At 44.7% G+C, this 58,715-nt stretch overlaps 3 protein-coding genes and 1 long non-coding RNA gene across 11 annotated transcripts; 1 reads left to right on the top strand and 3 right to left on the bottom strand.

Annotated features, from left to right (window-relative positions):
• Nucleotides 1-5,129: 5,129 nt before the first annotated feature.
• SDF2L1 (stromal cell derived factor 2 like 1) lies at nt 5,130-8,859 on the bottom strand. The gene is made up of 3 exons (XM_038152780.1): nt 8,601-8,859; nt 7,696-7,892; nt 5,130-6,496 (listed from the first exon to the last, which is right to left on the bottom strand). The coding sequence occupies exons 1-3, from the start codon at nt 8,767-8,769 to the stop codon at nt 6,218-6,220; spliced, it is 645 nt and encodes a 214-aa protein (XP_038008708.1). The 5' UTR covers nt 8,770-8,859; the 3' UTR covers nt 5,130-6,217.
• Nucleotides 8,860-15,039: 6,180 nt separating this feature from the next.
• Nucleotides 15,040-22,334, bottom strand: LOC119707358. Of its 4 annotated transcripts, XR_005258754.1 has the most exons (4): nt 19,171-22,334; nt 18,839-19,030; nt 15,813-16,076; nt 15,040-15,601 (listed from the first exon to the last, which is right to left on the bottom strand). It is a non-coding gene; the product is annotated as an uncharacterized LOC119707358 (long non-coding RNA). The 4 variants fall into 4 exon arrangements; XR_005258755.1 differs by having other exon boundaries at nt 18,828-22,334; XR_005258753.1 differs by having other exon boundaries at nt 15,813-16,079; nt 18,839-22,334.
• YDJC (YdjC chitooligosaccharide deacetylase homolog) lies at nt 17,076-30,997 on the top strand. Of its 4 annotated transcripts, none has more exons than XM_038152208.1 (6): nt 17,076-17,374; nt 18,026-18,198; nt 26,038-26,197; nt 26,907-27,006; nt 27,908-28,085; nt 29,478-30,997. In XM_038152208.1, exons 2-6 carry the CDS (start codon nt 18,041-18,043, stop codon nt 29,785-29,787), a joined length of 906 nt encoding a protein of 301 aa, XP_038008136.1. In that variant the 5' UTR covers nt 17,076-17,374; nt 18,026-18,040; the 3' UTR covers nt 29,788-30,997. The 4 variants fall into 4 exon arrangements, with proteins under 4 accessions (XP_038008136.1, XP_038008137.1, XP_038008138.1 ...); XM_038152209.1 differs by lacking the exon at nt 17,076-17,374 and adding an exon at nt 17,408-17,713; XM_038152210.1 differs by lacking the exon at nt 17,076-17,374 and adding an exon at nt 17,720-17,909 and having other exon boundaries at nt 27,974-28,085.
• Nucleotides 30,998-31,806: 809 nt separating this feature from the next.
• UBE2L3 (ubiquitin conjugating enzyme E2 L3) lies at nt 31,807-49,410 on the bottom strand. Of its 2 annotated transcripts, none has more exons than XM_038152211.1 (4): nt 49,309-49,410; nt 40,831-40,926; nt 37,354-37,540; nt 31,807-34,432 (listed from the first exon to the last, which is right to left on the bottom strand). In XM_038152211.1, the coding sequence occupies exons 1-4, from the start codon at nt 49,333-49,335 to the stop codon at nt 34,278-34,280; spliced, it is 465 nt and encodes a 154-aa protein (XP_038008139.1). In that variant the 5' UTR covers nt 49,336-49,410; the 3' UTR covers nt 31,807-34,277. The 2 variants fall into 2 exon arrangements, with proteins under 2 accessions (XP_038008139.1, XP_038008140.1); XM_038152212.1 differs by lacking the exon at nt 49,309-49,410 and adding an exon at nt 46,588-46,686.
• Nucleotides 49,411-58,715: the final 9,305 nt, after the last annotated feature.

The following is a 58,715-nucleotide window of genomic DNA, read 5'->3' as shown; positions in this document are numbered from 1 at the left end:
GAAGTCTCGCAGCGGCTCGCCAACCGATACCGGGTCGGTAATTGATGGCAGCTCGGCTAACACCCTCATGCCAAAGGGGAATCCTCGGCGGATGGCACAGGATCTACTCCAGGGGAAGCGGTCCAGCAAGAGCCGAGGAGAGCCAGGTGAGCTCCGTTAGGGATAAGAGGTGTTCCTGTAACTACCACTGACGTGCAGCCTATTCTAGTTAGGAACAGATCGTTTCGTTTTAGCTTTTACTGTCGAGATCTTGCGAAATGCAATGTGTTTTTTGTACATAACAGGACAAGGAGAGCTTCCTTTTTAAGGATCCTTTTGTGCGTTTTCTTCCCCCACCGAGCAGAAACCGGTATTTAATTTTACAATACAGATAATTGCCTTAAATGTACACTGTAAGCAAACAGACTTCATCCTTGGCCGCACTTCAGCGATACTAAAGAAAAATAGTAAACAGAAACGCTCGAAGCACCGCTTCAGAGCTTATGCTAATGTTTTAAACTCCCCTTCTAATAACCGAGCAGTAGATGACTTGGCAGAGCGCACCTAAGGAGGCACGGCCGCACGGGCGGTCTCGCAGCAGCTGATCGCCTTAGCAGTGTAACGCGGGGGAAGCGGATGTTATTTGTTTCCCCCCGAAGAGTATAAATCTGCGGCGATCAAAGCTGCGCTGCTGAAACCCTGCCGGGCTGCCAAAGGCTCTCGGCTCGCAGGCAGGCAGCGCCGGGGAGCGGCGCGGAGGGCGGAGGAGCAGCGCTGACTAGCGGCCGCGGCTCCCGGCTCCCGCACCGAGAGAACGAGACGCGCCCGCCCCTCTCACCTCAGAACGGCCCTGCTCGCATCCACCCCACGCAAGTTTTCATACAGCTCGCCGATAGGGCTGTTCCCTAGGCAGGACAGAACAGCCACCGGCATTTAAGCGCGCAGAAGAGAAGCTCTCGTGTCGGGGCTGTCTGCGGGCACCGGCTAAGCCAGGCAGCTGCGGGAAGGCGGCTGAAGTCAGCCCGAGCCTCCCAGGCTGCGGGGCCGGGCAGGCAGAGACGGGGCCGTGAGGGCAACAGCAGAAGAAAAATAACAACATCGGCCACCTACTGCGTCTTATGTTCAGCTGTGGTTTGAGCTGCACTTAGATTCACCCCACCTAATTCGATTTTCAATACAGCACACACTTGTACTAATAATGAGTTCTCTCAGATGATGAAGCCGAGGTGAATAAATACATAACCATCACGAGGATCAAGGAAAGAGCCACAGATCCGAGCCAAAGCTCGACAATCCTCCACGCAGCCAAAGCCAGCATCCACACATTATTTTTACAATTTTTAAAAAAGCACATAGGAAGTAATTACACAGCTTTACAGCTTGTACACATTCTGATTAATTTGTGATGTGTTTCATAAGGGTTTGGGACCCTTGAGATGTCATACAGCTCCTAACACTTCTTATCCTAATGAAGTAGGACACCATTTTCACAAAGGACAGGAGACAGATGTACCCCTCACAGAACAGCAGCTTGAATCAGTCTCAGAGCCATCAGTGTGAACATTATGCTAATTTAGAATTAGCACAATACCAAATATAGTCAAAAGGTTTTCATAATCAGTTCAATTTGATGCAATTTAAATAGAAAGAAGCATTGAACAGTGCAGCTGCTGAAGTCTACTTTTCAAGGTGCTCACTATATTCCCTCCTTGCTCATACACACCCAAAATAAACCATTACTGCTCTCAGAAGAATTGGGCAGCCATGCCTCAATCAATTTCCATGCATTACTGCAATTACAGCAAGTTTGATTCAGGAAACAGGTGAGAAGGAGATAATGCTGGGTTTCCCTCTTTTGCACAGAAAATAAAAAGAAAATATTATGTGCAAATACCACACACCCTACCAAAGAATTTATAAACATGGGAGCACTAAGATGCTTAGAATATCCCTGGAAGGAAAAGGTATGAAATACTAATTCTTTTAGAGTCCTATGTTTTTTCAAAATGCTGTATGTTTATTACGGTTTGTGACCTGCATGCATAATAAACCTACAGAAATGTTCAAATTGCCTTGTGTTTCCTACACAACTCCAGGCTGGTAAGGTTGAATGTTTTATTCTTCCTTGAGGAAGAAAACCATCCCCTGTGCTTCCTACCCCACAGGATAGAACCAAGCACAGTGAAGAGGAAAGCACTTCCTTAGCTTCGAGTATTTCTATTTAACTTCTTTTCTTGCTTCCTTAAAAAGCTAAATGACACAACTACAAGTGCTGTTTTGTAACCCCAAACACATGAGTTCCTGAAAGGCAGCTGATGAAACAGTCACGTTATAAAGCAATTAATTGTCAATGATAATTGATTGGTGGCCCAGGGCTGCATTACAGGAGATGTTTTTAAAGAGAAAATTGCAAAACCAAAAGGGCACAGATGCAAACTCAAAACTAGGAAAGAGGGGCATTAGCATCAGACACCCTACATACTCAAATCTCTGATAGGCTCTCAGCTGCCAGCAGGGAATTTAGCAAAGAGGCAGCAAGGACGCCAAGCAGGGAGCCAGACACCAGCAGGATGCTGCTGCTGGAAGAAGACACTGCTCCAGTTCAGCCTCTGTCTAGGCCAGGTGTGAAACGTGGTGCATCTACAGTGTCAGCTACTGCTTCAGGGCTGGGGAAGGCAGGCAGAAGATAAGATTCAGCAAAACTAACAAATACTGCTGAGTAAGAGTCATTGTTACAGGCTTGTTTTGACTGTATTCTTTTTTTCTCTTTAAAAAGATATGCTAATTTAACCTAATAAGAACAGATATACCCAATTAGTATTCCTAAACACAATAAATTAAATTATGGTTATACCATTTAAATACAAACACTGGTTTATATTTAGCCTCAACATTCAGAGTGAAGAAATCAATGAGTAACACATCCCTTCCAGCACTTTGGAAGAGCTAAAGCCAGGTTTCATTCATCCTGACTAAAAAGGCAAAATGTGTAGCAAGCGTTCATATGTGGAGCAGTTGTACAGAGCTTTAAAGAGCTTCCAGAAATAGAGTAAAAATATCTTTAAGCACACACTTGCCTAGAAATTAACATATCTAAGGAACTCTTTGTCATTTCATATTGAACTAGATATATACATATGTGTAAAATGCACTATTTGACAGATTTCAAAGATTGACTAGCAACTATTCCCGCTGAGAACAATTATAAATACACATCCTTCTAATTCTTTCCCCAAAAGCCTTTCTGGTTTCTTAAAGGAGGAGTACAAAGCAACATTGGTGCACCTTTTCAGAGAGTTCTTGTTCTATAAAAGTGAGAAACAGGAAAGCACCTGTTCTCTTATTTGAGAGAATTATTTTCTGCTACCATCAGAAGACAAAATAAACAGGCTTCATTTAACCTTGAAGCATACAGAGAATTTTGACAGGAGGTATAAAATGTATCACTTTAAAATAAATAAAGAAACAAAACAGCATTCACAGCTTTTATATCTACATCTCTCAGTATTTCATGTTTTACCCTAGAGCCCCAACAGCTTTAGGCAGACAGTTAAATCATATGGTAAACAAACACCACCACACAGCAATACAAAAACAGATTCTCCAAGTCTCTAATCCTCACCCATGGGGGCAGGACTGAAAAGTTGAATTACGAGCAGCCAAAGTAAAAACACTCGAATCACACTCTGAAATCCCAGGAGATTGTGCAGGAGCACAGGCCATCATTTTTCACAGCTATTTTTGTATTTCCTACATTAACATGCCTTTTGTAGGCAGAATTCAGCGTGCTAGGGGTACCAATGGTTCTTGAAGTACTATATTACACCTTTCCAAAGTAAGGTGTACTAAAGTAAGCTTTACTTGAGAGTCATTCAGACCACCACTCACAGTGATAAAAATTGGGGGGGAAAATCCCAACCAAACAAAATCCACCCAACTATTATAACACATGCCCAAGTGAAATACTAAGGCTAAGTGACTTTCACACTTTGGTCAGAATCAGAAGTAGAGGAAACTCAGTTCACAGGATTATTGTTGAACATGTCTTTAAATGAGGCATTCATTTGTGTGTGGCAGCTTGGTTCTTCAGGAACAAAAGGTACAAATATTTTTCAAAGCAGAACATAAGAAAGTAAGCAATAAGGACTAAAAGTCAGTTTTTTTGCAGCCTCACCAAATCAATTTGGTTCAGATGCAGAACAGAAAGCCAAAGGTCCAGTGAGATCCCACTCAAGCATAATAAATAAGACTGAAAACCACCTTTGCCAGGGACAGAAACATCCAGGCACAGACATTGGGTGGGGACAATGGCACACAGGCTGAGATGAGCCTCACAGCTCTACCCCCTCTCAGCCAATTGAGTATTCCTCAGGTGCACAAACACTAAGCCCATATGGTGTAGGCACAAAGCATTTTAGCTCTTAGTGAACTTAGAGAATTCATTACCAAGACTATTTCTTCCTCCTGTCAAATGCTATCACATTTTTTGTGTTTACGTATATACCACCTTCAAAAGAAAAGCTCTCCTTAATAAGGGAAAAGCTTATTTATGCAGGTTTGTTTTGTTTTTAAATAGTTACCCTTTTATACCTATAACCTCAATACCAACTGGTCAGGAGTATCAGTGAACCTGCAATATTAATCACAGGAAAGTTTATTTCTAATAGAAAACAGCAAAAGCCAGCCTACTTAATCTCCAAAATGCCTGCAATCTTTAAATACACACATGCAACTAAAATTACTAGAAAAACATTCTTACCTTTTCCTTTGACGAAAATAGCAAGGTACATGGAAATGCTGTTACAGAGGTTCCTCATTCCATAGGGTTTGGACACATCTTCCCTAGCAGGAAATCCTTAAGTCTGGAGCCTGCCTAGGCAGCACTCCCGCGTGAGGCACACAGAGCAGGCCTGCTGGATTTGGAAAGCTGAACTCAACTGCCTACTGCACCCTCTCAACACAACACCAACACTGTAGCTCCTGACTGGAGCTGGAAGAGCAGTAAATCAGTGTCCTGCTTTTTTAACTGATTGACTAATGAGCACCGTAATCAGTAAACTATTCACACATGGAAACAAGAACACCTGCATGTTCTGACCTCTCTCACTGATTTGGTGAGCTTTTCAATTTCAGACAAAATCACAAATACATGGTATTTTGAATTTTAATCAGTATTTCCAGTAACACTGTGTAAAAAACGCACTGAAGAATTAATTTCTTTTCACAGAGGAACACAGAAATTCTTAACTTGTTCAGTGAAGATTCCTTGCTAGCACTCCAGTGCATACCACTCTGTCAGAAATCCATGACCAAACCATTGTCTCAGATTTTTTTTTTTCTCTTCTGGATTCACACATAAAAAACCCACAAAGGTGTGTGCCTCACCATTTATTCACCTGGATTGCCACACTGACAAATCAGAGCGACACAGAAGTAAGCCAAATTTAACTGTTCCTTTACACCATAAGAAACTCTGTAAAATTCTAATATTAATTAAACAAGCAGCAGATTTCTGCACCTGTTCATAGAGCAGAGCAGTCTTACCAGTGGACAATCAGCTGTACCACTACTAGAACATCTGAATTTCTTGGACAAAGTAAAACTACTAAAATTTTGTCTTCTTATTCCAACATACACAATATTTTCAAGTCGTCCAATACAATACAGAATGAAACTCTCATAAGACATTGGATGCAATTTTCAAATGGAACTTTTTTTTAAACTCAAAAACTAAATAGCTGATTTCAAGTCATTCAAAACCACCATATTTCAGAACCATTTTTCCATTTCTACGCTCAATCTATCTCCTCATCAATAACATTCTTTCACTAGGATGTAGAAATCAGTCTCTAAATATTTAATTATAGCTGGAAAAAGATAACAAAATACAAAGTTTTATTGTACTTGAGTCTAGAGAAAAGTATTACTTTCATTTTTTCATTTCCTTTGAATTCAAGAAAAAGTAACAAGCAAACAAATGACAACAAAACCTAACAGATGTATGAACTAGTTTCACCAGTAAAGCTTGGAAATTCAGAAAGGACTTCACCAAATAAATGTCAGTGGCTGAAAGTGGCAGAAGCCATTCCCCACAGAAGTGCTGCATTCCTAGAATGAACTAATGCCCTTCAGTAACACAGAAAATCTGTCACTCAGGCAAGGCAGGACTTAGAAGAGACCAAGGATTAGCATCTCCAAACACTGGAGTCAAACGAAGCGTTTTGCATCCTGTGTCAGTTCAGAGCTCATCATGTTTTGCAGGGTCCAGACTGGGTTTGATGAAGACTCCCTCCATGGCTTTCCAATAGTTGTGGTGGTTGGCAGCAGGCATGCCATGAACTTCCCGCTGGCCTCTAATGGGGTGGCCGTACTGCTCCCCCGTGATGGACAGGAACACCTCTGTCCCCACGTGCTTGAAGCGCACGGCATCCTCCCGCTCCCAGTAAGTCCCGCTGCACTGCACAATCCAGAAATCCAGGTCATCTCCTTCGCCATCATCCCCAAAGGCACTTACTTCCTGTTAGAGACACAAGCTGTCTGAAGTGAAAGTGGAAACAAACACCTCCAGGACACACAAACATCATCCACAGACTCAGCAGAGGTCAAAGACAAGGATGGGGAAAGAAGTGTTGTTGTTTTGCTCTGTCACTGAAGCCAGAAGCAGTAAGGCTCTACCAGACAATCTGAACACAAACTGCCAACAAACTCCAACCTGTAATCTGAGCAAAAAGTGCTGAAAAAACTCCAAACAAAACAAAACTTCACAATGATAGCTGAACATTCTTACCTTAATGACAATATATGAAGTGTCTACACTGAAAAATGAAACCCAGGGGAAGGTTTCAGAGTCAATCTTTCCCTTAAACAATTCTTTTGAAATGTTATTTTTCCATCACTTCTCTTAATAATCAGATTATCGAGACGCCCTACACAGAGCTGAACCTTATTGTTTCAGCCACTTTAGTCATGGTGAAAGAAAAATTTTTCCACAAAGAGTCAGAGCTTCCAAGTTGGAATGTAACAACCTATCTACACAGCCTGATGGAAGACTGACATGACTAACAACAAAAACCTTCCAACAACTGCATTATTTACACAAGATTTTCCATCTTGGAGAAGTATTTGTTCTGGGGCTGAATAACAGTTAGAAATTACACTCTTCTAGATATGTACAAAATTATAATTAAGTATGATTGCAAGAGCAGTTCCGTTTTCCTGCGGAAGGAGGACAGAAGAATATGAACAGTGAAATGAAATAAGGATAGCAAGAAGACAACTGAGACTAATAGACTGGATCACCAAGGAACACGGATATAGGAATGCCTGATGTTATAACACATGACTAGTTGCCTGGCTCTAGAGCAATCTTCACTATGTTGAGGGAGACACTCAATCTTCTGCATCTAGAAAACACCAAGCACTTCAGAACAGCCTTCCCAGCAGCAACGGTGCAGAAAAATAAAAAAAAACACAACAGATTTGTCAAAAGTACTGTGAAATACCAATGCTGGCACATTCTATATTACCTCTGTCAAGAACTGAAATACATAATTTAAATATGCAGAAAAGCCTATACTTGAATCTCGATATGCACAGACATACTGCTTCTGGCAGCTGGTACTCAAGCCTGATTCTCCAAAAACCCAAGTAACTGGAGAGATTATTGTCAATAGCGTGCACTACTTGTACAAAAGCTTCAGATTTAAACCAACTCACTTGATTATTGGAGAGTGGTGATGGGAAGTGATGAGTGTGCAGATTTTTCCCAGTGTTAACGTGGGTGAGTCGTATGGCTTGCCCGCATTTCACTGGTGTCCCACGCTGACAACTGCTGTCACTCTTCCCACGGATCCGCCAGTAGCTGTTGGCATCATCTGAAGCTTCAACTCCTGTCACTGACTGCTGCCCACTTCCTGTTTGAGTAGAATTACATGACACAGGACTTATCCCGCTTCCCCAGTTCAAAAAGACATGAGAAAACTACAGAAATTTGCTTTAATGTTGTCATGCCTTCATCTTTACAAGATGCTTAATTCTCACAGCCCATTTACTGACTGCAAAAGGAATGCAGGTACCAAATTATCTTTCAGATGTGTTAGCAGATGCAAACTGTCAAAGTTCATGGTGAACACAAGAAAAAAATCTGATCCATGACAGGTACTATTCACACCATCCCACCTTTATCAAAAATACTATCAAGGTCTTCGTGTTCCCCAACAGACTAACACCCTCGTTGCCAGAACAGACACTGGGAAGGTACTGCTGAGGGCCTTGACTCTGAGCAGGGCTTACCTCAGGGACGAGGGCAAAGCAGCCCTGTCACATCCCGACTCCAGGGCCCACAAAGCAGCTGACACATCTTCCTGTCCCACAGGCCTCAGCATCCCCCTGTCCCTGCCGTGTCTCCAGTACCCTACACCCCATCCCTGGCCTGCCGCCTCCCTCTGCACCAAGGATACGAACCTCGGGACACTCCAGCTTCCTCCACCTCCCCCACAACCCTCACTGCCTGTCCACCCCCGCCATTTCCCTGGCAGGCACCACCTGTCCCCCGCCGCTTCCTCGGCCCCTCACAGCCCGTGCCCCGCCACTTTCCAGCTCCTCGGCCAGGCCCTGCTCACCGGAGCCGTACTTGACCTCGTGCGAGTGGAGCCGTACGCTGTGGCGGGTGTTGAGCAGTTTCAGCACCGAGCCGCAAGTCACGGCGCCCGGCGCCGGCTCCCTGCCGTGACACAGCCCGGGCAGCAGCGCCAGGAGCAGCAGCGTGAAGAGGCGGCGGCCGCCCCGCATCGCGCCGCACCCGGCCGGCCCCGCCGCCCCCTCGGCCCCGCCGCCACCGCCGCCCTCAGCGCGGCGCTTCCGCTCCCCCGCGCGGGCCCGGAGACCGCCCCGCCCACCGCCGCGCTCAGCCAATCGCCACCCGCTCCCCACACCGCCGCGCGTTCTCATTGGGCTACAGCAGAGGGGCAGGGAGGGAAGTGACCAATCAGAGAGCGCGGCGTGGCGGCCCCCCCCCCCCCCCCCCGTGAGGACGCGAAGGAGAACTGCGGGCGCTGCTCCCTCAGGGGGCCGGGTCGGGGCTGCGCTGCCTCCGCCCCCGGGCCCGAGCGGCGTCACCCCCTGGCTGCTGGGCACCCCCGGCTGCTGGGCACCCCCCAGGCTGCTGGGCACCCCCCAGGCTGCTGGGCACCCCCGCGGCAGCGCTGACGCGTCTCTGCAGTTTGCCCTTGCTGAGAACGTAGGAGGAGAGGCCAGGTCTGTCACTGCTACCCTCTAGTCTAACGTCGTCTGGGCTGTCTGAAAAATGACAGCCAGGTCAGGCTGAGGGATTGTTTAAGGGCCTTGGCGGAAAACGTGCTGTGGGTAGGACCGTCCAGTTATTTTCAGAGCCAGGGAAGGACAAACGTCCTGACAGCGAGAGCAGTGTCAGAGACAAACCGGCTCAGAGGTCACAGCCCAGGTACGGGCAGCGTTTCGATCCAGCCTCGGGGAGCCGCAGTTGCACTGTCGGGGCAATCAGCCCCTGCTGTTCCATTCAGGCCGCTTCTGGCTCAGAGCTGGCAGGCGGCACATTTAGGTCTGCTCCTCCCTGCAGTTCTGGCTCTTAGAACGGAGTAAATATCTACCCATATGGGGGATTTACGGAGAAAAGTAACACAGTGTTGAAAAACAAAGGGAATTCATGTTTGTGAAGTGACTTGAATGATAATACATTACACCGCCAGTAATTTCTGGATTATATTACAGCTTCTAATTATAGGGCATAAACACTAGAAGAACTAGCAATGGTTGCTGTAACATTAAGCTGTAGCAATAACATAAAATCTTGCTTTGGATCCCAAAATTCACCTTCTGTGCTTCAATCTCTTGCAAAGTTCTTATAACTAGGAGATTATTAAGCTCTATTCTGTAGGAAAAAATCTGCATACATTAACACACATACATACAGTCCTTTATTGCATAGTTTTGCAAACTGAAGAAATACCCCCCGAAAAAAAACCTCATTAAGAGGCAGCCATTGACAAAGGAGACTTGAACTCCTATGCAGTTCTTTTACCTCTGAAACTGCTCAGTGGGTTGGCCCATGTACCACATCATAGCCTTGTGTGAGTCCTATGTAAAACTGTGCATAACTCAAAGCAATTCAAAAGAGCAAAAGATCTTTTGATCTTAGTGGCAAGGAAACAGGTAGAAGGGCTCCCATCTTGTGACTTACATCTTTGTAATAATGGTATTTTGTCCTTGCAACAGCAAAGAACTAAAACACTGCACTTGATATTACAAGATGATTTAGAAAGCAGATTAGTGTTGCTGAGTAGTGCAAACATCATAAGATGCTCAGCTGACTCTCTCTTCCACCAGTCCTGAAGCTGCAAGGTTTTTTCCTGCCCATGTGATACCACTCAATCAAATGGTTAGTGGTTTTTTGCTGGCTTTGGCCTGTTTTCCATAGCTACACCTACATTTGAGAAAAATCTCTGATTTAAATGCCAGGCCAGCATTAAAACAAGCCCAGGTACTAAACACAGGTCACATATATGCAAGTCTATACACACACACACACAGTGTGCTTTCCTCAGGGCTTAAAACTCAATTCCTAGTGCTGGAGGTATAAAGCTGTACTCACAGAAAAATAAAAGCTCCCCCTCTGATAGTCCAATGCCATATTTTTGCATCATTCTAAGTAGCCTTGCTGTTCTAACTAAGACAACAACAACCAGTTTCCTGATGTCAGTTTGCAGGAGGTGCTTAGCACTGCCGGGCCAGCCTGAGTTGTAGGTGGGGCAGGGTCTGGGAGACATCCTGTGCTGTTCTGAATTTTGGGAGGTGGCAGCCCATTCGAGGCCACAGGCCCCTGGACACCAACACCAGCCCTTTTCCATGGGAAACAAAACTCACCACCCCAGTTTCCTGATGCCAGTTTGCCAGGAGACACTTGGTCCTGGGCGGTGGCAGGCTGGCTCTGGAGACATCCTGTGCCACTCAGAATTTTGGGAGGTGGCAGCCCACTCGGGGTCACAGGCACCTGGTGGGGGGCAGACCCCTGGTCATGAATGCTGACCCTTTTCTGTGGGAAACAAAACTCACCAACCCAGTATTGCTTCTGTTGTTGTAACTGCAGCAAAACCAGATGTCTGTGGTTGCCATTTTAGCTGTGGAAAATCAATCATATGGGGCTTTAGCTGGCACCTGTCTGTCTTTCTGGGAGGTCGCTCAGTCTCAGTGCATTTAGTGTCATTTACATGGTGCTCCCTATAATGCTTTTCAGTCCCACTTTAGAAACATAATTGGGTTAGAACGGTTGCCAGCAAAGAGCCATCAATGCCTAACACCCACGGCAATTAACAGCCACCTCATTGCCACAGGGACCTTTATTGTTTCTGGTAGATTGCTGTAAGCTCCAGGTAAAATTGCCTCAGAAATTATGTGGCTTCACCTTGGTCATGGGAACATCAGCTTTTTTTGATAGGAATCTCTTTATGATTCTCGTTTATGCACAGAAACAAAATAATTCAACAGTAAAAGGGGAGAATGTAAAATGTAACTACAAAGCCTTCAATCACTGAAACACCGCCCTCCCACCCCCCATTCCTTATGCACAATTGATTTTCAAGAATTTTGGAAACTCCTACCATTTCCACTCAGACGCAGCTGTAGGTATAACCTGGCCCTCCCTGAAAATGGTGCCAAATGCTTTTAACATGCAGGAATGAAAAATCTGTGGCACAAGACAATTTCAGAGGGTGTATGCTTACCCAAAGCGACAGATTATAGAAAAATGATATAGTTTTTATATTGGCCTTTGTTTAAGATGCTTTAAACTTTCTGTTTGCTTTGCATGACTGGAGCAGTTACTGACAGCTAAGGTAGCAGAGCTGGCAACTCCTGGGTGCGATCTACACCCCAAAACACACTTTTGCATCTTTTGGTATAGACGGCCCTTGATTTATGGAGAACACTGCAGCAACGCCTGGGCTCTTTCTCAGGCCAACACAAACCTTAGGCAAAACAGACAGGGACAGTTCTGAAGCCATTAGTACCTGGTACAGAAACAAGCCCACACGAGCCCTTCCATTGGCTTTTCTCTGCATCTGGTCCCTTCTCTGATGTCACTAAAGATGAACTCTACTGAACTCAACAGAGTAGCTGTAGACAATCAGATCTGCAAAGACTGTGTGCTTTTTTTTCTGTCTCCTTTCACTCCACACTGAGGAACAGCTGGTTATAAACCTCACTTCAGATGAAACATTTGTCTCCACTGGAATGCCTTGCAACAGAGCTCTTCCAACTGTGACCCCTAAGCCTCACACAAACAGTGAACAGAAGTAATAATGATAAAATGTGTCAGCTGGGGAGCAATCCAAGTGACAAAAAATGGCTTGCCAAAAATGTATAGAATTCCAGTTTCTTATCACTCAGCCTAAGTTGTTTAAGGATTAGATAACCAAAATAATTTACTCAGATTTTTTTTTTCTTTGCATTCAGTAGATATAAACATAATGTGAGAATAAGCCAAGTAAGTAAACAAGCAGAAGACATTTGAAAAAAAAAAAAAAGATATTAACATATACATATTTACATACTTAAATGGAAGATTTTTTCATCTGGGGGAGAAGACTTGATCTTTTTAAATTGCTGTCTTCTCTTTCTAGTCTTTGAGGTAGAGAGGGTTTCCTGGGAAGTTCTGCAGAGTCCTGGCAATGTGTCTGTCACTGTCGCCATCTCTCAGCCACTCTCCTGCCTGATGCTTGTCCTTCAAGAGCAGGGGATTTCCCCTCAGAACCCCAAAGGAATTAATCTGCATTTCCATTCCATCAACTGGGATTTTTCACATGTTTTCAGTGATGCTGGGAGGTGCCAACAATCACTGTAAGTGATCTGCCAGATTAACTTTCCTGTGTAGTAACACTGCTGAGGTGTTACCCATGTTTGCATTAATTCTTTTTTTCCCCCTTAACATAAGGACCTGCCTCTGGTATCTTTAATTTGTTTTAATGACTCCTGATCAACATTTGCAATAATCAATAACTCTGCTTTTGTTTAGACAGTGTAAGTTGAAGCTGAGGAAGCTATTTAGAATTTGTAGGCATGGATTAGAATTGTTGTTTTGATGATTAGCTTCTATTTTAGAATAAGAATGTAAAAATGCAATGTATGTTACATCAGTTCAGGCAGCTTTTGAAATAACTTAGTTCTTCATGGGATTTGAAGAACCTCTCGACATCTGTTTCAATGGTAGGTAAATATTAATGTAATTCTGAAAATTCCACAGAACATCTCTGCATCTTTTATAATAACTTTTTAGAGAGGTCAAACTGAATTCCTGATGCAATCAAAGAGTTAATGGAATCAGATAGTCTAGGTTTAGCTATTAATGTGCACAGTTACACAGTACCTATTTTGGACCCATCACTTAATTGTCTAGGAGAAATACTCCCCATCTCAACTCTTTTTTGACCAGGTGTCTTTGTAAATTTTAAGAGACCTCAACATCAGGCAAAGAGATATCTGGAAAAGGAATGTGCAGGCTTTACATCATCTCAACCCCAGTTGGAAGTCACAGATGCTGTAGTTTAGTTCATATTCAAATATTAATTTTTACCACACATTAGACACTGAAGGAAATGCAGCAGAGAGAAAATAACCCTCTGAAGAAAGGGAGAGTGGATAAAAACTCACTCACCATCCATGAGCCACAGTATCACCAAGGACCAGAGGCCTGCTAGGTGCATCAGGAGGTATTTGAGTCTGGTGCTTTTAGCAGTCCTCCATAATTTAATGCCAAGTGCCAAGTTAATAAGAAGGTCACAGTGGCAAATTTTGTCTTCCAGCCACCTTGCTAGGACCACACACCTTGCCAGGCATGATTTTGTGCTGGTGTAAATTCAGGTATTTCACATGTGGATGAAGGAAGGTGACAGGTATTGCCTGGCTGTGTCACATGGCAACCAGGGAAGCATTTCATTCTTAGCAGAGTGAAATCCCCCAGAGTTTGGGGGTTTCAACCCTTTTTGATGCAGGATGGAGGAAGCTGTTCTATGGGTGAAAAACTGTAGTTTAAGCATTTCTACAGAAGCCACTAAACTTCAAAGATTTGCAAAACCTCTGAGGCTGGGACAGAGGAGAAAATGTTTATGTCTTTTCATTTAAAAAATGGATTTTACTTCATTTCATTTCAATGACTTTTAGAGTTCACACTTTCAACAAAATTTCATGCAAGGGAAAGACAAACAAAGTCCTACTGTGCTACCATTGTAATCCCAAATGAACTAACTAGCTGCAGCCAAGGGAACAAGAAAAAGAAAGCACATTTTTTATGTCAACATGTAAACAGATGCCTTGTTGGAAGCAGTAATTGTTGGAAAACACTTTTGTGAAATACAGGAAACCTCAGCATTTCTACTGAATAACTCAAAGTTCAGGGAGAAAAAATTCAAGTTCAAAAGATATGACGCACTTCAGGATGGTGAGGGCTCCTGCTGGCTTTTGCAGCTAAGCTGAGGTAGGGCTGTGTTTTGTTTTAGTTAAGCTGGAAGATGCAGCCTCTCCTCAGTCCATGGCCTGGCTTATGCAGCTCTACCAGAAATCCTGGCCAATGTGCCTATCTTCACTGCAGAGAAGAGATTTTCCAGAGAAGTCTGCCTTGCCTTTCAGCTCCAGGTTGAATTTGTAAGGGCCTTTCACCTCTGGGCTCTGTGGGGGTCAGCTGCAAGGGCTATCCTGGCAGCCAGCTGTGAGTGCAGGCTGCAGAGGGAGCACTGCTGCTAAGGGCGTGTGGCACAGGGGCAAGGCTTGCTTGCAGGGGAATATTTGCTTCCAGTGGCAGGAAGGAGAGCTGAATAAACAGGTAAGAAATAAAAAAAAAAATAAAATAAAAAAAGCCTCCAGGAAGTGCATTAAATATTTAAGAAGGATGTTACTGTTAATAGCATTAAATGCATACTAAGGCTAAGAAGGCTGAGAAGCCAAGCTTTGTCTAAGATTCTTATGTTGTGCCTCTCACCTGTGCAGAGTCAGGGAGCACTGGCAGTTCTAGAAAGAGGAAGAAAACCCCAGAGTTTGCATTGGCAAAAAGAGGAGGGGCTTATTTTATGATTCATGACATTACTTCAGAATTGTGCTGACTTCAGCTGTTACAGTAACAGCACTCATCAGTAAGTGAAGCCTCTTGGGGAATGTGGGCAGGCTGTGACGTTCATCTCCCAGAAGGGGAAGCAAGTAGCAGGTGCACAAATATCCCCTCTGAAATGCCACGGGCACTGAAAACCTTTACAGAACATAAAAGACTTTTCTCTAACAGAAGAAATGACAGAACAAATGACAGAAAAGCTCACAGGAATTGCTTGAATGAAGATTTAGCAAGTTGTCTACCACATTTTAGCATGATCTGTTTTGAATTTCATTTAATATAATTCTTTTCTAAAAGAAAATGTCACTGAAGAGGCAGAAGGCTGTCTTCCAGCAGTCACCATCATTTCCAGTAGTCATTGCTCATTTGCATGAGCAGGGAAGAGCAAGAAAGAGTAAGAAAGTGACAAACAGCTGATGTCCCCTCTTGATGCAGAGAAGTCTCCCATGCTGCCAGTGCTGCCCATTTTGGGGCCTATAGGGAGAGCACAGCCTAGGAACCAAATTCTGCCATTAATAATATTGCTACCACCCATCCTGATTTTATTTTTCTCTTTCAAAGTATCAAAATAAACATACAAATTATCATCCAAAACTTAGCTGCCCATCAAAGTGCCCTCAGGATAATGGAAACAGGTTTTTAGCTGTTTGCTATGTAGACTACAATTGATGAGAGCCTAAAGATCAACAGGGCTGCAACCTACCTCAACTCAGTGATTCCAAATTCCTTGCTAGGAGACAGATCTGGAAAACCACTACTCCCACAGGTGTTCATGCCCCCAGACACATTTCAAACTTCAGGTGTGAAAAGGGTGCAGTTTCCTCTGCTGAAGCGCGCTTCTGTCTCCAAACTGAAGGTCCTTGCTTTGCTGAAGACAGTGAGTCTCAGGCTGAGCCTACAAGTCATGTCCTGTCATGTCCTTGACTTTGGGGCATGGGCAGGCTGGCTGTCTTTTAGGACTTGAACTCTGCTGAAAAAGGAGACACTTAAAGGCTGTAGTTTCTTAATACATTGTTTATACATGAATTAAGCAGCAGGATTGTCAGCCCATTCCCACAGAAACAACCCTTAAAGCCTTTTTCAACCCATTCCACTCCAGCTGCTCTTCCAAGAAGCTGGTGCTTGGCTTGTCAGCTGTTTCTGCACTTACCTCCACGCTGGCACAGGGTCAGAGGTGGAAATCACCATTAGCAATGGAGGAGTCCCAGTCCCAGTGTGATCCCTGCTTCCTGGAACAAGTTACAGCAAACACCAAGACAGCTACCCTGAATCCATGGACATGTTACCAAGGCACTTTCTGAGCTGCCATTCTCCCTACCTCAAACATGAGTTTGTTGTTTCTTCTGCAATATCAGAAGTGGGTGAATGTTTTGGGATAACACTACAGGCCACGAAGGGGGTCGTTCTGCTTAGATCATCCTCTTCCACAGGTGAAAAACATAGGCTAGGAGTATCTTCCACTCTCCATTTCAAGCTGAGTACTTGGCACTTTCACTTTCATTCTGGTAGATCCAGCGTAGCTTTTCTGCAGTAAGAAAAAGCAGTTCAATGCCAGGACAAATAAGATTTTACATGCAGCCTGATGGAGAACTGGCTGGCATCCAGCACTGAATGACAGCGTGTTAGAAGCTGCCCTTCGTGAAACTCTCGTCTGTTCTCCCTGCCCTTCTCTAGCCCAGCACCTTGAGCCATGGGAACTCCTGGCAAGGGTTTGCTGCCCTGCAGCCCTGAAGTCTGACTGAGTGTGCACTGCCAGCAAACCAAGGTGGGGGAAAACAAGCAAGTGGCTACCGTGACGGCCATTGATTGCAGGATCATATATCCATGGCATCATTTGGATCATCAATTTTGCACTGAAGCCAGCACAGAGCATGAACTGAATCGCTTGTCCCACCCCAAGCCACAGGCGGGTCTCGCCTCGGGAATGCGGAGCAGAGACCGCCGCAGAGAGCGGCGCGGCTCCCCCGGCGGGCCGTACCGGGCCGTACCGGGCCGTGCGGCGCTGCGGGCCGCCGCCGCCAGGGGCCGCCGCCGGGGCCTCCCCGGTGCTCGCCGCGCTCGGAGGCGCCGTCGCTGCGGCGGGGCCGCCCCGTGCTCGCCTCGCCGCCGAGCTCCCGCCTGGGGCCGCTCGGAGCGTGGGCAGGGGGGATGCGCGGCCGGGCGGCGCGGCCACAGCTCGCCGCCGGGGCCAGCGTCCCCTCAGCGGCAGCGGCGGCCGCCCACACCTGGCGGCGGCCCTGGGACCCGGATCGGGCCGGAGCGGAGGTACGCACCGCCCCGGGCGCGGGAGGGGGGCTGGCGGGTCCCCTGCGCTCCCGCCGCAGCGGGAAGGCAGGGCCGGGCCGCCGGAGGCCGCTCCGTCCCGGTTCAGCCCGGGGACACGGCCCTCACCCCTCCTGGCCGCGCCCGATGGAGCCGGGGATCGGTGGCCGCAAAGACGTCACGGCTGCAGGGTTGCCTCAGGTGATCCGCACCCGTGCCATTTCACTGGGCACCGCAGGCGAGGGTGGGCCCGGGAATGGAATTTGACCCTCTGACGCACCCTCGATCGATTAAATCATTCCACCAAGTCCCTGAGCTTTCGCACGCTCCTGATCTCCAGAGGTACACGCTGCACGCAAGGGTTTGCCCCCACAGGGGAGGGCACGGCCGGTGCTCCCAGGGAGGAGCAGGCAGGGATGGGGTGAGCCCGCCGGCCACACGCAAATCCTGCCCCTGTGCGAGCCGCCAGACAGCGGCGGGCTGAGGTGGAGCAGGAGTTAGTTAGTCAGGGGCTGAGTCACGATCGGGTTCGCCCGCGGTAAGCCTGTCTTTTCCTGTTTGCCTGTGATCTGCAGGCTGCCGAGTGTTCCGATTTAACCTCCTTTTACTTTTTTTTTTTTTTTTTTTTTTTTTTTTTTTTTTTTTTTTTGCCAGGGATGACATCTAAGGATGCTTCAGGTGAAGCTAATAGTAACTGGAGATGACTTCGGCTATTGTCCTCGGAGAAACCAAGGCATTGTGGACTGTTTCCTGGCTGGTGCGGTATCTAACGTGTCCCTTCTAGTCAACGGAAGTGCTGCAGCAGATGCAGCCAAGCTGGCAAGGAGGTAAGCTACTTTCTTTAGCTCCTTTGTGGACAGCCTCCACGAAAAACCAAGCCTGGAAAATTTAGTATTTTGTAGCCCCAGAATAAACACTGTATTGTAGCTCAGGCTGGTATAGGAAAACTGTATTCAGACACATTTACTAAAACTCTTCATAGTAAAACCAGTGAACTGCAAACTAATACCAGGAATGGTCTTTCTCTAGAACTGGCCAGTTCACCTTTTCCCCTCCTCAAGATAGGAAGCAATTTCCACTATTTGACTAGTAGAATTTGGGTTTGTCAGACTTTCTCCTTCCACACTGCTAAAAATGCATCATCAGAAAGAAAGTGCACATTATATACTCAGACCAATCTGCTACCCCTAAAACTATAAGAGCATAAAAGCACAAGTCTTTAAATCTCATTTAAAGGATCCATTTCACCCAGGCTGAACACAAGGTCAGCCAGGCTCATTGCAGAATCAGGCACAGGTGTGATTCTGCAAAGGCTTATTTATAAAACTGGACAGTGGAAAACTTGACTTTTTCCCCACCCCATAAACATTTTTTAAAAAGCACATCAATATTTCTATTAATTCTAGGCTTGATAAATGTATCTGTAAAAATGCATACATAAAGAAAAGGACAATACCTCGTACTTACCACCTTTACTTCTTCACCAACTTCAGAGGCTGCTGGCACAGTTAGCTCTGCAGTGGATCAAATGCTATGTGTCAATCTCATAGTCTAGTCCAGCAAATCCTTTCATAGGAAGCATTATTTGTGTTTAGGAGGTAAAACCCAGCTAATACTTCAGCTCTGGTGTGGGCAGTTGCTTGGAAGCAGGAATATGTCCTGAAAGAGAGAACATCAGGGTTGAGAAACAATTTAGGAAAGCAGAAAAGGAAAGGAGCTCTACTGCTACTAAATAAACTGAGACCTTGTGCTTCAAATGCAGCTGCTGTGGGGAAGAGTTTAATGAGAGTCCTGCTGACCTTGTTCTCATTGAGCATCTCTCCTCAGTTTGCTGTGATTTTAGGGGTACTTGGAAATTGTTTGTAGCTTCTTTGGAGTAGAGTAGTGGAGAAGAGCCAGAGTGCTGTGTTAGTGGCAATCTGGTCTGTAAAAAGGCTAGAGATTCCCCACAAACATCGAGGGAGGAGCTGCCTGAGAACGAGAAGGGGAGAGGCACAACACCAGTAAGATTCCTAAAATCCTATTAGAAAATGAGACATAAAACACAGAGATAAAGCCAGCACATCTCTCAGACACAGCGGCACTGTAAAACCTTTTAAGCCCCAGTGGTCTGGTAATGTTGTCAGCTATTTTAGCCATGGTCTTTAGCAGGCTTTTAAAATAGAATCCACCTGGCCTCATTTCCATAGCCAGGAAGTAGGCCATGTAATCAGGAGTTTAAAAAGCATCTTTGAATCCAGGTCATGACACTGGTGCTGGAAGCTGATATGGGTGTGAAAAGCCAGGTTGGAGGGCAGGGGACAGCAGAGGCTGCAGCCTGCTGCTACAATTTGATTTTTTTGAGGAGGAGGGGAACATAATTTTGAATTGTCAATGTGAATGAAATGGATTTAAATCTGTTTCTGAGCATATAAGCAGGGTGACTTTGGGAACATCTGCTAGCTCTGAAGATCACTAGCCCAGGTTCTACAGTTCCTCATTTGTGTAACTCTCTGCAGGTGTATTCAGCCCTACCTAGCCATGGCAGGAGCATTAGCAGTTGTGAAGAGGTTTCCACATGTTATAATGCAAGCCCAGCTGCAGCTGCTGCTAACTGGCACCTGTGTGTGTAGATGAGCCCCTGTGTCACCCCTGAGATATTTGTTCATGTCGGCTGACGCAAACTCTTTCTACACAGATGACAAATAGGTCAGATTTGCTACAAATGCCATTGAGTCCTCCTCATCTTGTGGTGCAGAAATCGGAAAGTATCACGTGCTTGACTGCCTTGCCAATATTATTCCCTCTTTCCTCTGCTTGGTGACATCTCCCATCCCACTGTAAATATTGAGGCTTTTTATTTTATGGGATGACAGTCTGCCTGTTGTTTTTTTTTTCTCCTCATGTTTGTCTTCCCCTATTCTGCCTTGACCAGTGGCATAAGCAGGAAGAGTGGATCTGTCCCCAGCTGAGAGAAGAGGCTTGAAGCAAGTAGCTTGTCCTTTCCTGGGGCACATTCCAGTGCTGTGGAATTTGAGCTTTCACACACATAGTGCCAGGATTAGCAGAGTGATGGACTGCTTTTATGTCTTCTTGATAAATGGTCTATTACATGATTGCTTGTAACTGCAAGTCTTAAGCTCTCACTCCTCACCTGGTTTTAAGTTAATTGGACACAGGCAGAGCTAATTAATAAGGAGACAACTTTTCCTTCCTAAGCACCTCATGCTGCCCTACAATGTTAGGACTTGGCATCCTTTAGAAAGGAACACAGTTCCTCTGAAATTTCTTTCTTCCTTTCATTTTCACAATAATTCTGTAGTTTCTGGGTATACCATCTGTTGCCCTGAGTCTTGATTAAAAGCCTTGGCAGACATGTGATGATAGTCAGCAGATCTTTGCTGACTATCTCTGCTCTAACACAAGCAGCTTTAACACAAGCCAACTGCAGAACAACAGAACTAAGCAGTAAAAAATAGACCTTCCTTAACATTCAGGCTCAGCACCTTGGGCTTTCCTCATCCACTGTCACAACTGGGCTGAAAGAAGGGGCACACTCATTTCTGGCAACAGAGAAGTTTCAGCAGAGGCCGGATCCATCAGCAAATGACAAACCTATTGATAGCATCTGCCAGAGCAGAACATAACCAGAGCAGCAGGTGGGAGAACAGACTGCCATTGTGGGTTGAGGGTTTTTTCAGTTACTCAAAACTTTTCTCTTTATAGGGCCTCGACTGCCTGTGATTTCCTGCTTATTCATATAATATAATCTCAATTTTCTACTTAACAGGCCCTACCTTGAAGCCAGACTTCCTGGTGATTATTACAGAACCTTTCCCAGAAAATGGAAGGGTTATTTTGTAACCTGAAATGAAGAGATGCCTTAATTTTTCCTTAGAAATATGGAGATAGAAACAGAGACATCTAAGACAATTTGCTGCTATATCCTCCCACCTTTATATCAAACAGCTCAGGTGTCACTGAGCCTTAGGACCTTTTTCCATTTGTGTCCAAATAGCTCATGAAGAGTGACATATTTTAGAACACAACCTCAGTCTTCCTGGGTGTTTTTTTGCAGTTTAAATACTGAACATCAGCTGAAGCCCCCACAACATCTGGGTACATGTAACAGAAGGATCTAACAAAGCCACATTTAATTAAGCCCTATTTTTTTCACTTCCTTTCCCATCAACACTAATTGCAAAATGTGTGTGTAAATTGTGACTTAATTCTGACCCTCCCAGTTAACATCTGACTAATTTAGAAATCCCTCATGCTTTCTCATCAACCCTTGTATGTGACTGTTAATCATACAAGGGAACAGCAGGCAGTTCCTCTGGTGAACTGTTTGGATAGGGGTGGGACCCAATCTGAAGCCTTACACTAGAATCCCAGATTATATTGACTTTACTGGCAGCAGCCCATTGTTCTGACGTAAGGCTACAGACACAGGAGCTGCACTTGATACAAAGATGTAATTACAACAGAAACTTGGGTCCCTAAGCTATGTTACAGCACCAGCTCTCAACACTGCAGAGGCTTTAGAGCATTTCTGGCAGAAGAAATAGGTTTTTAGCAGTAATAGAGCAAGAAAATATGCTGTTTGATGAAAGACAGATATTACTGAATGGTGAAAGCGTGTGTGAGGAAGTATACGAATGCCAACATGAGGAAACTAAGAGGTGCACATTTCTACTCAAAGCCTTGCTTTGTCTGGCTTCAGACACTTGGGTGTTCACTGGAGTGAGATGATGAGATACAGATATTTACGTGAGTCTCTGACTTGGGTCACACTTGGGCTGAAACCTGATGATCAGCAGTTTTCTGGATGATACAAATGGGTTGTTGAAGGTGGGATCTGTTTACCCCTTAAGGGAAAGGGTAAAGTGCCATGCTTATGCCAGAGCATCCAGCCTTCAGCAAGGCATTTGGAACAGTGCTTGGCAAATCTCATCATTCCCACAGCCACTGCACTATCCTGTGGCATGGCCAGGCAGGACACTGTTACTCATCCACCAACCACAGAGTGATTCAGTGCAGTGCCCGTCTCCAGGGTCAATGAACAGGGATTGCAGCTGCACATTGCCTCAGCAGAGACATTTATTCAGAGCACTCGTGTGGCAAAACAAGCAACTACTTGAAAAGGAAGCAGTTTAAGCAGTTTAACTGATTGTATTTCCTCTCTCTTTGATAACTGGACTGGGCCTGCTGACTCAGAAATCTTTCCAGGGTGAATTTCTTCTAGCACCTGCTGTAAGGATATTTCCTCCTGCACAAGTCTCTCCTTTTTTCCCCCCACCTCTATAGGGAATGCTGAGAAGAAAGCCACAGAGGTAAAAGCCAACTTTCAGTGCAAACAGCTCACTAGTGCATTGACCTCAGTGGCCTGAACCTCTTCTCCACGAGTTCCCAAGCAGCTCAGTCTGATGCTGTTCCTGCTGTAGGAGCACACACCTGTAGCCAGTGTCCCGTGGCTTTATCAGGAGTGAAGTGAACCCCTGTGCTAAATCCTGCTTCATCTCTGCATTCCCTGGAGTACTGTGACAGACTTGCAAACACAGAGGGGCATCTAAACAGACTAGAAGGGTCATTGCAGCTTAAAAGAGTCACCAAAAAGGATTTAGGGAATCTACCCAAGAAGATTCTTCACATCATTTTGTTTTGGCAGTGGTAGCTGTGTGCAGAAGCTAAATTGTTGCCTGAAGCCGAATGCCAATCCTTTTATTTTGCATCTTGTGTGAGCAATTAGGAGTTGATGACCAGCAGTGACCAGCAGGGCTCACCCTGTCCCATCTGGAAGGGGCTTGGGCAGAGGAGTATGAGACCAAACCCGCAGCAGCTGAGCTCTGGTTCCAGGGCAGCATCACACGCTATGTAAGCTGCTTGAGCTGCTGGTCTCCAGTATTTCAGCCAACAAATTAGCAGCTATTTTACAGTCTTTTGAAAGATGTGGGCAACTGCAAAGTATATTTCTGTAGCAGAAGCAATCATATGTGCTCTGAAAAGTGGGCCCTTTCAGGATATTCCCGCACCTTGGCTTTTCTCCCTGCAAGCTTGCAGTAGAACTCCGCTGTACTCACTCAACTGTCCTTCTCCCCATATCCTTACAACCTTCCCATCATGCCTTCTTTTGTGCACCTCCCACAGATGAATATTTCTGAACAAGTTTCTCGTGTGCAGCATTTTGAGTTTTGCTTTCAGATCCTCTATGTCAGAGCCGTTAAACACAAGCAGTTCCTCTCCAGACGCCTCGGCATGCGCAGTCTGTCAGACCAGGACTGACTCCACGAGAAAACTAGTAAGATATTCAGCTGGTGTTAGGCAAAGCTCTGAAACACACTCTAATGTTACAGTCAGGGTCTCCCCTTACCCAAGGACAAGGCCAGCTCTCTCTGCACTTCCACATTCTGCACATTCCCCAGCTCTGGGGCTGGGTTCAGCCCTGGCCAGGAGCTGCTCTCATGTTCCTTAGTGCAGCCCTTGGCTCCTTGGTGTCCCACACCTGTCAGAGGGACTTGCCTTCTCCTGGAAATAGCCTCCCTCATAGCATTTGAGGCATTGCACAATTGGAGGCAGTTCATTTGATGCTCCTGGGAGACAGCACTGAGAGGCTCAGCTGTTCATTTCTTGCCCTCCCACAACACATGAGAAAGAGAGTACTCAACAGAAAAAGTCCATCTGCTGATTCATGGTAACACAGGAATCCTTTTTTTCTTGCAAACAGCACTGGCTGTGGTACAAATAATACTCCAGCTGAGGCAGTAAGAGCTTCCCAGACAGAAGAAAGAATCTGGGGTGGATTTCTAAAAGAAAACCTGAAGAAAACCACAGGCTTCCTCTCTGCCTGTGGCTTGTGCAGGGTGCCCAGCCGGTCACAGGATAGAGGGGAAGCCCTCCTGCCACAGCACCCCTTCTGCACTGCAGCTGCCTCCTGTGCTGCCCTGCAGCCTGTCACCCCCAGTGACACACCTTCCACTTCTTGCATTAGCCAGGATTTGGTGTGCACATGTGCTCAGGCCCTCACTATGATGAACATTTATCATCAGTGAAACAATCAGGCCCTGTTGCACAGAAATCACCAGATCAGAAAAGCCAGAGAGGATCTTTTTCTCCACAAGCTGTTTTGCTCCATTAAACAAACATTCAAGCTCCTTAATCACACAATGGACTAATTTTGTTCCACAGAACTGTGCATACAATTTGACTCCTAACATTTATGTCTTTGAGAAGTAGTATCTAGCAACTGACTGCACCATCTCCCTGGGTCACAAGACAGGGGAGAGCCATGAAAAAAAAGCTTTCAGTCCTTCAAGGGCCAAAGCCTTAGAACCTGTATGAGCTAAATGACTCTGACTTACTCCAATCCATCTACAGTCCTGTCTCCAGTGAGCTGGTGCTTCCCTAGTCAGCTTCAGATGTGTTGGTTTTGCACCCTTTGCCTCAATGGAGATTGTTTTTGTTTTCTCCTTGTGGTACAAGGGCTGTGTCAGGGACAGACCACACCCACCTTTAACAGCCCCGTGCAGAAGTTCCAAGAAGGATTTAAAGCATCACAGACTTGTTGCCTTGAATTTCACTCTGCACCATGACTCAGACTGGGCAGCACAGATGGAACATTGCAGTTCTGTCATCCACTCTCTGGGTCAGCCAGAGGCCAGGGGTTGTCCTGGAAAAAGTTTCAAAGCATCATTTTGGCTACTGATTCTGAGGATTTCCAGAAATGCTAATGAGACCCAGCACAAATCCAAGCATGCACAAGTCCTGTTCTCATTGTAGGGAAATGCACAGTACAGACCAAGAAGGAAACACCAGCACTCTGCTAAGCCCTGAGGGGAGCTCTGTAGCCACACCAGCTCCACAGTTCCTTTTTTTTTTTTTTTTTTTTTTTTTTTTTAAGAATCTTACAGCATGCAGCTGGGTAATGAATCATACCCCTGTGACTCCTTAGCAAGCTCTGCACTTCACTGTGGGCTCCTTGCACTAATCCTTCTCATCCTTCTCTGGCTGTGCCAGGGAGATGCCGCTCTGTACAGATCATCCTTGCCACTCACTGAGAGCTCCAGTAGACTGAAGCCTGGCCACTGCAGGCAATTCCAGCTGCAGCCCCTTTTATTTACACCTGTAGCTTGTGCTGTTGCCATAACAGCTTCCTTGGGCACTGTTTGTATATAAATGACTGGATGCTACTTAAGGGCAGCTTTAGGAGTCATCAAGTAAAACTGGAATGTCTCATAAATGTACCATTTTTAACAGGGTGAACATCTCATAAATGTACCATTTTTAACAGGGTGAACAACTCAAGGTGATACCTAGCAAGGGCTAATGGACCACTTTAGAGAAAGCTGCAGGATCTGGATTTTTCAGTTGGTTATCAGTGACTGCAGTTCCTGGAGTGCAGTTACAGCATTTAGCCCAAGATACCTCATGCTGTGAGCCACGATGGGGGCAGGGTTTGGGGGCACTCACAGGCTGGCCCTGGGTAGAGTGCTCAGAGTTGTTACCTGGAGATGTCCTGCTCTGGTTGGGGTCACTCTGCCATCCTTTCTGGCAGAGCAGAGATACAAAGATGTACTCCAGTGAGTACTGCAACACCTCTAAGATCATTCTGGTTCTTACACTTTAATCTCCCCCTCTTTGACCACAGTGAGGGAGGTGCAAAGCTTGGCAGATATTTCACTCTCTTACAGATACAACATCCCAATAGGCCTGCATGCCAACCTCTCCGAGGGCTCCCCTGTGTGTGAGGTGCTCAAGACAAACTCTTCTCTGCTCAACCAAGATGGATTCTTCCATGGAAAGATGGGATTCAGAACAGCTCTATCAAAAGGTCTCCTGAATATGTCAGAGGTAGGAGAAAGCCACATACAGCTGTACAACTTGCCTTCCTGATAAAAACCAGCCTGCATTTATCCCAGCACGTAACAGCTGAGGACCTTTCCCAGATCCCAGCTATGAGTAGGCTTAAAGATGAACCCTGCCTGTGCTGCCTGTGCAGCTTGAGCTGGATTTTAGGTCCTGGGCCTCATTCTGCCAAAGGCTTTGCAGCCTTTGAGAACCCATTCGTCCCTGATTCAGTGCCTGTATACACTGTTAACTATTTATCTGAGGAGGTAGAAGGGGCATCGGGACAGGTATTTACAAAGAACCTAGAGATCAGTAAAGAGCAAATGACAGAAAAGTCCTAAGTAGGTACCAGGCCTTTCATCAGTTTGTGAGAAGTTTTGGTTCTCTAGGCAGGTGGCTGGTTTTGCCCCATGAGCAAGGATGAACATGTTCAGGTGATCAAAGCTGCATCCATTTTAAACAGAAATGGGCATTCAAATGTCCTGTGTTTTATCCCCTTCAGCACCATCCCCAAAGGCAGTACCACAAAGAGCCCCGTGCCCAAGGGAGGCTCTGGGTAGCCCAGCAGTGCTGCACATCCCTGTACAACCCCAGCACATCCTGCTTCCCAGAGCTAGGTCCCGACTCCTGCCCAGGGGGGTCCCAGCAGCCCCATCACTCCCCTGCTCTCAGCCTCTGCCAGGTCTTGCTCTTACCCTTTTCTGCTGCACAGGTGAAGCAGGAGCTGAAGGCCCAGGTGGAGCTGTTCCATGAGCTGACAGGTCACCTACCTCCTCACATGGATGGGCACCAGCACGTCCATGTTCTCCCAGGTAAGATGGAAATCTTCACAGCACCAAGCAGGTGAGAGTCAGCTTAGAGGGGACTCCCCCTGCCACAGCTCCCTGTATGGGCAATAACCCCCACCAGGAACCTGCTGGCAGTTGCAATTTGAATGTTCCCACCTGACCCCACAGTCCTGCCCACACCCAAACTCTGCTTGGAGCCCTGGGCCTTCCCATAGCAGCACCAGGGCATTAATGACACAAATGCCAAGGTTACACCTCCTCTTCCAAGGACCAGTAGTTCTCCTCAGCATCCTAATTCCATGTTCTTACCTGCATTGGAGTAGGCAGACCAAACCAGCAGCAGACTGGCCAGTTTAAACTGGAATGTTGGAGCTTGCAATAGCTGATGGCTGTTTCAGATGCTGCAAGAACTCCACCCTGTCCATTGTGTTCCCATCCCAGTCCCTGCCTGCAGGTCTCAGCTTTGGAGGTGAGCAAGGATCTTTTGTCCTTGTTTTGCAAATAAAGTCATTGTTGTACAGAGATGGAAAATGGAGTGAGAAAAGAATCCAGGTTTTCCCACTCCGGTACTAACTGCCTCCAGGTAACATTGCTCTGGATGTAAAAGGACTTGATGAAGAATTTGTTCCTGACAGTGCAGTCACCTCTGGTGCACTCTAAGACCAGAGTCACTCACTTGCAAGGGGGGCTGGACTAAAGGCTCAGTGCTGAAAGGAAGAAAGGCACCTACAGGAGGAGTTCAGGAAGAAATGTTTTCAACATAGAAGGTGACTCCCACACAGATGGATTTCAGCAGAAGATAAACCAAATGGAATTTTATTTTCTTAAACACAGAAAGGAAAGAAGCCTCTGTGCTAACAGCTTGCAGGGGGCACGAGAAGCTGGTTATCCAACTCCTGACTGCAGTCTCTGGTTTTGCTTACAGAGGTCAGGCATGTATTTGCAGAGGTGTTAGAGGAATATGGGATTAAGTACACACGTGTTCCCATAGAGCCAGGCCTTCATAACTGTGACTGGATTCCACCATCCCTGATGGACTTCTACCTGGGAGTAGAAGAAGATTCTTTTAACACAGTGGATGTGTTTACAAAGCATGGAATAAGGTAAGACAGGTGTTACTCAACCTTTTTTGTAGTAAAAGATTAAGATTGTATCAGTTCCTGATAGCATCTTTCAAAAATGGAACACCATCTTTCTCTTTCCTCTTTGGACTTACAGAAAGGTTCAGGAGGAGCACAAAAGTGCCAGGGGCACAAAGGCTTAGGAAGTTTTGTTTGAACAGAGATGAGTCACTTTCCACTTGAAAAGGAATGTTCTTTTCAGGGTATGCTTCTCAGCCTTTCTAGTGAAGCTTCAGTCAGCCTGGCATCTGGAATGCCAGGAGAAATGCTGCATCAATGCTGGAATTTTAAAAGTATTATCTAAGGAAAGCACTTAAGAACTAAATTTTCATCTTCCTGTTGTAGGGTCTTAAGTAGCAGGAATGAGACTAATTAGAAGCTGGTGGAAGGGGAAGCAATAAGCTCTGAGAGCTGGTAGTATCACAGCAGCTGATCACTGCTGTAAGCAAACAGCCTTGTCAGTGTCCTGCATCTCAGGGGCCAAACCTGAAAGCTCAGCCCTTCCCCCAATAAAATCATTCTCTTGAAAGCTTAGACAGTGTTTTATGGGTTAAAGGCCTTTGACTAGAGACCCTTGCAGTCACCTGTCCTTTGGGGCAGATGTCATTACTTCCTCAGTCCACTGGAAACATTATCTTCTGGGATTATTTTTTTTTTTTGTATCAGTGGTTCTGAACACCAGCAGCAGGCTGGTATTTCTCCCTTCTCAAGAACAGCTGAGCTGGGGCTCTTATGTGATGCTTCAGGTAAAGACTCCAGCCTTGATTTCTTCTGAAAACATTTTCATTCTGCCCTCACATGCAGTGGCTCAGCTCTCCTGGACTCGTCCAGGCCACACTTAGAACTGACACTTGCAGCCAGACTTGAATAAAGAATTGTGTGAAGCTAGGAAACAGTGTGTAGGTGGTGTCCTCTAGCAGTAACATTTTGTCCAGTTATTATGGCTCTTTGATATATTTGGGCAGAAGGGTTCTTTATCTGGGTGGTTGCCATTTTATTTCAGTCACTTTTGTTTCTACTTAGTTTAGGGTTATTATTCAGGCTTAATTTATTTTAATAGTGTGGCATTTCTCTGTTTAGCGTTGCTCTGCTTTTAGGACAATAAAATGCACCTGTAAGCTCACAGATGCCAAACACAGTGCTGGGGCTGTGCTGGGCCTTGCTGTCCGTGCAGAACTGTGCTTGAAATAGGATCCTGGTTTCAATCAGGAAAAGTTCTGCTTTTACTTTTGTTTATAGTTAAAAGTTTTTTAAAACTCCTCCCAATTTTATATCTTAAATTTTAGGTAAATTTTGATTCCTAATCCACTGGACGTAACACAATTGTCTACGTGCCTCTAGCATTAACAGCAGTGTTCCCTTCTCTGGCTGCAGGTGGCCAGACATTTACATAGGCCTGAGCACCATGGGCAGGAACATGTCTGTCAGCAGCATCCGGAGTGCCATCGACAGCGCCATGCTGCAGCTCACGGCCAAGGCACCGCAGAGCAGCACAGTGACAATCGAGCTGATGGTGCACCCAGGCTACCCCAGCGTCCCACCCGTCGGTGGCTGTGGGGAAGGACCAGATGATTTCTCACAGTCCTGGGAACGCCTCCATGAACTCCAGACCTTAATTAAGCCAGAGCTGCAGAGCCATTACAAAAGCAGGAACATTCAGCTGTGCTCATTCAAAGATCTTTAAATAAATGACCATCCATCCGTCTGTCCATCCATCCATCCACCTGTCCATCCATCCACCCATCCATCCATCCATCCACCCATCCATCCATCCATCCTCTGAAGACAGGCAGTTGCTAATGTCCAGAGAAGCCATATCACTGTTACCAGTGTCACAGTCCCTGGTACAGCTCACAGGAGCTGTGAGCAGCCTGGGAATGGACACCACCACCCTGTGAGCAGCTCCAGGCAGTACCCAGAGCCCCAGCTGCCAGTTCTAAGGCCACGACATCTGCTCAAAATGTGCCAAACTCCTGTGACGCCCCCTCCACAGTGCCCCAGTGCAGCACACGCTCCCAGGGCTCAGCTCCTGAGCCAGCAAATGAGCAGCATGGGGACAGGCTTGGCTGTGAGACGCTGCAGCACACCACCCTGAGGGGTCTGATCATTTCTCCTTTCAGACTTGACGGCAAAACAAGAACCCTGCTGGGGAGCGGGCGCTGCTTCAGAGCGCCCACTCAGCGCAGGTCACCCACAGGAGGCCTGGACACCTTCAGCGTTTGGTTCTCTGAGAGCAGCCAGCCCCTGCCCCTCCACCTGTACCTGCTCACTGATGGTGAGGGTGCAGGGACACGTCACCCTCAGAGCCTTCCTCTGGTCGGAGCACTCGGGTCACACGTGGCCCAGTGGGGTCTGCAGCCACCTCCCAGGAGCCGCCTCAGCCGGCAGGAATTGTGTCTGCCTGTGTACATTGCCTCTTGGTGTTAAGCCCCAGTAGCAAAGTAACATCAGCTGTAGCCCTTCTGGAGAGGCTTCTTATTTTTTGGATGACTTTGCAGGAGCAGCAAGTGTTGACCCATCTGCTATTTCAGTGACTGCTGTGTATGAGCAGCAGCAGCAACTGGTCCTGCAGCAGCCACTGCCCCTCAGGACAGCCACGAGCTGTGCCAGCCACAGCGTGGCTGCGCATGGAGAAGGTCCCTGTACCTGTATGTGTCCCTTTCACTCCTGTCACCAGAGCGTTTGAACTCCAGCAAGTCCCAGTAGTGCTGATATGTTCTTAACTGCAGCCCTGTCATTCCTGTAAGGACTTTCACATGGGGAAAAATTCTCTGCACAAGAGTGATCTATTTAACATAATTGGTTTTGTTAACTATATTTTTTAATATAAAAAATATCAGTACCATCATTATTCTTTTAAATGAAAAATAAACTCAGACCTTTTCTATTGCAAAGCTTCAGGACGCTTTTGGGTTTAATTCCATCTGGTGAGTGAACTAAACCCACTCACCTGTCCCCACTCCGCTGAAGAGCCTCCCTTTCTATCATTAATGGGAACCGCCTGATCTTTCCTAGAACACGTGAGGAAGTTTTTGTCCTGTACGAGTAGGAAAAACATCAAGGATGCTGTAGAAAATCTTTTCCCCGTTTCTTTCCTGTATTATGGAAAATGCCTTAGATGTGTGAGCCGGGGCCGGGTGAGAGCGGGGCAGGTGCTGCCCTGGGGCCGCCCCGGCCCCGCTGCGGGAGCGCTCGCTCCTGGCAGCGCCGCCCCGCGCCCCCCGGGCCGCACTGCAGCGCTGCCGGAACGCAGGGCTCCGGCGGCTGTGGAATTGTCACCGCGTCCTCGTGGATACGTTTAAACCTTATTATAAACGTTTAAAGTGCCCCATTTTCTAAGCGCTGGATCGGCTCTGATCGCACCCATCAGGAATTTTGCGTGCATTTCCTCGCAGCTGAGCACTGAAGACCTGAGGGCAGCTTTTACCCGAGCACCGTACTGCGAAAAATGGATTTAGTAAATTTGTTATTTATAAATGAAGAGCATTAAACCCCAAATTTACGTTTAATTAGAGAAATGAATAATGAACTACTAAAATGAACTATTCAATAGGGAACCTTTCAATTGCATGAAATATAGGGAGATCAGGAAATTTCTCAGTAGTTCTGTGAAAGCTTTAAAGACAACCCAAGTTGAAATTAAAACATTACTACAACCCCAGTTAATTCCCAGACCTCTGTGCAAATAAAACCATGCCACAAAGCCTTTAAGAGCAATTTTTATTAGGGTAGCAGAATGGACTTGCAGAAAGCCTATACCAGTACTCCTGGGTGTAGTTTCACCAGTGCGCTGCTTTCATTGTAGGTGTTCAACTGCACGTTTAAAATTCAGCATGGCTTAGGGAACCAGAGAGAACAAGAGCTTGATTTCCTGAGTTATCATAGGACTTCTCACTTGGATTTCTCCTCCTCAGCCTTCAGCCACACGGGTGCCGGATCCCTTTGTTCAGAGGCCGCCCCGGTCGCGGGCCGGCGCTTTGTTTACGCGTCTCACAGTTTAGCAGTTGGACTATGAAGAACACACCAAGAGAACTGATAGCGAGATCTGTCTTCGCGTGAGCTCTGCAGCTGGGTGGGAGCGGCTGCTGCGGCTCGGCCGGAGCTCCTGCGGGCACGCAGCCCTGGCGTCCCTTCCCGCCGCATCCGAGCACAGCCAGGCAGACGGGCGCAGTCTTTGACCTGAGAGGCTTTACAACCACAGAGGAACTACTGAGTAGCAACGAGGGCAGCAAACTAGTGCTACAGTTTTGTTTCAAATAAAATTTAGAGAATGAAAGTTTCCATGCCAACGGACATGATCGAAGGTACAGTGACTCAGGTGATGCAGAAGTTACACACTTCAGTTTGACAGATAATTTGGCATTATTTTATTATGAATCCGAGTGAGCGTGAACGAAACAAAATCAGTACCAACTTTCTGCAAATGAAGACACAAAGATGTGAAAATTTGGTAATAGTGCTCTCACAAGCCTGAAAACACTTAGGAAATGCAAGTTTCCGTAAATAAGGTGAATGTGGTTTAACTTTATTTACCTGCCAAAGAATCTGTCTAAGAACACTTAAACATAAAATTTCTTAGCTCCCTAACTCATAAAAAAATTTACTTTCAACAGAGGTGAGGTACTGGGCTGTCATTGTTTACACTAAATTGGAAACGAAAGCCAGAGGAGAGGGACGAATAAGGAAATAGCAAATACACAAGACATTAAAACCAAGAGAGATCTACTGCTTGACACACCAGTTCTGAAAGGTTGCAAAGGCAGAGGCTGTATTAAAACTAAATTTAGGAGTACAGGCAACCACCTAGGTGTCAGGGTTTTTTCAATTCAGCTTTCTGCACATCGAAATGATATGTGCGCCCAGACATCGATGGATTTCTGGGAATAATCCGTTCACTCAGTAGCAGACCCCAGCTGCAGAAGGGGAGACAGCAGGTTGACTGTGTGGCAGTTTGACTGTGGAGCTAGGATCATGCCCTGGGCTGGGGAGGAAAGGCAGCAGAAGCAGCAGAGACACGGCAAAGGATGCTCAGCTCTGAAGGGAAAGGCTCCCTCTCCTTTCCTTCAGCATGCACAGGAGCGCCCCGGGGCAGCTGCAGGAAGGCTCTGCCTGACAAAGCTGATGAACTGACTGACACTGAACTCTCGCAGCCCTGCTGGGGCTGGGAACAGCTCCAGGGCTGTCCCACAAACACAGATGCTCCTGCTGCATTCTGAGGGAAAACGTTCAGAGAGGACAGCGGTGCTGTCAGATTTAGTTCTTGAATTCAAAATTAATGTTTCCAAAATAATGATTTTCAACTCAAAAGACAGTTTGTCACTTTGGTACTTCTTGGTCCCCAATTTCTGGAACTCTCCTGGATTGGTTGCAATGTTGTTCTGTGCATGTTTCCCACTACTCTGCATAGGCATTAAAGACAGAAGTGAAGGAAGTTTGCAATCACATCCTACTATACTTGTTTGCTACAGATTTTTTTTCCAAAGTTTTCCAAGAGCAGAACAGAAGCCATATTCTAATTGAATGATGCACACAAAAACTTGGGTTTCCCCGTTTAATAGACATTGGCCAGATTTACATCAGACCCAGACATTGTTTCTGATTGGTTTTGTGGGTTGGATTTTGTTTATTATGTTACAAACTGAAGTTCAGGGGAACTTGCAACAAGTCCCACAAAGCACAGTGCAACATTTAGAAAGAAAAGTAAACAAAACTGCCAAACACTCAATCATTTTCTGCCGGAACTGGGATATTTTTCCTAAGACATCACTTTGAGGAGGGGGTTAAAATTCAATGAATGAACTCAAGATAGTGGGAACTGCAAGGAAAAATAAGAAATGACAGCCACAACCTTTTCAATTTAAGGGCAGAATATAAGTCTAAGATATTTTTGATAAATTCTGACAAGAAAAAGAAAACAGCATACTTTAAAGTATATTGAAGCAGTGATTTTTAAACAAAGAAAGCAGAACTAGAACATCTTAAATTTTAATCCTTTCTTTACAGGTTACCTAGCCCACTTTTGATTAAGAAAACTGTAGAAAGTTAGTAACAGCCACAAGTTCACACCAAAAGGTGGCACTTGTCAATTTTCCATAGAGTCCTGCTTTACGGGGTGTCTCAAATGCACTGCTCCGATCTTCTATCATAGGTTGCTGACAGCACTCGTGTCAGATTTTAGTCCACTGGTCGCTTTTCACCATATTTCTTTGTAAACTCTTCAGCGTTCTTACAGAATTTTTTACGGTCCTTAGAGTATTCTTCAGCTAGGTCAGCCCGGAGGGGGTGCTCGGGCTGTGGATCATTCACCAGTGCTATGAGGGACTGGATTACTGTCAAAAGAAGTATAAATATCGTCAGAGACTTAGATGGTTAATTTTTCAAACTCAAAATGTAAGCAAAATTCCCCTGTAAGGAAAGAGCTTTAACTGCATTTAAATACATCCCCATAAATCTCGAGCCTTTTCAAGCGCAGGGCACGAGTAAGCCGCAGTGATATGCCAAGATTTAGCTCAATGACCATGAATGAACACCAGAAAATTGTATTTGTAAACAAAATCAACATGAATAGAGACCAAATTGCACTACAAATGATTTCCCATGTAATTGCATCCCATCTAAAATCCTCTCCTATGGCTGAGAACGAATCGAAGTCCTCAGACAGGTTCACTGAAGGGATTTGGTTAAAGATGGAATTTGTACCATGAAGCATTTCCCAACATCTGTGACAGGGGCGCAGCTGCGACTGACCCTCTTCCTGAAACCCTTTTTTCCAGCTTTATTTCCCTATGATTCTTACTTCTCCTATGAACAGCCTGGCATGCCTTCCCTTTACTCTCGACTTCCCAAGGCAGCCACCAGCAGAGATGTACTGGGCAAACAACAGGGTGAGAGTGGCAGGGAGCTCACAGCAATGTCACCAATGTCCCTGTCACTTTCTGGAGAAAAGTCACTCTTCAGGAAATGGAAGTACACCTGACACACAGCGAGCCTCACAGCCCACAGTGCCGTTTGCTGCTGCGTGTTTCTCTGGGCAGGAATGTTCATACAGTGATGGTCACTGCAGCACATGCTGGAACACCAGAGGGGCTTCGTTTGGGGCATTGATCTCAGTCTGTTCCATCCATGAACAAACCTCAAAACAAATACTCAAAGCCACGCTCAAATCTGACATTTGTCTCTAAACTGCTAAACAGGAGCATTGCTTACCACAAATCCAAGTTTAAACTGCAACAAACTATCTAAGGAATGTAGAATTGATACCAGCTTCCTTCCCAGCAACTCACCAGTCCTGGCCTTACAACAACTGCCTTCACATTGCTGAAAACAGCAGAAACGCTGAGCGGCAATTCCTTCTCACTGAGCAAAGCGCGCAAAACCACTACAGAGACAATGCGTGTTCAATAACCTTAATGACAGTAACAAGCCAGAAAAAACAGGCCTGGCAGAACAGGAGCTACCTCAACAGCCACCGAGTTTGAAAACTATCCTGCCATGAACAGTTGTTTTTCATATTAAGCATAAATTAACAAAGTGCAGCAGTAAGATGCACATTTAGCATGTGAAAGGTAAGTTAGTTATGATGAACTTAATCGCTTCACTTTTTTGACACCTGTGTGAGCAAATCCAATCACTCTGATGCTGTACTAATGATGTCACATTATTTCATGGAGACAAGCTAGGAGTGATTTTTCAGTGAAGAAGCAATCTGAAGGAAACGGAATGGACGTTTAAGCAGGGTTTTAGTAACATTGTCACAGGTTCATACAGCCATGTAGCAACAACAGATGCTCACACTAAAACAACTTGAAGAAGGAGTTAAGACAAACAAAAAACCACAACACAGCAGACCATGAGAGATTTGCAATATTTTGATAGCCAGGATCAGCTCCAAATTCTGATTTTAGCACAGCTTTTGTTCAGTCTCTCAGATAAAAAGGGAATTTTTACTTTTCAGGGAGAGTCTGACTATTTTCTGCATGCAAACAATTGTTTCAGTAGCTCCAGCTAATGGCAGCTTGTTTTACACACAAGGTAGAGACATGTAAGTCCTTCAGTTAACTAGCAAAGGCTGATAGCACCAAGACAGCTGCTCAGGTGTGGAACAGAAACCTTACACATGTTCTTCCCATCTCCTGCTCCTGAGGGTCTTTGTCCTGTAAAATCAGGGATAAATCTACAACAAATCTAAGATCCTACAGTCCTATTTCACAGGTTCTTTCTGCTGCCACCTCCATTTTCACCAACATTCAGCTGCTTCATCTCTTCTAGAACAACTGCAATGTTCCTGTTTTGTCTCTGGGCAAGATCACACAACCAGAAGCACGCAGGGGTAAACAGAAGAAAGGTATCTTAAGTACAGCATTGTTTCCTATCAGGAACACAGATCATGTGAAAATAACCTTTAAGAAGAGCCTGGAAGGGAGAAATAGCTTCTCCTATGGAAGAAGATACTTCAGCGTCACTGAAGCTCTAGCACTGCCCTAAACTGCTACTCACTTGAATTAACACTCTTAAAAAAAAAGCACTTTTTGCAAGGATGTTTGCTTTCTATATGTATACTAATAAAAGCTTAACATACCTGCCAGATAACACAAAGTTCTCACCCCAACAACTCATGCAAGCAACAACAGGAAAAAACCCTACTTACATTACACTTAAGTCTGCCACAGAAGCCGACAAAACTTTTTCCTTACAATATTTAGATATTTATCAAAGACTCTACACGGCAAGCCCAACAGCAATGATCTTTTAAGAGCTACAAGTTAATCTGTAGTATCATCTCAGATTTTGTTTATGACTCCCATGATATTTCAAGCCGTATGTTCAAATCACTGAACCACAGGTAAGATTATAAAATATACAAAGCCTTGAGGTTTTAGACCTTGTCTTTCAAACATCCAGGAATGTACTGAACATCTGAACTGAACTCTAAAATCACTGTTTAAAAAGAAACACAGCATAACCCCCACACAAACTACCAGCAAAATGTTAAAGTATGCTGAGGACACTTCCTTAATAAACTCCTTAGTCATGAAGGGTTTTGTGGTTTCCTGGAGAGGGAAATGCCACTTCAGTGCCAGTACCTCCCATTCCAGTAACAAAATGAGATTCCACAAGTTGTACTCTGTGCTCAACATATGTGATTCATGACACAAACCTTCCAATGAACATACCCTCAGAGCACTGGGAAACTGGCAAGTGAAACATTATTAGCTTTAAATTCAAGTTCTTTCTCCACATGGAGTCCTACCTTGGTCAGTTTTGGTTGCTGGCTTCCAGTTTTCAGCACTAATTACTGGCAGACAAACCTGCCCCTTTTCATCGATGTTAGGGTGATAGATCTTTGTTTTAAATGTAATCTTAGGAGGTTTGAATGGATATTCTGCTGGGAAGTTGATTTCAATTCTGAAGGCTCCTTTATCATATGGAGGATTGTCCTGCAATAAGAAGGCAGAATGTCAAGAATGTGGCACACGGACACAAGTGAAAAGCAGCACAGTGCAGACTTGGATTTCATTGATCTCTTCAAAGACCTTTTTGAAAGGCATTTTCTACCAACACTACTGCCAGGTCTAGGTGTCAGGAAACATCAAAACCCAAGTGAGAGGCGATACAAGCTGCACGTTTGCATCCACCCTGGAAAAAGCAGGTGGCCATTGTCCTACATTTCTGACATTTCTATGCGTAAGAAAGCATTGCATTCACTTCCATTTACAACCAGCTCTAGTAAGTAGTTTTATTCCCAGCTTTGTGTTTCAAAAAGCATAGTAAAGCCTTTCCAAGACACAAACAGCATGCCTGACAAGGGAAGTGGGTTTCTGAACAGTTATTTTGTGTGTCTCACAACATGGTGGCATGAACAGCAAAGCAATTTGGCTCGTCAGATCTCCCTAAACGTTTCGAGAATGTTTTTGTGCTGACTACACAAAAATCTGCTGAGCATTCATTGGTACTAAAGATAGATATTCACTGTGTTTGCTGATGAAAACATTCTGAATTTGTATGCAGTTTTAGCACCCACTCTTATCAGATCAGTTTATAAGGAGCAGGATGACAGAACTGTGAAGTGAGCAAAGCAGTTCTTCATGCTGAAACAGAAAAAAAAACAATGCCCAGGACTTCCCTTAGAAAAACCTGTTAGACTATTGATACTGATGCTTCAGATACTGCACAAGAGAGGCAGAACAAAAATAAACCACTGCTACATTTAAAGCCTATGAAAATACCCCTCTGCACTGAAAACAGTGACTATGGAATGAAGTTTTTCCAAACACTCTGAGAACAAGAATCAAAGGATGAGAGTTTCCAGTTGGTGTAAAGTACAATTACACACATTCTTCATTAGCAATCAGACCCTTCCCTGCAATCAATTCCACTACAGAATTTATCAATACTTGGGGGTGGGGAGTGTTCTATTAAAATATTTGTCAACAGAAAACATCTAATTTTAGGCTCATCCATGTGAAGAATTTGGTTGTGTGTTTGTAAGAAACACAGAACAGTTTCTGCCAGGGGGAGAAGCAACTACAGCAGCTTTAAAATCACTTCTTACCCAAGCAATCCTAAAGGCTTTGGATGTTGAACTAATAACTTGTGGTGGTGGTGACAACTTAGGCAGTCATTGCCCTCTTCCCCCATAGCTCAGTTGTTCTTTCCTCATCATGTGCTCTAATTTGTGAGGATGTTCAGTGAACTGACACAAGAAGTGACCTGCCTTAAAAACATCAATGTTCTCCACTGTGCCTCTTACATGAACAAGGAGCATGAGCTACATGGTCTTGTTTTGATGTTGAAATCAAACAAATATTTAACATTGGCCACCCACAGGACACAAACTACTTCATTCCACAGTTTACAACAGGAAAAGAAGTTGACCAGGTATCTTCAATTTGCTTCTCAATTGAGTGAACACCCTTAAAAACTAACATTTGTCCTGAAGAACAATCTATGTTACAAACAAGAGCTTTTAAAGCTTTACAGCTCACCTTTATGTTATCTTTCACAGTAATTCTGTACCCACACTATCAAAAATAATAAGCATTATCTTTCATGCCTTCACTAAGCAGCTGACCAGGAAATGCCCAGTTATAGCATTTAATAATCAGTAACTGGTTAGTCCTACTGAAGTATGTGTCTTCAAACCCTAACTAAGAACATCTGCTAAAATGGAAACAGAATGTGAAGCAAAAACACAGAGAAAAAAGTTAAACTTTCAATGAGCTCATGTATTGCATTTATACACCATCAACTCTGGTACCAAAAACAGCTAAAGAGATAGCAACACTAAAACATCTATAGCATAACCTCAGAATAAAAACTTACACTACTCTTTGAACACAAACAAGAAATTTGAAATTACTATAGGAAGCATAGTATCATAACAAAATTCCCCCTTAACTATACCAGTGGGGAATTTGAGGCTATTTCCCCTGCAACAGGACAGATTACAAATCAAAGACAGGTCTGGAGCACAGTTCACTGCACCAACATTGAAACACTAGTGATGCTGCAAAGCTCTGCAAAACAAACACCACGCTCACCCTCAGTGGAGCAGAAACTGTTAAAAATAGCTGCTGTACACTACACATTCCTATCTTAACAGGAGTAAACAAGAATTGTGTTTGTTTGGTTTTATTAGTCATATTTACCAACCTTATACTGCTTCAAAGTGTTATCAAAGCACTAAACTGTTACACACGAACCACAAAGTGACTGATTAAAGTGAGCTGTTCCTCAGCTCTGTCAAATTTTCGTGTCAGATCCCACTTGCTTTGTTTGCAGGAGTAGTGTCAGCCACTCCAAGGAATCACTTGCAGGCACGTCAGTAAACAGCAAACCGAATGTATTGCAGAGCATTTAGAGTGTAAACGCCCAGCCATTACCTCAGCCTGAGCCATGTGAGCTCCAGAGCAGCCTCTGACTAACGAGCAGAGGCACTGCTACAGAGATGGCTCCAAGTCTTACTCATATAATAAAAAGACACACTTACACTGCTTGGGGAGGCTTTTTGGCACCACCCACAGAAAACCACAACTGCTGCCCCCGTGGCCCATCCCCTATTGCTGCAGACTAAAAATAGCTCTTAGAACCAAGCCAGCCATTTCCCACTGCTATGGGCCACAGCTGTGGGAAATACAAGAGGTGAAAATCCAAGTGACTTTCAACCAAGAAACCAACACATCACATTTCCTGTTGTCCCCTTAGTAACAAATCCCTCTCTATTTGACTAATAAAATGGTTATCTACTTCAATCAAGCATTCCCTAAGAAGACTGTAGTGCTTTTAAAAAAATTAAGTGAAATAAGTTTATTTTGGCACTAACTAATGCCTAAACAAACATACTACTTTCTTTTAAAGAGCTCACTTCAGAAAATCCAAACCTTTTCCTTGCATCTAATTTTTCCCAATACTCAGTTTTATCCTAGTAATAAAAGTAGTAAATTAAAAAAAAAACAAAAATATTAAGGAGTGAAAGTATTTAATATATCCTTTCTTTTTCTTATGATCATGTAGAGTTTGTACTTTAGGTTTAACGTAAAACCAAACTTCACTGCTTCCCCTTCCAACACCTCTCCCAACAGCCCAGTGGCACCATGGAGCTCCAGCCACGTGTCAGCCCAGGCCTAAATTACTTCATGGTCACCAGCAGCACTGCTGAGCCGTGGATTTATGAGATACAATGATCCTCATTTTATTTTAAAGCTCATAAGGAACAGTCTATACTCACAGGAACAATAAGCCCTTGCCAGGTCAATAAATTAGCTTCATCAACCTGGATATTACGGAAGTTTTTCATTCCACATTTGCGAATTTCTTCAAGCTCCTGAAAAGCAAAGCAAAGTGTTGAGTGGAAGTTAATAACTGTATTAAGTAAGATACATTTATTTTTCAAAATGCTTAAAGGTCAATGTGGTGTTCTTTAATTAGTGGTGTGGCAACCCACACAAATAAGAAATAAAATTTTGCACCTGTAATAATTCTGTACATCTGAGACAAGATACTAACCCCCTTATTTTCTGATATGTGAGGAAAACACAGAAACATTTTTTTATTAACATCATTATAGACACAATGAAGCAGAACATTAAAAAACTACATTTAAAAATGTTTTTCTATCTCAAATGCAAATCAGTGCCTTTGGTAACAGACCATCAACAATACTGTGAGGTGCAGAAATAAAATGCATCTTAGGACTTGAGGGAAGGAGAACAGTGATTTGGAAGAACGATTTCATAATAGTTTTAAACAGGGATAAAAACAACGAACGGGCCAATTATTTCAACTGAAAATGAGCAAATTCCTGCATGAACAGCTTAAATTGATCCAAACCCAGAAAAATATCAATCAAGCCTTGTTTAGAGCAGTAACTTGAAAAGATTCAGCTTCTTCTCTGTTTAGTACCTCAGAGCTCACAGTATACGTTAGGATTCCTCTCTTTAAAGCTGTATCAGTCTTGAGCAAGGTTATCTTTCTGCACCAAACTATTTTTAATCAGTCTGTGAACCGGGAATCACCAAAATAGGTATTTCAGCATTTTTATATTTAAAATGACATATAAGCCCTACTGTAGGGACTGCTTCCTGGACTATTTCATAAGACCTCAAAAAAACCACCTCAAGGTTCCACTTTTACTTCCTCCACAACTATTACAGTCCTTTGTGGTTGAACTCTGCCATTTTATCTTTAAAGAGAATTTAATGGAATATGAATTCAAAAATCATCCACAGCAAAACATAAAAGTTTCCCAGCACTTTCAAAACTGCAGCACATGCCTGGTGGCTGCATAGGTTAGGAAAAATCTTGCTTATACAGCAGCACCGGGGTGCTCTGACAGTGCCCAGCTCTGCACTGGGTGCAGGTGTCTTGCAGAATGATGATAAACCCACCAACTACAAGCAAAGGCACTACACAATGAAAAACAGAAATGATCAGTTTTCCTGCAAAAAGTGCTGTAGCACTGTTTTTCTGCTGTACAAGTGCTGTCTGTGGTTTGTCTTCTAAAATAGCTCTATGTTCATCTTGGATCAAACCTTCCTGCACTTGACTGGCAGATTTAATACTTGCAGTGACCTCTTGCATAAATTCAGCATCATGATAAAATTCAAACCCAAAGGGAAAATGAGAATTCCAAATGCATGTGAAACAAAAATCATGACAGCCACATTTCAGCAAATGAACATTTCTATTCCTACCCGCTGCACCTACTAAAGCAAGAGCACACTCTGAACACAGAAGTTTAACCTTGGAGGCTCGGATACTGAATGGATGCCTAACACCATCTTCATGACACTAACACTGACTTTTTAGTCTAGACCCACGGATTAATCCCCAAATTTCACAGCTGCTCGATTTATGCAATGTCACAGACAGTTTGGGTGGTTTTTTAAAAGAGCTAAGAGGATTATCCTATTTCCTTAGAGCAGGAAAACATAACCCCCCCCCCCCCAAATAATCCCATGAGTCATATTTATAGGGATAGAGAGCAAACCAAAATATTCAAAAGAAAATAACCTCTTATGATCTTTACCATCACTCAGAGTGCAAACGCCCACAGAGTCCTACTCTGAGTGCTCCTGCACAAAGCAGCAGCTCAGGGAGAGCCGGGCGGGTTCTGCACTGCCTCTGTCCTGACAGGGCCAGGAACCTGCTCTGAACTGAGTTTTGCTGCACTCCTGTCACACACAGAACTGTGAAGCCCTGGCAAACCACTGCTCCACAGCGTGTAAAAGGAATGAATTCCATTCCACACTAGATGTAGCACATCAAACACTGGGAACAAAATAAGCTGATCAAGCAGTAGGTATTTAAGCATGAATAAACGTGCATCATCACCAGTGCCTCCATTCTAAAAGAAGGCAAGGAAAATGGACTATTTAGACTATTTCTAGTTATTATAGTAAAAACATCATGCATATGACAGAAATCTCCCCCATTACGCCCAGTGGGACTGCAGCTTCCAGGCAGGAGCTTTTGTCCCAGGTTCAGACAACAGCACTGTCCTGCTGCTGGCCCAGAGAACAACTGTCCAGATGCAAAAAAAGGAAGGACTGTGACTCTATAATTCAGGTATGTTATTAAGCTAATACAACAAATTACAAAAGTGTAGCTTCACGTTGCTGGAAAATTAAACACCTACATTTTATAGTTAGATTCAGGTTCAAAAATTGGATGGTGAATTAAGAAATGCAAGAATCCCATACAGAGATAATTATAAAATTGTAAAACTTTGTATGCCATCAGTGAAAAGTTAAAATAAATATGCAAATTGTTTCCCACTCTTTCTCAAGCCCCCCATATGAGAGAGGGAATTAAACAGTTCAGAGGCACTAAAGAACAAGACAAAAATTATTCAGGCCATCTTCCTCTTTAAAACGACATGTGAGGCCTTTGCAGGAAAGCACTTCCAAAAGCAAAGCTGTGGTAATGCCTGGAGTGGGTCAGGCCTGTGCTGTGCCCTTGTCCCGCGGGAGGAGCTGGCAGCTGTGCGAGGGACAGCCAGGGATCAAGCCGGCAGCTCCACACGCAGCCAGGCTGCAGAGGTCAGGGACGATCCAGCCACCTCAGCCGGGCACGCACCTGAACTACGGGCTTGCACAGACTGGAATTTGTACTAGAAATTACTTTCCTTATACTTGGGAGTGTTTCAGACTTCCTAAGTCACTCCAAACGAACCCACTCCGTGGTGGAGCTCTTGACAGCTCTCCCCCGCCACTGTCCCCACAAGGGCAGTGTAACACCACACAAGCCGTGCTTCCAGGAGGGGCAGGAGCTGCACCATTCACAATTTAAGGGTGCGAGGGGAGCTTGTTTTGTTTTTTTTCTTCTGGCAACTGCCAAAGCCCATAATAAAGATCTAACTGCCTCAGGGCTACGAAGGCAGAGCTGCAGTATAAAAGAACTGTTAAAAAAGTGAACGAGCTACTATATACTTTCAAGCAGCACAGATTAAAAGCTAACAATACCTTTAACACGGGCTTGAGCAAGTCCAAAGGGACAAAAACTACTTTGAGATAAAAAGATGCAGTCCAGATATTTATTTCAAGGTAATACTTATGAGTCTAGGCAGACAGTAAATAGATTAATTCCTTTTCTTGTCCTCCACCCCTTAATTTTGTCAAGTAACATAATTAAAGGAGCACCGGAGGAGCATAACTAAAGGTTAGATGACTGCAGTAAGAATTTAAATCAATCTTCATTCCCCACTCCTTTATCAACCTTGCATGTGACCTTGCTGCATCGGTTTATCCACGTGAAAAACTGAAATGTCTGAATGTTCATGGGGCTCTCTGGAGACATGATGGTTGTAATTTGGAAATGTTCAGACAAAGTGTTACACGCAGCACATGACATGGAGAAAACACTGTTTCAGAGGTGGTACCAGGTAGTCATAAAAGTACACACTACTTCTCATATAAAACCACTAAAGGTTTTAAATTGTCATTTTCAATACTGTGTAATCATTTGTGCTGTTCAAATCAAAAATTAAATGCTTTAAAGTAGAAAGAAAAGTGGCACCAGCTTAAAATGTAGCTGAATTTGTTTTGTCCATGCATCTTTCAAGTTTTGGGACTTCTCTAAAAACCCAAGTTAGATAGGAAAATGCAGTGAAGGCAAATAGTTGTAAGAGTGCAATCCCAGAATATGAGAATAAGTGTAAGAGCTTATACTGACTTTAGAAAGTTCTACATCTAGCCCAGAATAGTATTAAATTCACAAATAAAATCAAAAGCCACCTGAAAGAACCCTAAATCACTACTACAACTTATATTTATCTGTTTATGAATACATTATCTAAAAAATGCCTTTAAGTCAAACAGGATCCAAAACACTTATCAGGAACTGGCCTGTTTCACTTTCTGGATGTACAGTACAGAGAAGTCTTAATAAAACACTTTAAAATCTGATTCTACCACACACACAAAAAAAATATCCATCACAAATCCAACCAAAAACAGAAATAGAATTTAGTTCTTTTAAGAATCAGCAGTAAGTTTCCTTTGCAACATTACAACCCTGTATACTCACGTCTTATTGACTGAGCAATTCTACTTTTTGGCAAAGTATTTTCATTTAATTAAAAATCCTTTTGTCAATTCTCAGTTTCAAAAAGTGAAAATGCATCCACCATATTCTCACTTCTGCCTAAGGACAATCATATGTTGCTCAAAATCATACTTCCCTTGTTACTAAGAACTGAAGTTTGGATCAATTTAGAATTATTTTTCAAGCATCAGAGTTGTTTAAAACCCCTTTATTTGGGAGCACTACAGTGTTTACAGGACCACAGCATCCTGGAGATTGCAGGCCACCTACCTGGGTGTGGTCCCATGTTTGTGTTCTACACTGAGTTCAACAGTTGCATAAATGTTTGACTATGCAACTATGGAAGCAGAGTAAAAACAAGAAAATTAAAATAATTGTCAACATATCTCACTTCCTATGTGAAGTGTTATTTACTCATTCAATCCGTTTTCAATTTTTATTGCTAAAGATACTTTTGAGCATCTGAAAACCAGGGAGCCAAAGCATGGATGTTACAGACACCGGAGCTCCATCCCAGCAGTCACCATGGAAGGGCGCAGCTCCACAGCTGGGGCAGCACAGCCTTCTCCAGGAGCAGCCAGACGCCGTGCGGGAGCTGCGGCTCAGCCCCACACGCCACTGCCCCCGCAAGAACCGTGAGCGTCCAGCAGCAGCAGAGCCTCCCCTCTGCACCTCCTCAGCACCGCTCCACACAGCACTCAGCCACGGATGCAGCACCAAGAACGGCTTCTTTTACCTTGGCAGGTGGCAACTGTGCAAAGCCTTCCCTTGAAGTATCTGGCACGTCTCCAGAAGATCCAGTTCTCCATCATATAGTCTGGAGACAATTTCCTTTCTAGGAGAAAGGGCCATGAAGCCCCGTTCCCCCTTCAAAGAGAAGCCCTAGATCCTCTCCCAGATATAATCACTCCATATTTGCGTGTGCTAACCCTGACTGTCCACAACACCACATCCTTGACAAAGACTGCTTCATTCCCACCATTCACATTTCACAAGAAGTCAGGATTTAACAACTGGGGCTCTTTGAAAAGGTGTAATGGTGGCTCACAGATAAAACCTCCACTCAGATGTCACTGGAATATGAGTCATTAGCCACGTTTATTTCATGTTTTTGCTACGCTAAGTGCACTCCTGGAAGGGCACACCTCCATGGAGCTGCTGTGAATCAGGGGAGAAGACTTCAGTAAGGTGGCACTATTTGATGGGATAAAGCTCAGCAAAAAGAGGCCATAAAAAAGGTCTTTGGCCCAGGGAAGGTGATTTGTTCAAACACACCCTCCGATAACAAGCCAATCTTGTTGTCTTTATAACCTGAACTCATGTTTAAAATGGAATGGTACAAGTACAATGTACCAAAATTTGTAATGCCTGTTTCACACAGAAGTTTGTGAACTGAAGAAGCAAACAGCTTCCCCAACTGGAAAAGGGCATCCATTCACACCTGCACAGCTGACACGACTCCCAGTTTTCTACAGGCAGACAGTGAGTTGTTATGGATGTACTGCATCCAGTCTCTTTGAGCCATGGTGATTAATATGAATAACTATGATGCATGACTTGAGTCCAGAAAAAATGCAGTACTTCAAAATGTTGGCAAGACCTTAAGGAAACAGGAATTGCTTAATTTTATACAAGTATAAAAATTTTAAGGTTTAGTCTCATTTATCAAAGACAAGCTTGATTGTTTAGCTCAAAGAAAAGACAGTTAATGCTTATCCTAAATTATTTTAAAGGTAATTGACTGACACAGTGAAAAACCCTATTTCCTTCAGTTATAATCACTCACGATTCCAAGACCCTGACAAAGGCACCCCAAGGACTCTTCCCAATCGCAAAACTTCAATAGTGAGAGACTTTAAATCAAAGTGGACCTGTGAATCTGGGACTTTAACAGTGACATTAGGTTGATACACACATGAGGCTGGACCTTCACATCATGCTGCAGCAATCCTGATGACATCATCCCTGCGAGAGCTCTACTTTGTTCCTGCCGAGATGAATGGCAGAGCCAGAGCCTTTTGGGCTGCCTCCATTCCCCAGAGCAGGACGGAGCTGCTGATTTAACAGCCTCTGCAAGCTCTGGGGCAGAGCAGCCCACAGCTCTTGAACTGCAGAAAACCCACACGAACATGAACAACCCAAAACAGGGTTTAGGCAACAAAAACAAAAGTGAAAATAGAAGAGGTAAGTTATCAATGTCCCCTGCATTCCCACACCACTCCCTTCGCGAAACAACTGCCCCACCAATTTTCTAGACAATAAAGTCACACTATGAAAACTCCTTTTTAGTGTATTTTAGTGAAAGACTGAAATTCTAATGTTTCAGAAGTACAGTAAAAATGAGGGAGGCTAAAAAGCAAGAGGCACTGAAAATATTAAGAACAGTTTTTCTTGCCTTTGAGATTTTTATTTTCTATTTTAAATTAACAAAAAAAGAAGAAGAAAATATATATTATTCCTATCAGAGTAGTAATGATGTACTTTTGAACAATTAATATATTAATCCAGAACAGGAAGAAAAACTGCCTTACAAAACCAGTAAACAACCATTTAATCTTAGATCTGAAACTAAGGGAAACCTTATTTGAGTATAAAACAACAGACACGGTGACTATGATACTAAAGCCCTGAGAAAATATAGAGCTTTCAAAAATGAAATAAAAAATTAATTCCATCTCACCAGGACCCTTAAGGACAATTAAATGTTTATCCCTACTGATTTTTAATATATATGAGTAACACTGCACACAACCTATCTACTGTTTGATTTTTAAATGCTCCATAGAATACTTAAGCTAACAAAATTAGTCTTATAGAAGCACTGCTGAGCTACTGGTTTCCTCCAAAATACTCAAGTTATAATGGTTATTCATCTATCTGCACCATCAAGGAAATGCAACTTCAGGACATGCCATGAACACGTCCGGGTGAAATCCCAGCCCTACTGGGGGTCCACATCCTTGAAGCCAGCTGTAAAACTGGTATTAAAGGATTAAGTTTAACAGAATCACCCAAGAACCCGTTAAATCCCAGGGGAGGGTCACTCTGCACCCCACAGGGGCAGGTTTTTAAATAAGGCTGAAACATTACTCAACAGTTTCAGGGTCTTTCCCCTCCACTTCCCAGGACTGGCCTGTAAAGTCCATTGATTTCCCCACAGGCACTTCGTATGCAAATTTGGGTTCTGCCACAGCATTTTACAGATGAATAAATTTTATGCCACTATGTAGTGTGTCCTAGGCAAACCTCGCCGTTTATAGTTTAGAATGTTAATTGGCAATTATATACAGCACATAAAATAAATTTGTGTGCTTTGGGGGCAATGGTTACTATTTTCCTTGTAAGAAGTAGCTTCCTCCTCAAAGCAAATAACGAGAAACATAGTCCCGAGTGGTATTTAACCATAAACTATACGTGCTCTTGGTTAAAGCCCAGCTGGGGCCAAGTTTGCATTTCCATGTATCATCCACGGTTTGGAACAAATAAGAGCGAAGACAAAAACATTACCACGTCCGCAGCGAATGAAGAAACTCCTGAACCCAGGTCCATGATTCTGTGTGATAAACCTCTTACTCATACAAGGAAGAGGTTACTCTCCGAAACAACAAAAACGAAATTATTTCATCCCCGGGCGCCTGGGGACGGTTCCTCACCGGGGCGAGCGCGGGGGAGCGGCGAACCTTCCCCCGCAGGGAGGGAAGGAGGAGAGAGCGCTTCCCCGCCGAGCCCTCCGCCGGCAGGGCCGCCGAGCCCTCCCGCCGCCCCGAGGATGCCCCGGCCCCGGGCGGCGGCGTTTCCTTCCCCCGTCCCTTCCTCTTTGCTTAGTCACCCTGGAGCCCCCCGAGCGAGGGGGTCGGGGCGGCCCCGGCGCCCACCCGGCGCCCCCGCCCAGCCCCGGGCGGCAGCCGGGTCCGCGGGGCGCTGCCGGAGCGCGGGGCGGCGGCGGCGGGGGGGCGGCGCGGCCCCTCACGGCCGCGGCCCGAGTGCCGGCTGCTCCCGCTCCGGCCGCTCGGGCGCGGGGCGCCGCCGAGGGGCGCGGAAGAGGCCGCCCCGCCGGGGCGCGGCGGGGGAGGCGGCCCCGCGCTGCCGGAGGGGGCCGGGGCGGAGGGGCAGCCGCGGGAGCCGGGGCCGCCCGCCCGGCGGCCCTGCCCGGCGCTGTTACCTTCATCAGCCTCCTGCTGGCCGCCATCTTGGCTCTGCTGCTGCGCCCCACAATACATCGCGGCGCGGGCCGGCCGCTAAACCCTGCGCTTCCTGGGGCGGTGCGCGGCTGGGCGGGGCGTGCGCTGGGCTCGGCTCGGCTCGGCTCGGCTCGGCTCGGCTCGGCTCGGCTCGGCTCGGCCCGGCTCGGCTCGGCTCGGCTCGGCCCGGCCCGGCTCGGCCCGGCCCGGCCCGGCTCGGCCCGGCCCGGCCCGGCCCGGCCCGGCCCGGCCCGGCCCGGCCCGGCCCGGCCCGGCCCGGCCCGGCCCGGCCCGGCCCGGCCCAGTTCGGCCGGCTCGGCTGTGTTCGGCTGCAGTCGTCTGTGCTCGGCTCGGCCCGGCCCGGCTCGTCTCGCCTGGATTCGGCCGCCGCCGCCCTGCGGTCTCGGTGGTGCCTTTTCAATCACCCGTCACTGGTTTAGAAGTGTTGCTGTGCCTTTTTCTATTTACTGTGCATCCCCCAAATTCGGTACCATCTTCCTCGGCGGGGACTACAACCACCTGTAGTCACAGGCTTCCTCAAACAAGCCCACGTCTTCTTCTGAGCCCTTCATAAGCTTTATTTCTTACTTTCTTCAGACACTCTGAAAGAAGAGAGAAGGGCGATTTTCGAAGAGGCATCTGACCTCAGAACCATGCTCGGCTCCGCTGGTCTCAGATGAAACCACCCTTGGCTTTACCTCTCTTTGAGCAGCCCAGTCCAGCCTCACCCCCTGCTTCCAGCGTCCTGCCGCGCTCTCTGCGAGAGAAGTGCTGTGGGAGAGGAGAAACGCACTGTCGGTAGCAGTCAATCTTGGCATTTGCCATGTGCTTTTCAGCCCCTTAGTGCAGCTCTGATCCCCAGCAGCAGTGCAGGTGTCCTCAGGTATCCAAGACACAGGGCTGGCAGATTTAAGTTACTACATCACATCCAAAATGCCACCAGACATCTGTGTTCAGGTACCTGACTCGCTCCCTAAAACCTTCTCCATTGACCCCATGTACTCCAGGACTGCTGGATGTGTGGCCTCAATTCCCCTTTCCACCATCCTTGTGTTGGTTCATGTCCTCACTTGATCTAACACTTGTTCTGCAGAACAAGTCACCAACAAAGTTCTAAGCTCTAAAATAAACTTTACAGACTCATACAACCTGAAAAAGGAAATGTGGTTATTACAGGCTTTCAAAAACTTGTACAAATGCAGCAGAAGTTTTTAATTATGAAGCACAGGATTATAATCTTAAAATTAGTCCTTGAATAAGCTATTTGCTAATCAATATTTACATTAATATAGTCCTTATTGCTACCAAACTCAATCAACATTTGTTAATGAAATAAGCTATACTGCACCTATAGGAAACACCTTAATCCTCACCTACTTCATATGCATATTATGAAATAGTTTGTAAATAGTTATTAAATATATTTGATGATAGTGATAACTTTTTTCTATTAGATATGTAAAGATTTTTGCATTCATTTTACTCCAGGAAAATGGACTCAGAGGAAGCTGAAAGAGGCAGAGCCTCATGGGGAAGCAGTGGAGAGATGCAAAGAGAGCCTGTGCTGACTGGGTGAAGTTACACACGTGCCAGGCAGGCATAGGCTGTGAGAAACCAGAAGCTGCAGTGACTCTCCGAGGATTCTTGATGCACTGCTGAAGTGAGATGCTAGTGATGAAGATTTAGAAATGCTGACATCTGATAAAAGAACTAGTTCAGATTCTATGATTGTGAAATGTATAAATACCTAAATCTGATACCATGGTAACTTGGAAGAAGAGTTCTTACAACTGATTATCCAGATGTCTACAAATATGAAAAACAAGCTGCTCCAGATACTATCTTGATTTCTTTATTTGCCAAAACTCTATTTATATCTTCAGCTCAGCTTTATTTGACTGCAGTTTTCCAAGACTACCATATGCCTCTGCATGTTCTCTAAAGATTTTTCCCCCAGAATACAATTATTCCGTCCATCTTCTATACCTGTGTTGAGACACAGAGCCACTAAACACCAGAGAGTATTAGAAGCACCACAGGGAATTCTGAAATTACTATCTGTAATTTTGATCCACGACTTTACAGCTTGTAAGAGAGTGTCAGAAGTAGCTAGGATAATTATAAGATTATCTGCATTTCCTTTAACAAGACAAAAATACCACCCACACTATAACCAACAACAGCCCAGCCAGCTCTTAAGAAATTGGTATTGAGTGTAGCTGTCCTCACAAATTGACACTGAATGTTGAAATAATTTATTACAGCAGTGTTTGAGAAGTTTACCCAGAACTGGGCACATCTCATACGCCTGCTGCCAGCACCCTGGATCCTCCCAGTAGCTGGGCTAGGCTGGATCCAGAGCAGATCTGATGGTGCCAACACTCCTGTGCATCTTGTGCATGAGCAAGGACTGCAGTCGTACTCCCAGAGCTGGATCTCACCTGGGTGCCACTTACTAAGTCAGGACACGATGTTGTACAGTCCTGGAGAAGCAGCAGGGATTTCTTTTCAGACAGAATTCAATCAATTATACCTCGTACTCTTCTGTCAGCAGCAAAATCCAGGCCATTTGTTACATAGTTTGGAAGATAGTTCTGCATTTTTAAACTTGCCTTTTGGTGTGGTTTCTAGGTTGTAGCCATTATTTTACTTGACACTTAAGAGTGTCCAGAATGCAGGTTTTAGTGTTTATCCTGTAATATCTTCAAAAGATTGGACACTGTATTTATGCCTGCCCTCTGCCAAAGATAACTCTCTATCACATTTCCACTTTTTAAAGCAACATAACTGTTCCACTTCTAAAAAAGAAACTGTGCAAACAGACTTTGTGAACAAGTGAGCCACACGAGCCCAACTGTTGAAAACTTCAGAAAAAATTCTCCTGGCTACTTTACTGTTATGAAATGGCCATCTGAAAGAAAACAAACCTCATGAAAACTGAAGGCAAAAGGAAAGAATGAGAATAATTTGGTTGCTGTATGAAACCGTGGTACCCCCACATTGTGCTCACAAGTGGGAGATGTCACTACACCACAAGAACAGCACAACAGAACCAGGGAAGGTAAAGAGAAGGGCAGAGGTGGTGATCAAGAGAGTGCAACAGGGATGCACTAAGAGAGGTTAAAGTGGCTGAGGCTCGTCCACCTGCAGGGGAGGAGGCTGAGAAAATATGTTAAAGGCTTATGAAATCATAAAGGCAGGGGCTGAGATGAATATGAAGCTGTTATTTGTCAGGCTGGAATGAATATACACACAGAAACTGATCAGGCACTACAAACTGCCCAAAGACAGGGCCTTTTTCCACAGCAGGTAATTAATGCTTGGGACTCCCTACCACCGGCTGTAGTAAAGGCAACAGTCAGCAGGTTCACAAGGAAACTAGTCAAACTGGGTAACAGGTCTGTACATGAATTAAAAAAGAGGATAGGCATGGAATAATCATGTAATATCTCCAATTGATGCCTGGTCATAATTATGGATACCTGGAAGTGTGAAGTGACAGACTGTCGGCTTGCATGGTGGTCCCTAAATAAACCATCCTCCCCTGCCATGGACAGTGAGAGAGGGGTGGCATAGGTGGGCCTTTGTTCTGGTCCAGCTGGACAGTTCAGACATTCAGGATTCCTTGGATATTATGATTTCCAGAATATAGACAGAATTCAGATTTCAAATGGGTTCCAATACCTGGAAAATACATCAAAGTGACCTGTAATCCACAAGGGCAAAATTAATCTCTAGGAGCAAGGAAAAAAGTAAAAAAGATAAGATTAAAATATAATTAATGCCTTAAATAATTATATGCCTCTCCACTGGAATTGTTAAATCTAAAATGGTTAAAAAAAGACATAATTTATTATTCTGTTGACAATCCTCTATCCTTTATTCCTGGCCTACAATCTAAAGTTTTTATGTAGATTTGCTTGTCTCTTCAGTCTCTTAGATCTCTAATGACAAGCATTGTAAAGCAATTAATTATGTATGATGATTGTCATCTGACATTTGTTCTGTCTAGTAAGTATCTACTGTAGAATTACAAACACATTGTCTTCCTCCTGCATTTTGTGTGTCATGAATGTTATTAAAGTGATTATGTTCTATACAGATGCCTTTTCCCTTGAATGCAATATTTCTTAATAAAAAACTAAATGCTTTAAGTCCCCTTTGATGCTGGAAACTGGTCTAGAGATGGAGAGGGGAATGCACCAAGTATCACAACAATAATACCATGAACTTTATGCTCCTTTCTATTAATGCTTCATTAGCATCTATCACCCTGAATCAGAGGCAGGATCCCATGGTGCTAGGAACTCTGAATATCACAGTGAAAAGACCTGAGCAGCTGTGATAGTTGGGGACAATCACCTCTAGAGAGACCTAAAGGACCTGAAGGGACTACAGAGTTTTCTTCAAAATAAGAACTGCCTTGGAGGGCAGGAAGCTCTGGAAGTGTGGCAGGAGGCAAAGCAGCACAAGGACACTGAACAGCTTCTACTGCCCAGCAGCTGGAAGAAAGAGACAGGTAGTGACAGAAGATCACTTTCAAGGCAATTTAGGTCGTGACTCCTTTCACTAGAGGCCACTGAGACACAGGAATCAGGAACAGGCAAGTGTTCCTTAACCCCAGAGTCTCTAAGGCAATAGGCTGCAAAATTTGGAGTATTCATAGCTCAACGTGGACCTAAGGAGCACCCTGACGGAGAGCTTCCTCTAGCTACTGGAGAAGTGGCTTACAGCTTTTGAGACTTCGATGAAGATGGTGGATTTGAGGGAGAGGTGACAGATGGCAGAGGAGAACAGGTCCCCTCTAGTGTGATAAAAGTTTCAAAGGATGACATGGTGAGCATTGAGCCTCCATAGCCAAGGGAGCTCTTGCAGAATGCAGATCATGAAGTGAGATTTTGCAGCAGAAGCATGAGCAATGGAGGAAAAAGGGATGGTCTTGACAAAAAAATCTGTGTCCTTGTGTTGGCTGATAGACCTGGAGATACAGAGATTCCCCTTAATCATGTGTCAGTACCTCATCCAAGAAATCTCATTTTAGTCAAACAATTTGGAAGAAGTATTGTTGTTGGCTGGGAGCCTCCACTTGTGCTGGCTGTGTAGATATTAAATGTGGTTTCTATAGCCAGACTCATATAGCTCAGAGACTTAAGCAGTGATTGAAGACTTGGATTTTGAAAAATCATACTTACCAAATTCTACTTCAAAGTGTAATATAAAAAGAAAATTACTGTTAGAGGCAGCACACCATCTTAGTAGGGAGAGACTTCCAAATAGGTCCAAAATGCACTTAGGAGCATCATCCTGCTTCAACAGAGGTCACTTGGATGCCAAGCAGCAATTACTTACATGCTGTGTACCCTGATGAAAGGTACATGCCATGAGGCAGAGGTCCACTGGTCTGTGTTCCAAAGACTGCAACCCAACCCAATCCAAAGAGCAAAAGTGGAAGTGTGACCTCAAGATGTGAAATGACACATTAACCAAGAGCAGGAGCAAAACTCAGCACCACAGGGATTTGTTACTCCATCCACTCATCATCAGCGAACACTTTGTATATCAGCTGGTAACAATGCCCAAGGATCTTCCAAAGGAATGGTATAAAGGGTGGCTCACAGCTAAATTAAATGTGGAGTATTTTATAATAAGTGAGAATTCAAATATTTAAATAACATTATTTAATATGCTTTAAAAAAAATGGAAGGTTTACTGGGTTTTGAAGCATTGCTGGTTTTTGTATCTATCTCAATATTTGGTTTGAGATACAAATGTGTTTGGTTTTTGCAAACATGAATGTTGGAGATGGCTTTCTTGTGATACAGGCTTACTTAAAGCAACATATTTCTTGTAGTTTTTCAGCATTTGCTTTTAAACCCACTATTCAGTGAAGGATAAACTTGTAAAACCTTATGAGATTTATCTTACCCTTGCACTGTATTTAGTTTCACAGTTAACTCATGAATGAATCTCTGATGAGAAGGGGATATTGCAGATGAAAAGTGACACGGTCTAGTGTGGGCTCTACTGATTTGTGTGAAGTCCCTCTGTCCCTCCCAGAGGTGGGGACACTTGAGTGCCAGTGACATCCTTCACATTCACACTGCCCAGGAGCTGGTCTGGCTTCTGGTCTGACTAAAGTACCTAAAGCTCTATCAGTAGTTTAGAAGGTGCTTTTAGAATCTTTTCAATTTGTGAACCTTAGGTGGTTTTACAGCGAAGTACAGAATGCAGGAGAGTTCTGCAGAATGCAGGAGAGTTCACCTTACTGCTGGCATAAAGCTGCCCTTCGTTCCTGACTGCCGGCTGTCTCAGAGAGCCCGTGAGCCCCTGTTTATGGAACAGAAAGGGGAAAGGGATCGCCTGCTCCCGGAGCCCGGCAGGGAGCGGTTCCCGAGGCTGGCTCGGGCTGTGGGGACACCATTAGGTGGCAGCAGAGCCCGGGGAACGAGCGCCCCGCGCCCCTGCAGTCCCGCCGTGCCCCAAATGTCCCTTCTCTCCTCCATGGCCCCAGGGTCGCCTTCAGGGGATTTTAAAAAGGAACTTTTAAAGCAAAACACATGCTATTCATCAGTGTGATACGCTGCAGCTTTTCTTACAGCATATAAACTCTGGAGAGTTTCCAGTCCTTCAAATACTTTGATACTTTCCCCTGCTGCCAATATGTCCAGCCCATTGAGATCACAGGTCTGCACAATGCCCAGGGCTGAGCGGCTCTGCCACACACACACACAGACACAGACACACAGACACACGCACACAGACACACACAGACACACAGACACACAGACACACAGACGCACACACACACACAGACACACAGACGCACACACACACACACACACAGGCACACGCACACACGCACACAGACGCACGCACACAGACGCACGCACACACATATGACAATCCACAGGGTGGTCGCGAGGTTTTGTTTAAACAAGGCGGCCTCGTCAAGGAGGGGAGAGAAAAATGACACAGCATCTGACTCCATCTTCAGAAGGCTGATGAAGGACTTTATTCTATAAATCTACAATTGAATCTGCCATGCACTCACAAGCTCAACTGCACTCACCCATGACTCTCGCTGACTGTCTGCCCCGAGATTGCCAGCAGACAGTCTCGACACAGACACACTCTTGGCCTCGACTGGCCAAGGGAAGAAAACATCCTCACTTTGGGTAAACAATCTCCACATTCCATTCCACTTTGGCACAACACAGGCACAGCAAGTGATTAGAACTGTCTTTCTCTGATGTTCAGAGAACGTGAGTCCCAGCTATATTCCTGGGAAAAGCTGTGCCTTGCTTTTCTCCATGAGGAGAAATCGGTAACAGCGAGGCAATCCCAGGACTGCAGCCCACACACTCGTGTTCTCCCCACTGCAAGAAATGCTCTCGTACAGCAAAGCTGACACAGGCTGGATGCACTGATGCCCTTCTCTCCTCTACTCTTAGCTCAGTTTTATGGAGCCGACCCTTTGGAAAACCATAATATTAACCCAAGTTCCAGTATTTCAAACCCCCTAATGTTGTTCCAGCCAAGAAGCAGGAGTGTCATCCACGGAAGGGGATACACTTTGCGATGACTTTTACCCCGACCTTTCCTGCACAGCACATTTTGTTCCTGTGACCCAAGCACAACTGTTAAGCTGTCACATCCATGCAGAAGAAGGACTTAAGAGCTGGCATTAGCAACTTGCTGCTTATTCATAGACTCTGACAAGAAGACAGATCCACAAAGTAGGATCCAGCCCTTCAAGCTGGCAAATTTGGAGCAGGCTGGTTGGCAAAAGAATGAATTTGTGTCAGTTACTTGTCTTCTTCATGGTGTTCAGTGGATATGCCTTTACTCCTTATTGTCTGTAGGTAAGAGATGTGATGAACATGGTCTGGCAGGGAAAGTTTAGATTGAATCTTCTTACAACAAATCACTAAAGAAAAGAAATCCTTATGTGACTTATTTCTCCCACATGACCAAAAGCATGTTCCCAGTCAAAATGGCATCCTCCATTCTGTAATGGGTTCAATTCTGGCTACGTGCAAGGGGACAAATGCCTCCAGCTCCTGTCTCCACGGGTGCCTGTCCAGTCCCAGGGAGCCCATCCTTTCATGTGTTAAAATAAGGGATTAACACATATGACAGACAAACCACAAGCGGGCTTTTGTCCACAAGATTGAGAAAGCATGGAATGAGTCAGAGGAATTGTTCTGCTACCTTGCATCTGACTCCCAGTCCATGATTCTTCACACTTGCTTTACCTAAGGGACCTTTTCCATAGCAGGTGGAAGAGCAGTGTTTCTCAGGTGTTGACAGCTCCTTCTGCATTCCCCAATTCCCCTTCAGAGAAAGAGGAGTGGCAGAAGTATTGCCAGAGGAAGTGATGACTGTCAACTTCTGCTGTTTCTTCTCATAGTTCCCAGAGATTTAAATATTAAAAAATTAATAATACTTTACATTTTAAGTCACCTTAAGTTCTAGTTCTTCATCACTAAATATTGTCATTATTTTCCTTCAGATCAGACCAGTGACTTCAGAAAGCTCCAGCACAACAGTGTCTATAACTGATCTGTGAAACCCCAAGATTAAGAAGTTGTTGGTTTTTTATTAATGCTATTCATTCTCAAAATAAGAGGACATGAAGAAAGTTCTTAATGCTTCAAATAATCAGTTAGGAAACCATCTAAGTTTTAAATCAAACTCATCAAACATGATCTCTGAAAGGGCTCCCTGGTGACAAGAAACATGGTAAAGACAAAAATAATTTTTCAGCAGCATTTACATTGTATTCTATATTGCAGAATAGGTCTCCAAATTTTAACAGAATTCTCCATTGCTTACCTTACCCTATTAAAGAAAGACAAAGAGCCTAGCGACAACAGAGCTTCCATGGCTTATGGCTTTTAGAAATTACCTGCTAAGTGTGTAATTTTAAAGTGATTGTCTTCCATTAGGACTAAAATAAACAGCATGGTGGAAAATTCTATCTGATTACCTTTTCTAATGAGCTGCAGGAGGGTGTGGAGGCCAGAGCTGTAGAATCTTAAACATTTCCTCACTGATTACAAACCTGCCTCTGAATTAATCAGATAATGAAGTGAATAGATGTAATGAACCTTATGCTGATCAACAAATTATTAGTGATCCTTGCAGATTTTTGGCAGGCTAAACACCTTTTTATAAGATTTCCTAAAGTAGGAAGTTTATAAAAAGTATGTGCTCTATATATAGTTTTTAATGCAATAATCAGTAGATATAAACTTTATAATTTACACAATCATTTAATTTACTCACAGTGTGTTTAAGTTCCCGTTGGGGCTCCTGGGGGCTGTTATTATCACAGAAGCAGCTTAATTGAGACAGCAGCAATTAAAGATGAGCTAAATCTTGAGAA

Source organism: Motacilla alba, chromosome 15 (genome assembly GCF_015832195.1).
Source record: "Motacilla alba alba isolate MOTALB_02 chromosome 15, Motacilla_alba_V1.0_pri, whole genome shotgun sequence".
Classification (NCBI taxonomy): Eukaryota; Metazoa; Chordata; class Aves; order Passeriformes; family Motacillidae; genus Motacilla; species Motacilla alba.
This window is presented reverse-complemented; position numbering and strand designations above follow the sequence as displayed.

Excerpts from the sequence above, each read along its gene's own strand:
- SDF2L1 (XM_038152780.1), bottom strand. The coding sequence starts at position 8,769 with ATGCGGGGCGGCCGCCGCCTCTTCACGCTGCTGCTCCTGGCGCTGCTG. Across the intron at positions 7,893-8,600 it reads CGAGGTCAAGTACGGCTCCG|GAAGTGGGCAGCAGTCAGTG; the intron begins GTGAGCAGGGCC and ends CTACTCAAACAG. Across the intron at positions 6,497-7,695 it reads CACCACTCTCCAATAATCAA|GAAGTAAGTGCCTTTGGGGA; the intron begins GTGAGTTGGTTT and ends TGTCTCTAACAG.
- YDJC (XM_038152208.1), top strand. The coding sequence starts at position 18,041 with ATGCTTCAGGTGAAGCTAATAGTAACTGGAGATGACTTCGGCTATTGT. Across the intron at positions 18,199-26,037 it reads GCAGCCAAGCTGGCAAGGAG|ATACAACATCCCAATAGGCC; the intron begins GTAAGCTACTTT and ends ACTCTCTTACAG. Across the intron at positions 28,086-29,477 it reads TTTACAAAGCATGGAATAAG|GTGGCCAGACATTTACATAG; the intron begins GTAAGACAGGTG and ends CTCTGGCTGCAG.
- UBE2L3 (XM_038152212.1), bottom strand. The coding sequence starts at position 46,671 with ATGGCTCAAAGAGACTGGATGCAGTACATCCATAACAACTCACTGTCT. Across the intron at positions 40,927-46,587 it reads GAGTCGTGTCAGCTGTGCAG|GAGCTTGAAGAAATTCGCAA; the intron begins GTGTGAATGGAT and ends TTTGCTTTTCAG. Across the intron at positions 34,433-37,353 it reads AGCAACCAAAACTGACCAAG|TAATCCAGTCCCTCATAGCA; the intron begins GTAGGACTCCAT and ends TTCTTTTGACAG.